At 43.1% G+C, this 71,719-nt stretch overlaps 2 protein-coding genes and 1 long non-coding RNA gene across 4 annotated transcripts in view; 2 read left to right on the top strand and 1 right to left on the bottom strand.

Moving 5' to 3' along the window:
• The first annotated feature begins 15,573 nt into the window (after positions 1-15,573).
• Arl14epl (ADP ribosylation factor like GTPase 14 effector protein like) lies at positions 15,574-40,670 on the top strand. 2 transcript variants are annotated; one of them, XM_040741839.1, is made up of 5 exons: positions 15,574-15,674; positions 19,496-19,600; positions 21,546-21,685; positions 38,948-39,134; positions 39,635-40,670. In XM_040741839.1, exons 2-5 carry the CDS (start codon positions 19,505-19,507, stop codon positions 39,788-39,790), a joined length of 579 nt encoding a protein of 192 aa, XP_040597773.1. In that variant the 5' UTR covers positions 15,574-15,674; positions 19,496-19,504; the 3' UTR covers positions 39,791-40,670. The 2 variants fall into 2 exon arrangements, with proteins under 2 accessions (XP_040597773.1, XP_005069192.1); XM_005069135.4 differs by having other exon boundaries at positions 38,948-40,670.
• Positions 40,671-54,779: 14,109 nt separating this feature from the next.
• Positions 54,780-56,515, bottom strand: LOC110340736. Its single transcript, XR_002382536.2, has 2 exons — positions 56,373-56,515; positions 54,780-56,134 (listed from the first exon to the last, which is right to left on the bottom strand). It is a non-coding gene; the product is annotated as an uncharacterized LOC110340736 (long non-coding RNA).
• Commd10 (COMM domain containing 10) overlaps positions 56,402-71,719 on the top strand; it is a 119,553-nt gene continuing 104,235 nt past the window's right edge. Inside the window, exons 1-4 of the mRNA XM_005069134.4 lie at positions 56,402-56,535; positions 58,023-58,113; positions 59,571-59,681; positions 63,561-63,716. Coding sequence (XP_005069191.1) covers positions 56,495-56,535; positions 58,023-58,113; positions 59,571-59,681; positions 63,561-63,716 — 399 coding nt within the window. The 5' untranslated portion in view covers positions 56,402-56,494. The remainder of the gene's footprint in view (positions 56,536-58,022; positions 58,114-59,570; positions 59,682-63,560; positions 63,717-71,719) is intronic.

Raw genomic sequence — 71,719 nt, 5'->3', positions numbered from 1 at the left:
GTTTTGCTTAGTTATGATGAAAGATAAGCTACATATAAGACTTGAGACTCATACAGATAGGATAGATGATAAAATACTTTCTTTAAATCTTACTAAATGTTAATGAACAAATATTGTAACTATATTCTTACTTGATAACTGTTCTGTTATATATAATTTGACTATGTTGAAGTTAAAAATCTTTCTCTTATTTTAGACAGAAAAGAGGAGATGATGGGAGATGTCATTCTGAAATCTGTCTCTTATTGGTTGTTGAATAAAGCACTGTTGGCCAATAGGGAAGCAAGACAGGTGAGACTGGGAGCCGAGGAGGACTCTGGGAAGGAGAAACACAGGGAGTCACGATGTAGCTGCCACAGGGGTAGGAAGTCTGGACCCTTTTCTCCAGTAAGAGAAATACTTAGATTAACAATTATGGAGTAAATACTTAAGTCAGAGATAGCCAGTAAGAAATCAAGCAAATGGCCAACATAATTAATATAGCCTCCTGTGTGTTCATTTGGGACTGATGTGGCTCTGGAACCAGGCTGGTGGGAAAGCTTTACCCAACATATATGGCTGAGAAAGATTCCATCGTGTGTATGTACCAACTTCTCATTATCCATTCAGATGCTGACGGACATCTAGGCTGGTTCTGTTTAGAGTACAGTATAAACATGGATGTGTAGAGTTTCTGCAGTGTGTTGACTTAGTCTTTTGGGGACATATCCAGCTGTGCTATAATGGAGACATATGGTAGTTCCATATTGACGTATAGCATGGCTGCATCTGTTTACATTCCCACTAGCAGAATAAATGTTCCTCTTTCCCCACATCCCTGCCACCATTTGTCACTCAGTTTGTGATGGCAAGCCACTCAGACTAGGATGGGATCTCATCTTGAAACATTCAATTTACATTTCTCGTTCCTCCTGCTACCCTTATATGCAGGCGTCTTTCTCTGATGCCTCTTTGGCCTTACCCCAGCTTCACCTACTCCCTTTGCAATAACTCCTCTTTGAGTGTAGAGCAATAGGCAAATAAATCTTACCTGTCGGAGGTGGCAGCTTCATAACTGGACATTTTGATTGAGGCCTAGTCACACTTCTTGAAGTGGTGAGGGTTCTGTTTTACCTTGAAGATCCTTTAGTTCCGGTGCACAAGGCTTTTCATTCTACCCCACCGCTGGGAAAAAAACTCTTTTCTAGATTAGGGTTTTGCACCATCTGTTAGACATATTTGTTCTATGCATACAAGAGAGCTGTGGTGAAAGGGGACAGTGGATCTGGCAAGGCCTAGCAATCTTCATAATTCCTTACTAGGGAGGAGAGAAAGAGAACCAAGCAACTGAGCATACATCTTAAGACAGCAGAGTATCAAAAATATAGCAGAATATAAAGATGTTCAGAATGTTTATAAGAAGATGTGGAACATAGAAACAAAGAAGATGAAAGCCAGACAGTTCTTTCTTCTTAGAATGGGAAATGTCTAGAAGGCATAAATGACAGCACAATGATATTATGGGAAGTAAGCGACAATAAGTGAGAAAATTGGGTGGCATGGTTAAATTCCTAGGAAAAAATTTACCAACCTGTGACACAAAAGGATTTGCAGTCCTCTACATTCTCATCTCTCCTTTGTTATCAATAGAGTATAGACCTTTTACTATAAGTATAAGCTTCACAATACCATGTTTGTTATTGTCTTAGTCAGTGTTCTATTGCTGTGAAAAGACCATGACTGTCACATCTCTCATAAAAGACAGCATTTAATTGAGGTTTTCTTACCGTTTAGAGGTTCCGTCCGTTGTCATCCTTGTGGGGAGGGAGCGCGGTGGCAGCCAGACAGGTGCTGGAGATGTAGCTGAGAGTTCTACATCTGGATCAACAGGCAACAGGAGGAGACAGTATCACTGGACCTGGCTTGGACTTTAAAAAAACTGCAAAGCCCACCTTCAGTGACACACTTCATCCAAAAAGGACACACCCTAATCCATCCCAAGCAGGGGTACTTGCTGATGACTAAGCATTCAAACATCTGAGCCTATGGGGACATTCTTATTCCAACACTGTGGCTGTTTATAATATCATGTTTTCTTGACAAAGTCATTGTCTTTTGCTTTCTTGACTTAGTAATTATACAATTTATTCATCAACACAGACCTTCATGTTGTGGCTGAAATTTTGCAAAGATCATCATCTTTGCAACAAATTTGCTAAGGAGGAATTCCTGGGTGAAAAAGGATGACTACTTTAAAGCTTTTGTTAGGGAGCTGGAGAGGTGACTCGGCAGTTAAGAGCATTTGTTACTCTTGGAGAGGACCTGAATTCAGTTCCCAGAAGACACAATCATCCATAATTCTGGTCCAGGGAAGCAGATGCCCTCTCCTGGCTTCTGCAGACACCAGGCATTTACTCAGTGCACAGACATCCACACAGGCAAAACACTCAGACACAAATATATATATATACATATATATATATTTTAATGTACCAGATAGCTATAGTTTTCACTGAACAAGCAACAGAAGGTATTTGTGAAAGAGAACATAAAAGGAACACATTGAGGTTATAGCAAACACAGCTGCGTCCTGGGAATAGGAAATATCCCGTGCAATAGTAAATGTGCCATGATTTTGGTAGATCAACTAGTAATACAACTCTAGCATAATAATTATATTTTTAGTAGATTATTTGTTAAAAATGGTAAATAAAATAGTAGTACAGTGAAGTATTTCCATTTAAATAAAACTCTTAGCTCCACTCACAGCTAAGCACTGAGCTGAACTCAGGAATCCAGTTGCAGAGAGGGAGGAGTGATGAGCAAAGGGGTCAAGACCAGGCTGGAGAAACCCACAGAAACAGCTGACCTGAACTAGGGGGAGCTCATGGACCCCAGACTGATGGCTGGGAAACTAGCATAGGATCATTCCAGACCTCCTGAACGAGGATGTCAGTTTGGATGTCTGGTTAATCTATGGGACCTCTGGTAGTGGACAGTATTTATCCCTAGTACACAAATGGACTTTGGACGCCCACTCTACACAGAGGGATACGCTCTTAGCCTAGACACATGGGGGAGGGCCTAGGACCTTCTCCAAATGATATATATGACAGACTTCGAAGATTCCCCCATGGAAGGCCTCACCCTCCCTGGGGAGCAGAAGAGAATGGGATAGGGGGGTCAGTGGTGAGCAGGGGAGGAGGGGAGAGAGAGGGAACTGGGATTGACATGCAAAACAAGATTGTTTCTAATTTAAATAATAAAAAACCTGTTACCTGTCATATTCACTTACAGTAGTCTGTTCATGTTGGAAACTATGAAACCATGTGAGGATTGCCCGGGAGGGATCTGCTGGAGGTCCTGAACTCACAGGCTTATGTTTGTCCCCTTTGTCTTATTCTGTCTGCCTGGTGGCTGGCCCTCGTGTTTTCATCATTGGGAATGGCACATCTTGGAGTCTGCTTCATCACACAAAGGCTACCCCAGTGCACTTTGAGTTTCAGCCTGTGTTGTCCCTTCTGCAACACATAGACTTCTCCTTATGTTTAGTTCTTCGTTGGGGCAAGCTCTTCCCCCAGTAGCCCATGCCTTTTCTACTCCATGCTTCCCTGGAGCTACCCTGTTGTATTTAGAAGATCTTTCAAGTGTACTTTGGGGAGCTTTTGTTTGTTTGTTTGCTTGCTTCCCCCCCCCCTCCTGGCGGGGTGGTTCACAGTCCCTCTACTTTGCTTCTGGCCCAGCAGTGCCTCAAACATTTGTGATGGGTGTCCTGTGTTCATTTAACCACATAACTCCGAGAAGCAGACTGAGGCAAAGGAATGGATCATAGCTTGTCCTTCACTGCCTGACAAGTGAAAGTTTCAAAGAGTGGCAATATTGTTGACCTGACACTACCGGTCTTGTCTCAGCTCCAAGAACTTATGGATCTTCACAGTGGTTCTCCCCCAGGAAGTGTCTTTTCTAGAAGTCTACAGCATCACAGTACCTTAAAGAAAGACACCTGCAGCAAGCCTGAAGCAATGGAACCCAGGCAATAACAATTCTCATGGAGATCTTTCCAAGAGAAGGTTGGCTTATTCGGTAGCTGCTGAGGGAGACGGCAGAACACTCAGGAAGATAAAAGTAGAGTGTGTTGCTGTGGCCCCTAGATATTCATGGCTTTCAAAGTGAGTGGATTTTCAATTACAATCACAACACATATCCTATAGAGTATTTAATTTGTTAAAATTATTTGGCTGCAGTAGAAATAGTCTTATATTCCCTTTGTCTTTCAAGAGGATAATATACACAATATCCTGACTTATAATTGTTTAACTTATGATTCTTTGGCTTCTTTTTTAAAAGCCTTAAATGTTATTTCTAATATTTTTGCTTGTTTGTCTGTGTTTTGATTTTTTGATACAGTCCCTATGTATTCCTGGCTATCCTGAAGCTTGCTGTACAGACCAGACTGGCCACAAACTCACAGAGATCCTCCTGTACCATCATATCCAGCTATTTCTAATGTTTTTACGTATACATTCAGTAGGAAACAACTTTAAAATTTATATTTTGATATTTTTCCAGGATTAGTGACACTTGGTATGATATCTCCTTATGATAGTGAGTAGCAGCATGTAGCTACAATTCCTAGACAGCCCCATGATCACAAATGTGGAAAGTCTGACAGTCTACAATATCCTCTTAGACATAACATTCAATGCATTACACATGTCTTGTCTTCTTTCTTTTTTGGTGGTACTCCTAGTGGCCAAACCTAAGGACTTGTGGGTGCCAGGCAAGTATTCTGCCACAGAGCTATGTCTGCAGCCTAACATGCATTTTGGTCTTAAAATACTTTAAACTTCAGATATGTTGTTTGGGAAGTTTATTAAAAGTTGAGGACTATTAATACAGTTAATATTCTTCATATGTTACTTTAAAAATTTACTATATGTACACATATATGCATATATTTCTGGGTAGGTTTGTAGGTGTGTGATGTGTGTGTCTGTGTGGGTGTGTGCATTTGAGTCCTTATTATACATCATGTGCTTCACCAGCTGAGCTAAGTAATTTCATAATATCTTTATTCTTTTTTCATACAATTCCATGTTTATTGTATGTATGTGTTTATCGTACTTATGCCATAGTTTAATTAACCATCCTCCTATGTGTGTATTCCAGTGTTCTACAACATTAAGCAATTGGTTTGAATTTTTAAGGACAGCACATGTTACAAATCAATATACATAGTTATAAGCTGATCTAATCAATTAATATAAGTCATAAACATTAAGATTTTGCTGTGTGGGAATTAATAAGAAAGCTAAAGAGAGTTTTAAAAGGTGAATCATTCATTTGAAAAGGCAACCAATTTTGTATTACATTCTACTGACTAACTGAGGAAACCTGAAAAGAAATTAATCTACTTAGTTAGTTAAATGTGAGAACAATGAATTCGAGACTCACAAAGTTAATGATGTACTAAAAACTGCTGTTCCGTTTATTAAAATTAGATTGTGATCTCTACAAGAAACGCTGTGAAGTTTTCAGAAGTTATAGAGATGTGAAATGTCCTCCACAGGCAATGCATTTGAACGCCGTTTCCCTAGTCAGTGGTGTGTGTGGGAAGTTTGTGGAGACTCACAGGAGGAAGTCGGTCACTTGGGGTGGTCCTTGAGGTTTTGTAGGTCCCCCTGCATCTTGTTTACTTTCTGTTTCCAGCCAGTGTGTGTAATATGACCAGCAACCTCCCAGTTCTATGACCATGTTTTCTCTGCTGTGATGGAATCTATCCCCTTAAATGATAGAGCAAAATAAACCATTCCTTCAATTGCTTTTGCCAGGGGCCCTAGTTGCCATTAACTATCAACATCGCACAGCCTAGAATTACCTGAAAAAAAAAGTTTTGACCCCCCCCCAAAGGATCGCCCTGGATCTGCCCACATCTCAGTCTTCAGTGTCTTCCGGTCCTTTCCCAGTGCTTGAGTGCTTAAGGTGAGTAGGGGCCCTGCTCTGAGCCCCAGCTCCCTGCATCCCCTGGCTCCGTCTCCCTGGGTGTTTCTGCACCTAGAGAGGACCTTCCCTCCCCCGGAAGGATCACCCTAAATCTGCCCACACCTCAGTCTTCAGTGTCTTCCAGTCCTTTCCTGGTGCTTACGTGCTTAAGTTTCTTCCTGGTGCTTAAGTACCCTCTGGTCTCCGCCTTGTGCTTGAGAATGTCCCAGACCCACCTGCACCCATTGAAGTATTGGACCTGCTTGAGCACACTGGAAAGGATCCTTAGACCCAAACCCACCAGGAGAGGAAGAGACCCCACGAGCTCCCACTGAAAGAAAGGATGGGAAGAAGGCAATATAAAAACACAGCTAACAACAGAGGAACCAGTATGACACTACCAGAGTCTAGAAACTCTACACCAGCAAGACCTGAACATACCAACACAGACAAAACAGAAAAGAATGACCTTCAAAACAACCTCCTGAATGTGATAGAGGCCCTCAAAGAGGACATGAGAAGATCCCTTAAAGAAATGGAAGAAAACACAAACCAAAAAATGTAAGAAATCAACAAGACTCTTAAGGAAAGCCAAGAAAAAATAATCAAACAGATGAAGGAAACAATTTAAACAGTTCAAGACCTGAAAACCGAAATGGAGACAATAAGAAAAACACAAACTGAGGTAATTCTGGAAATCAAAAGGCTGAAAAAAACAATCAGGAGCTACAGATGCAAGCATAACTAACAGAATACAAGAGATGGAAGACAGAATCTCATGCACTGAAGATAAACTAGAGGAAATAGATTCGTCGACAAAAGAAAGTCTTAATCCAACAAATCCTTAACACAAAATATCCAGGAAATATGGGATACCATGAAAAGACCAAATCTAAGAATAATAGATATAGAAAAAGGTGAAGAAGCCCAGTTCAAGGGTACAGAAAACATATTCAACAAAATCATAGAAGAAAATTTTCCCAACCTGAAGAAGGAGATGCCTATGAAACTACAAGAAGCTTACCGAACACCAAATAGACTGGACCAAAAAAAAGTCCCCTTGCCACATAATAATCAAAACACCAAACATGCAGAATAAAGAATGCATATTAAAAGCAGCAAAGGCAAAAGGCCAAGTAACATATAAAGGCAAACCTATCAGAATTACACCAGACTTCTCCACAGAAACTATGAAAGTCAGAAGGTCCTGGATAGATGTTCTACAAACACTAAGAGACCACAGATTCCAGCCCAGACTACTATTCCCAGCAAAACTTTCAATCACTGTAGATGGAGAAAACAAGATATTCCATGACAAAACCAGATTTATGCAATACATATCCACAAATCCAGCCCTACAGAAAGTTCTAGAAGGAAAACTCCGACCCAAGGAAGTTAACTACACTCAAAATAACATGGGCAATAGATAATCTAACTTAACCAGAAATCAGAAATAGGAGAAAAACTCACACATAAAACCACCACCAAAAACGGATCCAAAGCAAACAAGAATCAACAATCAATGGTCAATAATATCCCTGAATATCAATGGTCTTAACTTGCCTATAAAAAGACACAGGCTAACAGAATGGATAAGGAGACAGAATCTAGCCTTCTGCTGCATACAAGAAACACAACTCAATTTCAAAGACAGACACTACCTCAAGGTAAGGGTTGGGAAAAGACTTTCCAATAAAATGGACATAAGAAGGAAGCGGGTGTAGCTATCCTAATATCTAACAAAATAGGACATTTCATATTCATCATAGGAAAAATCCATCAGGAAGAAGTCTCAATTCTGAACATATATGCCCCAAATATAAAGGCACCCACATTCATAAAAGAAACATTACTACAACTCAAATCACACATTAAACCCCACACACTTACAGTGGGAGTATTCAACACTCCACTCTCCCCACTGGACAGGTCCACCAGACAGAAACTTAACAAAGACACAAAGGAATTAACAGAAGTTATCACCCAGTTGGGTTTAACAGATAGAACATTCCACCCAAACATAAAAGAATATACCTTCTTCTCAGCACCACATGGAGCTTTCTCTAAAATCAACCACATTCTTGGCAGTAAAGAAAACCTCAAGGAAACCTCAACAGATACAAAAAAATTGGAATTACCCCCTGTACCCTTTTGGACCACCACAGCTTAAAATTAGAATTCACTGTCAACACAGACTGCAGAAACCTCACAAACTCATAGAAACTGAACAATGCTCAATTGCATCACCCCTGGGTAAAGGAAGAAATAAAGAAAGAAATAAAAGACCTCCTAGAATTCAATGAAAATGAAGGCACAACATACCCAAACCTTTGGGATACTTTGAAAGCAGTTGTAAGAGGAAAATTCATAGCACTAAGTGCCCACATGAAGAAACTGGAGAATTGCCATACTAGAGAATTAATAGAACACCTGAAAGCTCTAGAACAAAAAGAAGCAAACTCACCCAGGAGGAATAGATGCCAGGAAATAATCAAATTGAGAGCTGAAATCAATAAAGTAGAAACAAAGAAAACAATACAAAGAATCAATGAAACAAAGAGTTGGTTCTTTGAGAAAATCAACAAGATAGACAAACCTCTATCAAACCTAACCAAAAGACAGAGCGAGAACATGCTAATTAACAAAATCAGAAATGAAAAAGGGGACATACCAACCAACAGACACTGGGGAAATCCAAAGAATCATCAGGTCATACTTTGAAAATCTGTACTCCACTAAATTGGAAAATATGAAGGAAATGGATGATTTTCTGGATAGATATCACTTACCAAAATTAAATCAAGAAGAGATAAACAATTTAAACAGATATATATCCCCTAAAGAAATAGAAGCAGCCATGAAATGTCTTCCAACCAAGAAAAGTCCAGGGCCAGATGATTTCAGTGCAGAATTCTACCAAAAATTCAAGGAAGAGCTAATACCAATACTCTTCAAATTGTTCCACACAATAGAAGCAGAAGGATCACTGCCAAATTCTTTTTACGAGGCTACAATTATATTAGTAGCCAAACCACCAAAGACACAACCAAGATAGGGAATTACAGACCAATCTCCCTCATGAACATTGATGCAAAAACACTCAATAAAATAGTGGCAAATCAAATCCACAAACACATAAGAAAAATCATACACCATGATCAAGTAGGCTTCATCCCAGGGATACAGGGGTGGTTCAACATATGAAAATCCATCAATGTAATCCACCATATAAGCAATCTGAAAAAGAAAAACCACATGATCATCTCACTAGATGCTGAAAAACCCTTTGACAAAAATCCAACACTCCTTCATGATAAAGGTCTTGGAGAGACCAGGAATAACAGGAACATACCTAAACATAATAAAAGCAATATACAGCAAACTAACAGCCAGCATCAAACTAAATGGAGAGAAACTGAAGGCGATTTCTCTAAAATCAGGAACAAGACAAGGATGCCCACTCTCTCCATATTTCTTCAATATTGTACTTGAAGTTCTAGCTAGAGCAATAGGACAACAAACAGAGATCAAGGGAATACGAATTGGAAAGGAAGAAGTCAAACTTTCACTATTTGCAGATGATATGATAGCCTATGTAAGTGAACCAAAGAATTCTGCCAGGAAACTCCTACAGCTGATAAACACCTTCAGCAAAGTAGTAGGATACAAAATTAACTCAAAAAATCAGTAGCCCTAGTATATATAGACAATAAAGTGGATGAGAAAGAATTCAGAGAAACATCACCCTTTACAATAGCCACAAACACCATAAAATATCTTGGGGGTAACTCTAACCAAACAGGTGAAATACCTGTATAACAAGAACTTTGAGTCGTTAAAGAAAGAAATTAAAGGAGATACCAGAAAATGGAAAGATCTCCCATACTCTTGGATAGGTAGGATCAATGTAGTATAAATGGCAATTTTACCAAAACCAATCTATGGATTCAATGCAATCCTTATCAAAATACCAGCACAATTTTTCACCAACCTTGAAAGGACAATCTTCAACTTTATATGGAAAAACAAAAGACCCAGGATAGTCAACGCAACCCTGTACAATAAAGGAACTTCCGGAGGTATCACCATCCCTGACTTCAAGCTCTATTATAGAGCTATAGTCCTGAAAACAGCTTGGTATTGGCACAAAAGCAGACAGATAGACCAATGGAATCGAATCGAAGACCCTGGTATCAACCCACACACCTTTGAACACCTGATCTTCGACAAAGAAGCTAAAACTATACAATGGAATAAAGAAACCATCTTCAACAAATGGTGCTGGAGTAATTAGATGCTGGAATATAAAAGACAACAGATCCATATCTATCACCATGCACAAAACTTAAGTCCAAATGGATCAAAGACCTCAACATCAATCCATCCACACTGAATCTCTTAGAGGAGAAAGTGGGAAGTACCCTTGAAGGAATTGGTACAGGAGACTTCTTACTGAACATAACACCAGTAACACAGATAATGAGATCAACAATTAATAAATGGGACCTCCTGAAACTGAGAAGCTTCTGTAAGGCAAAGGACACAGTAAACAAGACAAAACAACAGCCCACAAAATGGGAAAAGATATTCACAAAACCCACATCTGACAGAGGGCTGATCTCCAAAATTTACAAAGAACTCAAGAAGCAAGTCTTCAGAACACCAAAGGATCAATTAAAAAATGGGGTACAGAACTAAATAGAGAATTCTTAATAGAGGAGACCAAAATGGCCAAGAGACACTTGAGAAAGTGCTCAACTTCTTTAGCCATTAGGGAAATGCAAATCAAAACATCTCACTCCTGTCAGAATTGCTAAAATCAAAAACACTAATGACAGTTTATGCTGGAGAGGATGATGTGGAGAAATGGATACGCTCCTCCACTGCTGGTGGGAGTGCCAACTTGTGCAGCCACTTTGGAGATCAGTATGGAGATTCCTTAGAAAAATGGCAATCAGTCTACTGCAAGATCCAGCAATTCCACTCTTAGGCATATACCCAAAAGATGTAACCTCATACAATAAGAACATCTGCTCAACTATGTTCATAGCAGCATTATTTGTAATAGCCAGAACCTGGAAAGAACTTAGATGCCCCTCAACAGAAGAGTGGATAGAGAAAATGTGGTACATTTACGCAATGGAGTATTACTCAGCAGAAAAAAAATGGAATCATGAAATTTGCAGGCAAATGGATGGCACTAGAAGAAACCATCCCAAGTGAGGTAACCCAGTCACAAAAAGACAAACATGGTATGTACTCACTCATATATGGATTTTAGATGTGGAGGAGGGCATTGCCAGCCTACAATCCCACCGCCAAAGAGTCTGGGGTGCAGGGAGGACCCTAAGAGAGATATGCATGATAACCGGGAGAAGGGTTATGGGATGCAATCTCCTAATTAGATTGGGGAGGGAGAGGGAGGGAGGGTAGAAGGAGATGGGAGAAAGAGAGGGAGAGAAGAGGATGACACGGCAGAGCAGGAAGCTTGAGCCAGGGTAAGAATAGAGGAGAAACGGATGGGAGATACCATAAAAGAGGGAGCCAGTATAAGTTGGAGGAGAGATCTGGCACTAGTGAGATCTTCACAGATCTACAGGAATGACACAAACTGGCATTAAGGCTACCTTAAATGCCCTCCCATGATGGTGAGAATGATGAGAGCTCTCATCCAGTGGCTGATGGAGATGAAGGCAGACATCCACAGCTGTGAACCGAATTGAACTCCTGGAACCCACTTGCAAAGAGGAGTGATGACCAAGGGAATTGGGATCTGGCTGGCGAGGCCCACAGGGGCAGCTGACCTAAACAAGGGGCATCACATGGACTCCAGACTGATGACTAAGGAGCCAGCATGGGACTGATCCAGACACCCTCCCACCGAACCTGGGTGACAGAGAGGAGGCTTTGGCAATCTGTGGGACCTTGGAGAGTGGAGCAGTATTTATTCCTGGAATACAGAAGGACTCTGGGAGCCCATGCTACGTGGAGGGATTCCCTCTCAGCTTGGATACATGGGCCATTCCCGGGATGATGTGATGGACTCTGTAAATCCCTCATGGAGGCCCTTGCACTCCCTGGGGAATGGAGGGGGGATGGAGTGGGAGTGAGGGGTTAGGAGGATTGGGGGTTGGGGGAGGAGGGAAGGGAGAGGGAACTGAAAGTGACATGCATAAAAAATTAAATAAAAAATATGGAAAAAAGTTTTAATTGAGTAATTGTCTTTATTCGGTTGGGCTGTGGGCATGTCTGTGAATGATTTTCGTAATTGACACAGAGGGTACAGCCCACTGTGTGTGGTGCTGGTATTTTCTGGACAGGTGGTCCTGAGCTATGTAAAAAAGCTAGCTAAACCTGGGCCTGTGAGTGAGCCACAGAATAAGCCAGCAAGCAGAGTTCCCATGGTTTCTCCTTCAAGTTCCTGCCCTGGTTTCCTCAATGATGGACTGTGATCTGGAAGTATAAACTAAGTAAACCCTTTCTTCCTCTAAGCTGCTTTTGGTCAGTGTGTTTTATCACAGCAGCAGAAGTAACCAGAGCACCAGGTACTTTGTCATAGCAACAAGATACACAACTAATCAAGACATCTTGTCAGTTGATAGGTGTGTTAGAGTATGCTTTAAAAACTGAGAAATAATACCATAGAATTGTTTTGCATGTCCTAATGACTTTCTGTACTGTGGTGCATTGCTGGTTTGGGGCAACTTAACCTTTGAATAAAACCCTATGTTTAGCAATGTTCTTCATTGGCAACGATTCTCTCTCTCCAGAAGATTTCCCTCTGCCTAGTTTGAAGCACTTACTGCTTTTGAACTTGGCCAATCATGTTTGATTTTCCTTGGTGTTTTTGTAGCATATTGTATGGTAAGAGCAGCATAGATACCTTGTGCTGACTGTGTAAGAATAAAGCCAAACTTGGCCAAAGGGTGTGTTTTTTTGTAGAGTATAACTGACTCTGGAGAAATCTGGTAAGGTTTCCATCTTCTTTGAGTTTCATCAATCCATAGCTTGCAAAGTAGAATTTTGATTATGCACATTTTACTCAGGGGTACAGCACTCTCTTCACATAAGGCACAGGTCAAATATAGCTCATTCTGGAACCAGCTTAAGATTTTGTCAGTTGATTGCAAGTTCTTTTAGCCAATAATTTTGTTTTCTTTCCTTTCAGCAAAAGTAATTAGGAATGACATAGTGTTTTTTACCCCATAATTCATAAATGAGCAGGGCTGGGTTTAAGTTGCCGGGGAAGTGGTTTTAATGACTCAATATAATATTGGAGTCCTGGTGGCAGAAGATAATCTTTAGAGGGTGGTAATTTAGGGATTGATGCATTTCTTAGACACAGTTATAAACATGGTTTAGTTTTCTCTTGAGACAATTGTTCTTTCTTTCATGATTTATACTAGAGTATAAAGTAGACAAAGAGTAACTAGATGGTAATATTAAATACTTGAAGATGAGATGCAAGATTGGGCTATAGAGCCAAGACCTGATTTCTGAGTAGTTGCTTATTTGGAGTGGAAGATGGGAGAGATGTGTTTTGACTGTCTGATCTTGGAGGACGTTAGAACTGATTCACAGTGAGAGACTGAGGTAACACACATCTCTGTCCGTGTTCCACCTTCCCTCCTCCCCCAGCTACGATTACACAAGCATTAAATTGTAGAACCACTTGGGAGTCTTTATGATTTTCCCCTTGAGAGTTCTATGGCTTCCTAGCAAAACAAAGGAAAAAGACAAAACAGTTTCTCTTTCTTTCCTGTGTTCCTTCCTTCTCTTCACTCTCCTCAAAGGTATGTGTGCTTCTGTTTACCAATTACTGCTTTGGCTTGGTTAGGGGACCACCATGGAGAGGCAGGGAACAATAGCCCTGGCAGGTCCTTTAAACAGGGCTTCCCTAACAATGCAGGTTAAACCAGAGGCGGGGAGAGGGCACATGCCAGGCACAGAGTGCAGACTCTGTGTTAAGAGTGGAAGACAAGCAGAGCTCCTTTATTGCAGTGAGGGACCAAACCAAGTGAAAACTAGGAAATGAAACCCTAGAGGACTCTCAACATCTGGGAGGAAGACCCTGCATGCTTGAGCACTGAGATGAGTGTTTCTGTGGGCTAGTAAATGGGGTGATGCTGAAAATGGTCCTGCCCTCTATCTCTAAGTCTTCCTTGCCCATCCGTGGGGCATGCCAAACAGTTTTTTTGTCTTTCGTAATCCATAGCACTGCGTTGACTTTCTATGCGGAGTGCAGAATCCAAGAGGTCCACTTCATAAATAAGGCCCTTGCAGCTGGTGACCTGTCACTGACCCCGACCAGCCCTTTGGTGGTGGTGGGTGGTTTTGAACAGATGTAAGACTGCAAACACACTACATATATGGAAATAGTCTACTCTTGCTAGATTGCTAGAGTTCCCACTAGGCATACTTTCAAATAATTTAAAATAACTAGCTGTGGTTTTATATTGAGCCATAGAACTCTCTCTCTCTCTCCGTGTGTGTGTGTGTGTGTGTGTGTGTGTTGTGTGTGTGCGTGTGTGTGTTGTGTGTGTGTGTTGTGTGTTGTGTGTGTGTGTTGTGTGTGTGTGTTGTGTGTGTGTGTGTTGTGTGTTGTGTGTGTGTGTGTTGTGTGTGTTGTGTGTGTGGTGTAGAAAATAGCTAGAAAAATATCTCTAGTTGTCTGTGAGATACAGGTATAGAACTAGAGTTATTTATTTAATAAAAAGCTCAAAGATTACTTTTAGTGCTTTTTTGTTTTGTCTTGTTTTGTTTTTCTTTTTAGAGTGTTTTACATTGTGACCCAGGCCTGCCAGAACCAGCTGTACTACATAGTTCAGGCTGGCTTTAAACTCAAGACAGTCTTCCAACTCCAGCCTCTTAAATCCCGAGATTATGGACATAAGACACCAAACACGGCTCAATACTTCTAATTCTTATGAACACATTACAATGGATGGTTTTTGCTGTTTTTTTTTTAATGGATTAATAAGCGGTTTGTGGCTTTGAAAACAGCTCACTCGGTTGGGAGGCATCGGCAGGGGAGTCAGTTAATTGACCACTGGCACCGCCCTTTCCAAAAACGCCCTTCGTGGAATCAGACACCCATCAGTTACTGCGGTGGCATGGGATTTTCAGCAAGTACAGAAACCGAGGCTAATGGCAGAATGAGACGAAGACGAAGACGTAGTTCCACTCTTTTGTGTGAATGTGTGTACGGTTCTTACCTCTAAAGAGCTTGCAGGGAAATCTTACAGATAGTGTCTCTGAGCACATGGCTTTATCTGACAATGAGTGAAAACGGAGGCCAAGTCTGGGGCTAGCGTTTAAGCCAAGCATGTTTCCCACTTTGATGACTTGCATGTGTCTTTGCCACAGAGCTGAACGATGCTCACTCTTTCCTACACAACACAGAAGTAGCTTTCCTAAGATCAACTACACATGCCAGGTGGTTTGAGTGTAAAAGATCTCCCACAGGCTCAGGTGTTTGAACACTTACACCCAGCTGACCGCGCTGTCTGAAGAGTTGGCAGTCTGTAGCTGGGGGGAAGGGGGGGAGACTCATTGAAGGAAGTGAGTCAGTGGGGGCGGGCCTTGAGGCTTTATGTCCTAGTCCCACTTCCTGTTTTCTTTATCGGCTTCCTGACCAGAGATACACATGCGCAACTGTCTCCCATACCTACAGACTTGCCTCCCTGACACAGTGGACCATATCCCTCTGAAGTGTAAGCAGAAATCAGCCCTTTCTCCTTTAAGTTGCTTTTCTGAGGGTGTTTCATCCCAGGAACAACCGAAGTAAGACACCAAGGGACCTTCAAGATAAGAGTGATTCAAGTGTGGGCTATTTTGTCTACAGCTTTCCTGGTGGCCTGTGCTTCAGAGGGAGTATGACGACAAAGACCCCTGGTGATAGAGTGCCCTAAGCTTCCACAGAGGGTGTCAGGGCTTAAAAGCAAACACTGCTTATCCACCACGGATAAATCAGGCTTGGCCTCTGTGCTTAAGATGGAATCCTCTTCCCCATGTCCCCTCTGTCCGGAAGGACGTGAACTCTTGAAGACCTCATTGTGTCCTCCTGGTTCCTTTTCAGGCTCCTCTAAGGAGTCTTTGTGTGGCTGGCTTCTATTGGTCCCCTCCCTCAGCCGTATCCTCCACCCATATGGTATTAGATGCCTAAGGAAACCTTGATACAGTGTAACATCCTGACTGGGGTAGAGACCCAACCCAATATGAGTTCCAAGTTTACAGAACCTGCTAGGAACTTTGTGATATGATTTCTCTATCAGAGTCTCAGTTTCCTTACTTGAAAAACAAAAAATACTTATTCATAAAGTAGTGAAAATTTAATGGAGGACTTCATGTGTAATGTTGATGCAGGGGCTTAGCGTATATCAGGTTCCATAAACACATGACTCATAGGGTGGTATGTGTTTTTAAACTGGTATCAATATCAGTAAGTTGTCTTGACTGGTCTAGAACTCACTGTGTTTACTGGTCTAGCCTTGAACTCACGGAACTAAAAGGCCTGTGCCACCACACCTGGACAGTCAGGATTTTATTGAGCACTGGCTGTGTGCCAATTTTGGGGCTGCCTGAGGGTAAAGTGAAATGTAAGACTTCTCCATAGGTAAAGACCTGACCAAAATAGGAATGTGAATTTAAAAACTGGGCATGGTATCACATGCCTCTAAGCATAGTGCTAGGGAGGGAGAGGCAAGCAGGCAGATAGATCTCTGTGAGTTCTAGTAACCCAGGGCTATCTAGTAGGACCCTGTCTTGAAAACAAAAACAAAACTGAACTGACTGAGAAAACAGTGAAGGCAAGTAGCCTTAGCTCAAGTGCTGGGTGCTGAGTCTACTGTTGTTAGAGACAGCTGTGAGGGCCTGCAATCGTATGCCAGAGACACAGGGTGGAAGCAGAGAGGACTCACTAAGATGTTTTCATGGAAACAAATTTTTAAAAATTCTAACTTAGGGACATAAACATAGTCTGAATGTGTTCTATGAACAGGAGTGGAAAAAAAGTATGGGTAACAGTTCTAAGTCGAGATGACCAGACTGGATAGGGAAACACATATCTTATTTTCCTCTCCTGATATTTTCCATACTGTCCTAAAATGGAATTATAACAGAGAGTTTATAATTATGCAGATTGTGAAGATTCTCTATATAACTCTGGGTGATCTTGGACTCAAAAAGGAAGCTGTCATTTTAAAATAGCTTCACATGGTTTTTGTCTGCATACATGTTGGAAAATAATCGGCCATCCTGTTTGTTTGAAGAAATATGGCATTGCATGTGAGAGTGTCAAAAAAAATAATTGCTTTGGACAAAGGGCGATCTTCCCACCTTAAGTTTTCTCTTCAGTAAAAAATAATCTTATTTTAGTAGTAAAATGAATGGGCTTCACTGTTGGATTCCTTTAGATATTTATGTAATGTGTCAGTCTATTAATCTTCTACCTTTCCTTTTTCTTCTCCAGTCTCTCCTCTGACTCCCTTCCCTTTTCCTACTATTCTCTCCTCTACGTTCATGCCATGTCTTCTTTTTTTTCTTTCCCTTGCCTTTTCCTCCTTCTCTTTACTTACCTATTGATATTTGTCTTTCTGTGGTCTCCAATTTCACCCATTTTTTTCCTCTGTAAATGACATATTTTCATTCTTCTTGTGGCTGGATAATACTCTGTTGTGTATGCATACCACATACCCCGTCATTTGTTGACAAACATGGAGGCAATTTTTAAATATATGAGGAAGACTATCCAAAGCTATAAAAAAAACCAGTCTGAGCTCAGCTCCCTTGAAGCAGAAGGTGAAATGGTTCTTAACGGGTGGATAACTACCAGGAGAGTACTGGGAAGCTCAGTTAAGGACGGTGGATGATGTTAAGTTTGCAGATGTCTTTTTCAGTGACAAGGCCACCTGCGTTTGGTTCTTGTCCTTGTTCCAAGTTAGTTTAGTCTCCTGTCCTCTTGTGTAGGGTGGAAGAGAAGATGCTATCTTCCCTGATTATGACATTTCAAATGGGTGGTGTCTAGGTCTCTGAGGGGGACAGCTCTGTTCCTTGCTAAAGGGCAAGGACAAGTTTCTAACTGCTTGGGTTTTTGCTTTTTTTTTTAAGTAAATGCTCCATGGAAGGAGATTCCAGAAAGAAACCTTTCTAAAAGTTAGTCAAGTTGACATCTTGGTGAAGTGTAATGTATTGCTACCATGTCTACTTGCAATGCTGCTTGCATTGTGGTTGAGTTTAAGATGGATTACCCAGTGTAGACTGGAAGGGAAGAATATGCATTGGAAAGGAAAATCAGCATCGTTTCCTTACCTAAGGTTGGGAAATGGGAAGTGGAACACAGAGGAGCGAAGAGCCAGAGGCTGTTGACCAGATGTCAGAAGGCCCAGTGGTAGGTCCCTGTGGGTCAGCAAAGAGATACTAATACCAAATGACCCAAAGCAACCTAACAGAGTTAACTCGGGGTTCCTTTGGATGAAATAACGTGATCAGCACTGGTATCTGGTGGGAGATGAGAAAATCAGCTGAGACTGTGGAAGTCTCTTCTGAGTGGAGCCTTTTCTACACCATGAACATATAAGCATTGTTTGTGATCAATCTCCCACATATATGCAAAGATATGATGCACACATCTCAACATCCTAATGCATTGCTGAAGTATTTTTAAATAAATCACAGACATTTCAGAAACCGAGTATTATAAGAAACTGGTGACTAGCACTTAGCTCAAGTTGCATTTAGAAATATATCAGAAAGCGTGAGTTGGGAGGTGGTCAGGATTTTTCTGTTGTATGATAAAATAATCTGACAAAAGTAATTTAGGGGAGAAAAGCTTTATTCTAGCTTGCAGGTTCAGGCTACCTACAGTCTGTCCATCAGTATAGGGAGGTTAGAGTGACAGGGGCTTGAGAACTCACGATCATGTTACACACATAGTCAAGGATTAGACAGGAATGACGGTGTGCATCTTTGAATTCATCTTGCTTTCTCTCCTATCCCACAGTGCACCATTTGTTGCCTAGGGAATAGTGCCACCCATAATGGATGCCTTCTCCTCTCAATTCGAAAACTCAAGATAATCCCCACAGACATGCCTATAAGCCAATTGAATCTAGCAGAAGCTGTGAGAATGGATATAAGCTTTACAATTACTAGGGGCATGTGACATTTGCATATCTTACCTCCCCGCACCCCCCCAAGAGAATAAGCATGAAGGGAAAAGAAAGAATAATTCGTTCTTCTTAAATGAGAGGGTTGGACTGCAGCGTTGTTTGTTCCATGATAGTAAGGATGGTTAAAAAGTACATGCGTGATTTGTCAGCAGAGCACCTGGAAGAGAAAAATGTCATTAGAGTGGTTGTGGGGGAGTAAAATGCAGGAGGTTAAGGAGGACTGGGGAGAAGGAGCTGGACTTCCTCATGTAGTCTGGCTTTGAATGTTAAGACAACCCTGGAAGGAGATCAAAAGAAAATCTTAAGGTGCAACACTGACATATATGATATTGATGTGTTTCATTTCTTTCCAATTGCCTTTTTAGAGATAAAAAATGAGTGAACCCTCCGATAAGAACAACTCCATTCAAGAAGAAGCCACAAATCAAATGTCTCCAGAGAAAAGCAGTCCAATTGGACAAAAGCAACTGGTATAGCATGCAGATTTCATGTTGTTTGTTGAGCTTCTAGCAGGGGGCATCTGAGATGCTAGAAACTCAACCTATATATTTTAAAAATGTTTTGACTTCAAAATCGAAGTCAAATGGTGTGTTACTTTGGGGGAGAGGTTATGCTTTTATTTCCACAGGAAGTGAGAGGCTGTGGGTTCATTCCAGGCTAAAGATGATCAGGTTTGATTGAGAAAGACCTCCTTAAAATCTTGACTACAGACATAAATAAATAAATATAAAAAAATCTACAAAACATGTAATGAATACTTTACCTGCTCAAACATAAAACAAAAAATCATCTTTAACTGACTTGTACATACCACATATTCAAGACTTGTAATTTGTGTTACCTTTAAAAGTTTATATGTTTTCAGGTGATCAAGCAGTTTTCATAATCCAATGTGTTTTAACAACTGCTATTTATTTATTAGCAAGCAGAAAATCTAAAGACAACACAATAACATACAGGATCCAGATTCTCTGTGTATTTTCCATCTTTGCATGGCTTATTGTTCATTTTTTACTTTACTTTAATACTTTCCTTTTTAAGGACTTTACTTCATTATGTTTAAACTATTTTTTAATTTATGACTGTCTCTATCCTGTCTAATTTCTCTCCCAAGCCTATATACATTTTTAAACACACTGTAACCCATTTAGAAGTTCTTTGTCAGTCTAGAACTGTCCCTATAGTGTATCTGTAAGCTTTTTCTGAACACATGAGCCATTAAACTGCTAAGCAGTGTGGCTAGGATCTCCACCTCTCTTTTGGCAGCTGGCTCCTTCCCTCTAGGTTCTCTGAGAACCTAACTTCATACCTGAGGTACCAGTGAGAGCCACATTTACCGCCCCAACTTTGGAAAGTTTTGGGGGTCCACGCTGCTCATGAGCCTTATGCAAGTGTTTGGTAGCAGGGCCTCTTCAGAGAACTGTGCCTGTCTTTGCCACAACACTGAGCCTGGAAGCAATCTCTTAAAAACCTGTGTGTCTGCTTGCTGCCAGCAAACATAGTTTACCCAAGAAAAGGTGGTTACCAAGAAGCTGTGTTTGACTCTTTGTGTGTGTGTGTGTGTGTGTTTAGAATCCTTTTTTAAGCTTTGTCAGGTCTTATGTGGACATTCTGGCCCCATGTTGGAATGCCATCTATAGGCAGAGTTTCTCTGTGTCCCAGCAGCCATTCCCAAATAACCACAGAGAGGCTTAATATTAATTATAAATGTTCAGCCAGTAGCTCAGGCTTGTTACTAACTACCACTTACAACTTAGATGAACTCATTTATATTAATCTACATTCTGCCATGTGGCGTTACCTCTCTTTCATCTTGTACATCCTATTTCCTCTCCGTGTCTGCTGGTGACTCCTCTCACTCCACCCCTCTTCTTCCCAGTGTCCTTAGTCTGGTTCTCCTGCCTAACCATATCCTATGCAGCTATTGGCCAGTCAGCTTCCTTATTAAACCAATTACAGCATAATTTACACAGTGTACAGAAGGATTATTCCACTTTTGACTCTTTTCCTTTTCCTTTTGTTGTTTTGTGTTTTTTGTTTTGTTTTGTTTTGTTTTTTGAGACAAGGTCTCTGTGTGGCTTTAGAGCATCTATTGGCACTCACTCTGTAGACCAAGCCGGCCTTGAACTCACAGAGATCCATCTGCATCTGCCTCCAAAGTGCTGGGATTAAAAGCATGTGCCACCACCGCCTGGCTCTACATTTCCATTATGTGCACTTTATACCCTGTATTTAGAAAGAGTGGCTTAACTTGAGGACGCATTGCCTTTTGAAACTTGGTTGCATTAAACTGTTGATTTCTCCTTATGAAGCAAACACATTTCCATGTTGTTTTGCTAAAGAGCTCTAGACAGTCCATTTTGAAAGAATGAAAAAAATGTATGAAACTCCTAAAATATTTTGTTCATTTCACAGCAACAGATAGAACGGCAGCTAAAATGCTTGGCATTTCAAAACCCTGGACCACAGGTGGCAGATTTTAACCCAGAGACAAGGCAGCAGAAAAAGAAAGCACGGATGTCGAAAATGAATGAATATTTTTCTGGGAAGCAAAAGTAAGATCATGATATATTTGAATTATGGTGTTATAAATTGCATGTGTTCTTGATTTTAAAGCAAAGAAATTGAAAGCTGTATCTTGTTATGATTTCAAAAATTTCTTCTATAGTACACTTAAGACCCCTTATGTCTGGATGTTAGCCTCTTTAAGAAATAGGCAAGGCGGCATGTGCCTGGAATGCCAGCACTTGGATGCAGAGGCAGAAAGATTCCAAGTTCAAAGTCAGCTTGGGTTACTTAGGGAAACTGTGTGTGTGTGTGTGTGTGTGTGTGTGTGTGTATGTGTGTGTGTGTGTGTGTGTTAAATCTAAATCTCAAATTAAAGATCACCTTTTTTTTAAAGGGCCTTGTCCTCAAATAATACCTTTAGTAGAAAAGCTAACTAAATATAACAAAGAAGTATCATTAAAAGGAAAAACATTATAACCATAGGGAATATTAAGTGGGTACGATGCTATCACTAATACAAGACTATTAGTATATTGGAATATACAATACCTGAAGTTGTAACTCAGTGATAGAGCATTTGCCTAGCATGCAGAAGTTCCTAGCTTCTAACTACAGCATGACAAGGGGAAAAAACACATTCCCCAGTAGGGAGCTAGATGGATGTCTCAGCAGCGAGGAGCACTTCCTGTTCTTCTGAACTCCTGAGCTGGTACCCAGTCCCAGCTGCATGCAAATCCAGCTCTAGAGAATCTGACCCCATTTTCTGGTTTTTCAGAGAGGGGATCTCCACACACGTGTTATTACACTCACACATACACATAAATTTCCAAATGATTTATATGAAACAGGAGTGAAAACTGAGCTTACATATTTGAAATTTTGATGTGTAGGAAAATGGCATTTATTATCGTTTTGTTTTTTTCTTTCATTGAAAGTAGATTCTTTTCTCATATAATGTATCCTGACTTTAGTTTTCTCTGATATTTATGTATAAAATATGTTTTTGTGTTGATATTATAAAATTGCTTTTAAAATCAAATCCCAGTTAATTCTCATTAAGAAAAAGTGACTTTGCAATAAAATAATTGTATAATTTCTCTCTCACATGCAAATGATTTACATGTATTGTTTTTAATTGACTGTGTGAGTGCAGGCGCCCGCAGAGCCCAGAGGCATCAGGTCCCCCTGGTACTATATAGTCACAGGGAGTTGTGAACATCCTGCGAGGATGCTAGGAATTGAACTCCAGTGCTGTGGAAGAAGGCTATGTGCTCTAAATTAACCACTGAGCCATCTCTCCAGACCCATATGTGATTTTTAAAAAAGTCACATGTACAAATCAAGCAAACCATAAAAAAGGTTGATAAATTCAAATATACTTTTAAAAATCTTAATTAGAAGGCATTCCTGCTAATGTGTCATCATGAGGCAGTTCCTCGCCCTTTCTTACTTTTCTAGGAAAGGGGGAAAGGAAGGAACTACATTATTTCATCTGAGCAGGAGAAGAGAAGGTGTTAGGCTTGGGGACAAAGCATGCAGAGGTACCCACTGTTGTAGGTGGGGATTTCCTGTCCCGCTGTCACTCTTAAATAAACACACCAAGGCTTATATTAATTACAGATGCTTGGCCAATAGCTCAGGCATATTACTAACTAGATCTTACATTTTAAGTTAACCCATATTCCTCATTTACACTTTGGTACCTTTAGTAGCATGGCATGTTCATCTTCTACTCCCTCTGTGTCTGGCTGGCAACTCCTCTGACTCTACCCTTCCTCCTTCCAGAGTCCTGTGTATCTGGCTGTCTTTCCTATACTTCCTGCTGGGCAACTGTGGCTTGTCAGCATTTTATTAACCCACAAGACTAATACATAGTCACAGTGTACAGAAGGATTATCCCACAGCACTTCCCCCTTTGTCTAATTAAAAAGAAAGGATTTTAGCACAGTAAAAACTATATGTACAACATAACAGTTATTAAGTCAGTATTATAATTACAATATCCAGTCCATTTGGATTTGACAAAATTAGAGAAAATGCTCTATTATCTATCTTAACTTTGTGGGTCCAAAGTTTTACATTTAATTTACCTTTTATCATAACTAAGGTTAAACTATAACTATCTGGTCTTCAGTTCCATCCAAGACCCCAGAAGGGTAAAATATTACCTAAGGACATGGACATCTGGCCACCTGAATTGTCACCCAAAGTTCCTCTGAACCTTCAGGGCATCCTTCCCTGGCCTATAGGCCTACCTTGTCTGACAGACTTTCTTGTGGAGCAGGGAATTTTGAAGGACTGTCCTGCCTTGTCTTGGCAAAGTTTGACAGGTGCCTACTTTTGCATCTTGCTGGTCCAATTTAGACAATAACTGTCAGTAATTGAGGCAGGGGAGGTTTCCTTGCCCAAATGGCTTCCCTTTGCCATATAAAAAGGAAAATCCGTATGGAGATTCTTCTATGCCCATTGTCTTCTCTGAAGTAGATTGGTGCTGCCAGGAGCAGACATGCCTCACTGTCAACAAAAGCCTTAGGTTATTAAATACCATATTCTTTAGGTCTTTGAAGTGTTTGAAGACCATCTGTCTACCTAAATATATCTGTGTATGACCTTTAAAACATACTTAACATGACTATAAGTTTGACTATTATAGATGACCATTAATCTGTATTTATTATCCTAAATAGTTTGTAAGAATAACTTCCAAGGATTAGAAATTTATATTACATTGTTAAATGAGCTGTATAGGTACAGTACCTTAACAAGAGTAGATATGTGTGTACAGCGTATTCTAACAAAAATAACCTTAAATTTCTATCAATATACAAAAGTATCTTAAAAGTGAGTAGAAACATATATCCAGTATAACGAAAATAACCTCAAATGTATACCAAAATCCATATCAATGTAAAATATGTAAGACTAATAGTTTTTAGAATAAAGTAGATTTAATAATCTACCCTTTTTATCCTATCATTTTTATATCCCTTCTTTTCTTTTCTTTTCTTTTCTTCTCAGAAAGGGATCCTTGAATCTATTCTCTTTTGTTTAGCTTTTTTCCTGACCATTATCCATAAGAACTTGTAACAACTTGCCTTAAATGATAATCCATAACCCATTTTTTGGGGGAATGTGGTTGTATATATTGGAGGCACTGGTAATCTTTAAGGGACCCTGAGAAAATTTATTATGGTTGTTAAATCTTGGCTGTAATATTCTGTGAGACTGGATCATCTCGGTCAGTAGCCTGAAGCCTTCTGGATGCAGAATTCTGAGAAGACTGTAACAGAGACATTTGAAATGCTGAATCACCAGGGCCATCTGTTTTCCTTGCTCTCTGGTGCCCTTGCTCTGAAAATATGTAAACTTTTAAAGATAACATACATATCTTCATTAATACAAGTATAGATTGTGCATTGTGTACAAGTCAGCCAAAGATATTTTTTGTTATATGTTTGATCAGGTAAACTATACATCACATGTCTTGTGGTTCTTTTAATTTAGTTCATTTCTTTATGGTTACAGCCAGGTTTTTCAAGGGGTCGTCCTTGATCAAACCTGATTTTCCTTAACTCAAAATGAATCCATATCCTCTCATTTCATGCATAAATAAATGTATAATATCTTCCCCAAAGTTAACATATCTTTTGACTTATATTTTGAATTCAAGATATTTTTAAAATATATACGTTGGTTGAATCTAACATTTTTTATAATTCAGTGTCTCTTAGCACTCAAAATATTCAAAGATATTGCAATAACATTCAGGATCCAGACTCTCTGTATATTTTCCATCTTTTTGTGGCTTATTATATTTTTTATTACTCTATTTTTGAAGGACATTTTCCTACCCCTTTTCCTTTCTTTCCCAAGCCTATGTATATTTTTAAACACACTGTAACCCATTTGGAAGGTTTTTGTTTTGTTTTTTTTTTTGTCTGAATCTGTCTTTGCTGCATATCTGTAACCTTCTCTGACTGCATGAACAAATATCCCAAACCTGCCATGCAGCATGCTGGTGGAGCTCTCAGACTTGCAGGCAGATGTTGGGAGACTCACAGAATCTCTGCACTGCAGCGGGCATGATTCTGTGAGACTAGGAAGCCATGCTTGTCTCTGTTTCTGTGTGTTTAGAACCTTTTTTTCCTTTAAAATCTTCTCAGGTTTTATGTGGAAATTCTTGCCAAATGTTTGGGTGCCATTTGAAGGCAGAGATCTCCCAATCCTGGAGCCACTTCCAAATTACCACACTGAGGCTTATATTAATTACAAATGCTTGGCCAATAGCTCAGGCTTATTACTAACTAGCTCTTACATTTTAAGTTACACCATATTCTTCTTTTTATTAATTTAATTTTAAATAGCTTGTTTTACATGTCAATCCCAGTTCCCTCTCTCTCCCCCTCCTCCCGTATCCCCCTACCATCCCCCCATCCTCCCACTCTATTGCTGAAAGACCCCAAGCGGGGGACTTTCACGGGAGGGAGACCCGAACCCAAGGAACAACGAGACCACGAGCTTGGATGCAACAGCAAGAGGCTTTATTGATAATACACGGGTACCCGGGGCATCTCAGTCTTGGGAACTGAGAGCCCCGAGCTGGGGACTCAGGGGTTCTTTTATAGCAAAAAGCGCAGTACAAAAGCGAGAAGCCTAGTTACAGGACCCTGATTGGGCAATTTAAATGAGGCTGGGGCTCAGAACGAGGGCAATTAAGGTTTCTCTCGGAACTCAAGTCTCGGCCTTGGCCCTATCTGAGGAACAATAGGTCTCTGTGCTTGCCCAATCTTGCTGGGCTGGCCATCTGGTCACAGCAGACACCCAAAGCCCGTGTCCTTGGGCAGAGCTCCCTTCTGATAGCAAGGACTATTCAGCTGTGGGGGAAACAGAATTTTTCATAAGCCTCAGCTGCCTGCCTGTGTAGACTGGGCCGGGGTCTTTCATTGCCACATAGGGGATATCTACATAGGGGCATCTAGAGTCTGTCATTTCACTCAGGGTAGGGTCCAGGCACTCCCCTAAGAGTCCAGGCTGAGAGAGCATCCCTCTTTGTGTTATGGACACACAATGTCTGTTTGTATTCGAGGGATAAACATTGATCCACTGATCAGGGCCCCATAGGTTGCCCAGGCCTCCTCACTGACTCTCACATTCAGGGGGGTCTGGATGAGTCCCATACTGGCTGTCAAGCTGTCAGTCTGGGGTCCAAGAGCTCTCCCCTGTTTGGATCAGCTGTCTCTGCTGGTTTTGCCAACCCATTCTTTGCCAATTTACTCATCGCTCCTCTCTCTCTGTCGCTGGGTTCCTTGGGTTCTGTTCAGTATTTAACTGTGGGTGTTTGCCTCTGCTTCCATCAGTCACTGGATGAAGGCTCCAGGATGGTTATAGACATCAAGTTCACTATCAGGAATGGTCATTCGAGGTGGTCTCTACACTATTGCTTAGCTTGCCAATTGGTATCATCCCTTTAGATCACTAGAGGTCACAATGGTGCCTGATCTGTCTTCTAACCTATGATTCCCTCTTCCCCTATCCTACCCCCACTCAACCTTCCTGTTCCCCCATGACCTACTCTCTCTTCCTCTTCTCCCCCTCTCTATTTCCCAGCTCCCACTCTCCCCCACCCCTCGCTGTGTTCCCCATCTGTTCAGAGGATCTTGCCTCATTTCTCTTCTCTTGGTATCATGCATACCTTTTAGGTTCTTTCCTATTTCCCAGACTCTCTGTCAGTGGAAGTGCAGACTGGCACTATCCTGATCCATGTTTAAAATCCATATATGAGTGAGTACATACCATGTTTGTCTTTTTGTGACTGGGTTACCTCACTCAGGATGGTTTCTTCCAGTGCTATCCATTTACCTGCGAATTTCAAGATTCCATTGCTTTTTTCTGCTGAGTAATACTCCATTGTGTAAATGTACCACATTTTCTCTATCCACTGTTCAGTTGAGGGACATCTAGGTTGCTTCCAGGTTCTGGCTATTACAAATAATGCTGCTATGAACATAGTGGAGCAGATGCCCTTGTTGTATGAATTTGCCTCTTTTGGATATATGCCTAAGAGTGGAATTGCTGGGTCTTGTGGTAGATTGATTCCCACTTTCCTGAGGAATCTCCATACTGCTTTCCAAAGTGGCTGTACAAGTTGGCACTCCCACCAGCAGTTGAAGAGTGTTCCCCTCTCTCCACATCCTCTCCAACATAAATTGTCTTTGGTGTTTTTGATTTTAGCCATTCTGACAGGTGTAAGATGGTATCTCAAAGTTGTTTTGATTTGCATTTCCCTGATGGCTAAGGATGTTGAGTGCTTTCTTAAGTGTCTCTTGGCCATTTTAGCCTCCTCTATTGAGAATTCTCTGTTTAGATCTGTACCCCACCTTTAATTGGATTCTTTGGTGTTTTGGAGACTTGCTTCTTGAGTTTTTTGTAAATTTTGGAGATTAGCCCTGTGTCAGATGTGGGGTTAGTGAATATCTTTTCCCATTCTGTGGACTGCCTTTTTGTTGACTGTGTCCTTTGCCTTACAGAAGCTTTTTAGTTTCAGGAGGTCACATTTGTGAATTGTAGATCTTATTGTCTGTGCCACTGGTGTTATGTTCAGGAAGTGGTCTCTTGTACCAACTCGTTGAAGAGTATCTCCCACTTTCTCTTCTAAAAGTTTCAGTGTGGATGGATTTATGTTGAGATCTTTGATCCATTTGGACTTAAGTTTTGTATAAGGTGATAAACACGGATCTATCTGCAGTTTTCTGCATGCCAGTACCCAGCTATGCCAGCACCATTTGTTGAAGATGATTTCTTTTTTCCATTGTATAGTTTTAGCTTCTTTGTCAAAAATCAAGTGTTCACAGGTGTGTGGGTTAAAATCAGGGTTTTCAATTCGGTTCCATTGGTCTTCCTGCCTATTTTTGTGCCAATACCAAGCTGTTTTCAGGACTATAACTCTATAATAGAGCTTGAAGTCAGGGATGGTGATGCCTCCTGAAGTTCCTTTATTGTATAGGGTTGTTTTGGCTATCCTGTGCCTTTTGTTTTTCCATATAAAGTTGATTATTGTTGTTTAAAGTTCTGTGAAGAATTGTGCCAGAACTTTGATAGGGATTGCATTGAATCTGTAGACTGCTTTTGGCAAGATTGCCATTTTTATTATGTTGATCTTACCAATCCAAGAGCATGGGAGATCTTTCCATTTTCTGGTATCCTCTTTGATTTCTTTCTTTAAAGACTCAAAGTTCCTGATATACAGGTCTTTCACTTCCAGCTATTTGATGCTGTTTATGGCTATTGTAAAGGGTGAGGTTTCTCTGATCTCTTTCTCAGTCACTTCATCGTCTGTATATAATAGGGCCACTGATTTTTTTGAGTTTACCTTGTATCCTGCCACTTTGCTGAAGGTGTTTATCAGCTCTAGGAGTTCCCTTGCAGAGTTTTTTGGGACACTTAAATTGAAAGACCCCAGGCGGGGGACTTTCACGGGAGGGAGACCCGAACCCAAGGAACAGCGAGACCACAAACTTGGATGCAACAGCAAGAGGCTTTATTGATAATACACGGGTACCCGGGGCATCTCAGTCTCGGGAACTGAGAGCCCCGAGCTGGGGACTCAGGGGTTCTTTTATAGCAAAAAGCGCAGTACAGAAGCGAGAAGCCTAGTTACAGGACCCTGATTGGGCAATGTAAATGAGGCTGGGGCTCAGAACGAGGGCAATTAAGGTTTCTCTCAGAACTCAAGTCTCGGCCTTGGCCCTATCTGAGGAACAATAGGTCTCTGTGCTTGCCCAATCTTGCTGGGCTGGCCATCTGGTCACAGCAGACACCCAAAGCCCATGTCCTTGGGCAGAGCTCCCTTCTGATAAAAAATGACTATTCGGCTGAGCTGTGGGGGAAAGGAATTTTCCATGAGCCTCAGCTTGCCTGTGTAGGCTGGGCCGGGGTCTTTCATTCCCCCATTTCTCTTGTAACTGAATGGAATCTTTCATTCAAGGGTTTCTGCTATCTCGAGATCCCTTTGCTTTAGCTGCTGGTACTGTTGAGTCAAGACCAGTGATTGTACAACCGATAGCCTTTCTTTTATGAACTGGGTCAATCTGTTTAAGATGCATGGCCCAAACATCAGAATCAAAAGTATAATGATCAGGGGTCCCAATCTTCCCCCATCAGATCACATAGATCAAAATACAGGGTGGGGAAGGTGTCTGTCAGAGCCCCAAGTTGGGAACTTAGGCTTGCAGTCTGTCCCGTCCCCAGATTGGTTATCACCTAAGTAATATTGAATACTCGGTGAGGACTTTCCTCAATAAGGGGAAAGGTAAGCATGAAGCATAAGAAGGCAATCAAACAACTCGGGAGAGTCTTATCTTTAGAGGATTTTGAGTGCGTTGGGCCTTTCATCCTGAGTCCGGTTCCTCAGGGAAGGCAGCTTTTACGTGCGAGGCATGTATCCAAGCAGCAATCCCGTCCACCTTGAGAGCAGTAGGGGTGGTCAACAGGACCGTGTATGGTCCCTTCCAGCGGGGTTCAAGGTTCTTAGCCTGGTGGCGTCGGACCCAAACGCTGTCTCCCACGTAATAGGAGTGGGGGACGGTAGGGTGTCTCCTCTGGTCTCGGTAGGCTTGGGCCAGGGGCTTCCAGACTTCCTGCTGGACCAGCTGGAGCGCCTGCAGGTGAGCTTGAAGAGAGGAGGAATTGGCATAGTCAGAAATATCTTGGTCAAAGAACTGAACAAAGGGAATGGTGGTTCCATGTAAAATCTCAAAAGGGGTGAGGCCATGGGGGCCCGGTGTATTCCGGACACGATAGAGGGCAAGGGGGAGCAAGAGGACCTAGTCTTTAGTGCCAGCTGCAAGCGATAATTTAGTTAGAGTCTCCTCAATGGTTCTATTAATTTGCTCTACCTGTCCTGAGCTTTGGGGTCAGTAAGCACAGTGTAATTTCCAATCAATCCCCAACAAGGTGGCCACAGACTGACTTACCTGAGAAACAAAGGCAGGCCCGTTGTCTGTCCCCAATACCTGTGGCATTCCGTAACGGGGGAAGATTTCTTCAAGAAGATTCTTGGTGACCACCTTCGTCGTCTCGTGCTTGGTGGGGTAGGCTTCAGTCCATCCCGAGAAGGTGTCAACAAAAACCAGGAGGTCTGTGAAATCTATTTCCCAGTGCCCCCTAGGCCGGTGCCCCCGAGCTCGAGTCCCCATGGGTAGCTTTAGCCTGGTCATATTGACGCGGGCGCAGGCGTCACATTGCTCAGTCACTTGCTTTAGTATTTTCCCAACAGGTGGCGGGTATTTTCTTCCCGGGCTAATAGTTCTTGCATTTTCCTGGAGCTCAAATGAGTGAGTTTGTGTAGGCTGTTAACCAGATATCTAGTCATTAGGCGGGGAAGGACAGTTTTTCCTTGATAGAGACCATCATGTACTCGGGTCGCCCCCAGTCTTTTCATGGCTTTGATGTCTTTTATCTCATAGTCCCATGACGGGGAGGTTTTCTCGGAAGCCTCATTAGTTACAGGGACTACAGCTGCCTGGAGGAGGTGACTGCTGCTTTTCATGGCCAGGGCAGCCTCCCGGGCGGCCAGGTCTGCCCTCCGATTTCCCCGGGCGACTGGGCTGTCGCCTTTCTGATGCCCTGGGCAGTGTATGATACTGAGGGCAATTGTCAGGTGCAGAGCTCCCAAGAGAGCCAGGATTTCCTTTTTGTTTTTAATGTCTCTGCCCTCTGAGGTCAATAGCCCCCTTCGCCTATAAATTTCACCATGGATGTGAGCGGTGGCAAAAGCATAGCGGCTGTCTGTGTAAACAGTGAGTTTCTTACCTTCTGCCAGTCTCAGGGCCTGTGTTAAGGCAATCAGTTCTGCTCGTTGGGCTGATGTTCCTGGTGGCAGGGCCTCGGCCCAAATTGTTTCTGACTCAGTTGTCACTGCAGCACCGGCTTTCCTTTCCCCTTGATGTACAAAGCTGCTTCCGTCCGTGAACCAGACATGGTCGGGGTTGGGAAGGGGTTGATCCGTGAGGTCAGCTCTTGTCCCATGGACCTCAGCCAGGACCTGCAAGCAGTCATGAGTCTCTGCTTCCCCGGGAAGGGGGAGTAGCGAGGCGGGGTTTAGGGTCACCGGAGCCCCGAAGTGAATCCGGTCCTTGTCCAGCAACAGAGTCTGGTAATGAGTCATCCTGGCATTGGTGAGCCAGCAGCCTGGTGGCTGTCTGATGACCGCCTCCATAGCATGGGGGGCATAGATAGTCAAAGGCTGCCCCAAAGTCAATTTGTGAGAGTCCTTTATGAGAACTGTGGTGGCGGTGATCATGCGGAGACATGGGGGCCATCCTGACGCTACGGGGTCTAATCTCTTAGATAGGTAGGCAACCGGTCGTCTCCAGGGCCCAAGTTTTTGAGTTAGGACCCCCTTCGCATAACCCTCTTGCTCAGCCATGAATAAGTCAAAGGGTTTAGTCAGGTCAGGTAACCCCAGAGCTGGGGAGCAGAGCAGAGCCTTCTTGATGTCCATGAAGGCTTTTTCCTGGCTCTCCCCCCAGTCAAAAGCAGCCCCCGTCTTGGTGAGGGGGTACAGGGGTGCTGCCATCTCCGCAAACCCGGGGATCCACAGTCTACAGAAACCTGCCGTTCCCAAGAATTCCCTCAGTTTTCGGGGGGTCTTGGGAGGAGGGATGTCAAGTATGGCCTGTTTGAGGGCTTCTGTTAGCCAACGTTTTCCATCCTGGATTTTGTACCCCAAGTAGGTGACCTGGGTCTGGCAGATTTGGGCCTTCTTGGCAGAGGCCCTATACCCCAAGTCTCCTAAAGTCTTTAAGAGAGCTTCTGTCCCCCTAGAGCATTCCTCCTCTGTTTTGGTGGCTATCAGGATGTCATTGTAAGAGGATGACCTCAGGATGGTGGACTCTAAACCCGGCCAAATCCTGATGCAAGGCCTCATCAAAGAGGGTGGGGCTATTTTTGAACCCTTGGGGCGACCTAGTCCATGTAAGTTGTCCCGAGATTCCCAGGTCTGCATCCTGCCATTCAAAGGCAAACAGTGGCTGACTGTCTTTGTGTAATTGCAGGCAGAAGAAGGCATCCTTGGGCTCATGTATTCTATATTCCTCTTCTAAGGCTATGGTCAGCACCGTGAGTGGGGCCCCTTCTGGCCCCGTGACTCTTATGTTGGCTTTCTCGAAATGTACTCGAGCCTTTAACTTCGTTAGGAGGTCTCGACCCAGGAGGGGGTATGGACAGTCAGGAACATGTAAAAAGGAGTGCATCACCTTACCGGTCGCTAGGTGGAGCTGGCGGTCCGTGGTCCATCGATACTGCTTCCCGCCGATGGCCCCCTTTGTCCCTCTCTCTGCCTATCTTGTCTCTACTCTGCGACTACTGTGGCCAACAGTTTAGTCATTTCTCTGTTACGCTTCTTGTCCCTCTCTCTACCTCTCTCTAATTTCCTGTCTCTGACATTCTGTCTCCATCTTTTCTCTCTCTGTCTGAGCTTCTCTTTTCATTAAAAAAAATGCGTTCTGCCTCCCTCAATACATCTGGTAGTGTATACCCCTGTCATATGGGGTATACATTCTGTAAGCTTCCTTAAGTCTTTCAAAAAAATGCGGCTGGCGATTCCTCTGCCTTCTGAACTCTCTGTCTTACCTGGGCCAAATTTATAGATTGCTTATCCGTCTCTCGGAGACTCGCTACAAGCAACTGGCAATAAAGACATAGATGGGTCCTACCTGCCTCAGTGGTGAAGTCCCAGTCTGGGCGATCGAGGGGAAAAGCAGCATCAATTTCATTTGGAAGCTGCGTAGGTTGTCCATTTGTCCCAGGAACATTCTTCCGGGCTTCAAGAAGGACCCGCTGTAGTGAGAACCGATTCTAATAGATCAGTCAGTCTCACGGGGTCTGCTGAAAACGAAGGGTTATTATTTTTCCACTTATAAAGATCTGAGGCAGAGAACGGCCAGTACTGCAACTGGCCATCGGGGCCCGTACGGGGAGGCAGGGCGGTTGACCGGAGCAGGCTGAGGGTGCGGCGCCGCCCGGAAGAGCCGGAGCAGCCGCCAGGGAGCGGGGCGAGGGCGTGGCGGCCGCTCTCTGTCCGTACCCAGTCCACCGCGGGCCGCGGTGGTGAGAGCGCCGAATCCTAACCATTAGACCACCAGGGAGGCAGACGAAGCTCCCCTCTCACCGCCGCCGGTCGCGCCGTCATACTCAGGGCGCCCTACCCGCAGCGGCCGGGACGCTGAACGCGAACCGGAAATGAGCCGCAGCCCGAGCCGAGCCTGCAGCTGCGGCGGTGGCGGGGGTTAGGGAAGAGGAGGGGGAGGGAGGGTCATAGACCAGCACTTCCCAGGTAACTATATAGGGTACTTGGTCCGGGTGGCCCTGGGGTCCAGGATCCATGACTTTCTCCTTCACCTGGAAGATAATTTGAGGGTTAAAGGTGCCATCTCGTGGCCAGCCAACATCAAAAGTTGGCCATTCAGAAGAGCAAAAGGTGATCCATTGCTTCTTGTGCGCATCGACAGACCAGTTGTGAGCGTATTCCTGAACCTGTTGCCAATGTGAAAGGGTCAGGCTAGGCGGAGTGGTAACTGTCTGGCCCATTTTCTCGAGAGCGATGACAAACGACACTAAGACGGACGAACAGATAAGAAACAAAAACAAACAGATTTTCGCTGCGCGGCTTTGACGAAAGTCAAAAGCAAATTCAGATGGGGGACGGGGGCCTTGTGCTCCCGTCCTCGTCCCCTACCAGGATGGAAAATCCCTCGGCCAGTGGGACTTCCCCAAACAGACGGGGCAGATTCCTAGGCATCTACCCCAAACAACCGAGTCCTTAAGGACTCCCAGATACAAACGGGGCAGATTCCCCAAACAAACGGGGCAGATTCCTAGGCATCTACCCCTAACCCAAATGAGTCCCTAAGAACTCCAAACGGGGCAGATTGACATCTACCTCAAACAAATGAGTACTCCAAATACAAACGGGGCAGATTGACATCTACCCCAAACAAATGAGTACTCCAAATGCTACCAGGACGTCTCCTGGAGCTGCAAATACAAATGCATACAGCTGTATACTACAAACGCAGGCGCAAGAACAGGCATAGACAGACAGCAGACAACAGAAATAACAGAAATTTAGTCCGGACAATTCTTACCTCCCAGAAGTGGGTCGGTGGTCCCTGGGCGGGGTCTCAGTTTCCTGGCCAATGCACCAAATGAAAGACCCCAGGTGGGGGACTTTCACGGGAGGGAGACCCGAACCCAAGGAACAGCGAGACCACAAACTTGGATGCAACAGCAAGAGGCTTTATTGATAATACACGGGTACCCGGGGCATCTCAGTCTCGGGAACTGAGAGCCCCGAGCTGGGGACTCAGGGGTTCTTTTATAGCAAAAAGCGCAGTACAGAAGCGAGAAGCCTAGTTACAGGACCCTGATTGGGCAATGTAAATGAGGCTGGGGCTCAGAACGAGGGCAATTAAGGTTTCTCTCAGAACTCAAGTCTCGGCCTTGGCCCTATCTGAGGAACAATAGGTCTCTGTGCTTGCCCAATCTTGCTGGGCTGGCCATCTGGTCACAGCAGACACCCAAAGCCCATGTCCTTGGGCAGAGCTCCCTTCTGATAAAAAATGACTATTCGGCTGAGCTGTGGGGGAAAGGAATTTTCCATGAGCCTCAGCTTGCCTGTGTAGGCTGGGCCGGGGTCTTTCAAAATAACCTATCATATCATCTGCAAATAGTGAAAGCTTGGCTTCTTCTTTTCCTATTTCATCTCTTTTGATTGATTTTAATTTGAAGTCTAGTTTGTTAGATATTAGGATTGCTACACCAGCTTGTTTCTTGGGTCCGTTTGATTGGAAAATCTTTTCCCAACCCTTTACTCTGAGATACCGGCTGTCTTTGATGTTGAGATGTGTTTCTTGTATGCAGTAGAAGGATGGGTTCTGTCTTCGTATCCATTCTGCTAGTCTGAGTCTTTTTATAGGCAAGTTCAGGCTGTTGACATTGAGGGATATCAATGACCATTGAATGATGATTCTTGTTTGTGTTTGACTTATTGGTAGTGAAGTTATTTTGTTTAGTTTCTCCTCCCTTTTTCTTTTGGTGTTTTGTAAAGTGGGATTATATATTTCCTGTGTCTTTGTGAGTGTAGTTATCTTCCTTGGATCTAGGTTTTCCTTCTAGCACTTTCTGTAGAGCTGGATTCATGGATACACATTGTTTAAATCTGGTTTTGTCATGGGTTATTTTGTTTTCTCCATCTGTGGTAATTGAGAGCTTTGCTGGATATAGTAGTCTGGGCTGGTATCCCTGTTCCCTTAGCATTTGTAGGACATCTGTCCAGGATCTTCTGGCTTTCATCGTTTCCATTGAGAAGTCATGTGTAATTCGGATAGGTCTGCCTTTATATGTTACTTGGCCTTTTTCTTTAGCTGCTCTTAATATTTTCTCTTTATTCTGTAGGTTTGATGTTTTGATTATTATATGGTGAGGTGACTTCTTTTTCTGTTTCAGCCTATTTGGTGTTCTGTAAGATTCTTGTATTTTCATAGGCATATCCTTCTTTAGGTTAGGGAAGTTTTCTTCTATGATTTTGTTGAATATGTTTTCTGTACCTTTGAGCTATATTTCTCCGCCTTCTTCTATACCTATTATTCTCAGGTTTGGCTTCTTCCCGGTGTCCCATATTTCCTGGATATTTTGTGTTAGGGATTTGTTGGTTTTGAGATTTTCTTTGGTTGACTGTATATCCTCTAATGAGTCTTCAACACCTGAGATTCTCTCTTCTTCTTTTTTTTTTTTTTTTTTTTTTTTTGGTTTTTACCAGACAGGGTTTCTCTGTATTGTTTCAGAGGCTGTCAATCCAGCCTCGCCTCAAACTCACAGAAATCTGCCTGCCTCTGCCTCCCGAGTGCTGGGATTAAAGGCGTGCGCCACCAAACCCGGCGAGATTCTCTCTTCTATCTCTTGTATTCTATTGGTGATACTTACATCTGTAGTTCCTGATCGTTTACCCAGCTTTTCCATTTCCAGCATCCCCTCGTTCTGTGTTTTCTTTATTGTTTCTATTTCAGCTTTCAATCCTTCAACTGTTTGAGTTGTTTCCTTCATTTGTTTGGTTGTTTTTTTCTTGGTACTCTTTAGATTCTTTGAGAGATTTGTTTATTTCTTGAATTTATTTCTTGAATCCCCCATTTATGGATTTTTTTGTTTGTTTTTTCTTCTATTTCTGTAAGGTATTTCCTCGTTTCTTCTTTGAGGGTCTCTGTCATCTTCATAAAATGATTTTTAAGGTCTGTCTCCTCTGCTTCATCTATGTAGTGCTTTTCAGGTCTTGCTGGCATTGGGTCCCTAGATTCTGGTGGAGCCATGTTGGTCTTTTGACTGCTGAGTGAGCTCTTATTCTGTCTTCTTCCCATCTCTTCTTCCAGTTGGTGCCGGTGGGGTCTTTCTGTCTCCATTGGTCTCCTTCCTTCCTGAAGCTGAAGCTGGGGATGCTGACACTGAAGCTTAAGCTGAAGCTGAGGTCGCTGGAGGTTGGGGCCTAGAAGGGCTGAAGCTGGGATCGCCAGAGTTTGGGGTCTGAAGCTGGGATAGCAGGAGTTTGGGGCCTGGAAGGGTTTATGTCTTTCCTGTGTGGGCGGGGCTTCTGGATGCCAGGAGTGCCCCGGAAGATCGAGGGGATGGGGGATGGGCAGGGGATGGGGCGAGGCCCCCCCCCAGACCCAAGCTCACCTGACTGGGATCGCCGGAGTTTGGGGCCTGGAAGGGCAACCCATATTCTTTATTTACACTCTGAAACATTGTGGTACCTTTATTAGCATGGCACATTCATCTCCTTCTCCCTCTGTGTCGGGCTGGCGACTCCTCTGACTCCACCCTTCCTCTTCCCAGAGTCCTCTGTGCCTGGCTGTCCCACCTATACTTCCTGCTGGGCTACCGGCCTGTCAGCTTTTTATTAACCAATGAGAGTAATACATATTCACAGTCTACAGAAGAACTATTCCACAGCACGGTATAACCAGCCTTTGGAGCTCATGGTGATAAGATATATAAGCTGCTCCCAAGACTTTCAAGCAGATCTGTATTGAAGGATATATTGAAAGTGATTTGGTTTTGAGTGGGTGGTAAAGTTCTTGTGAGTCTTTAACTCCAGGCATGCTGCGGAGGCGGACAGAGAAAGTGTGGGGACCTAAGATCTGAAATGCTGCCCTCTGACACTGAACATTTTGCCTTCACTGGGGTCTTACAATGCAGACTCCTGTCACTTCGGTCACTTGCATGTTCTGTCCACACTGGGGGAAAATACTCGTAAAGAAACAGTAGAAAAGGCACCTGAAACCCTTGTCAGTAGTTTCTTTTTTTCTTTTAATGATTATGATGTAGTAAGTTTTAGTCTGGAGTCCTCACCATTTTGAAGAAACCACTGCACAGCACTGTCACGGGTATGGCCCTTTTATTCAGGGGACAGCATCCTGGGGGTTTCCAGAAACAGTGCCCCCATACTGAATGACATTGATGACTTGGCACACTCAGCCAGTATATGCAACCAGGCTTGAGAGAAACCTAACTGTCCAGCATTTCTGTAAACATCCAAGAACACCAGAATAGCTAGCTGAAGCCTCCTGCTACAAAGGTTCCATGTTTCCTTTTAAATAACATTTCGATGGTATTTTTCTGTGTTTGGGAGGAGTCTGTGTAGACACCATGGCCAGCATAGTGTTGATCTGTGAGAGGCAAGAAAGAAGTCTGATTCAATAGCCAGTAGCAAGTGTCAGTTCAGGCTTCTAGAGTCTGACACAAGGCAGTTTATTTTAGGTGTATTTAAGCACAGCACAGTTTAGAAAAAAGTTTTGTGGTATAAATAACCCCATGTGCATGATAAAGCTTAAGGTATAATTACATTGGAACTCTTTTCAAAGTACATGCCACCTCTTCCATGAAGATGGGCTTTATAGATAGACTACCTGTGTTATCTAAAGGGCTTGGGAGAGGATCTGGTGTGGTCTCTGTCATAAAGATAGTGCAAAGGTCACTAGACTATAAACCACCTCCAGTCCCGCTTATAATGTCTGGAGGAGTAAGACAGCATGAGGTCACCAAGATACTTACTCTATCCACTCCAAGCCTGCTGGGGGGAAGACGGGTATGCATCCCTTGATGTCCCAATGAAGAGACAACCAGCATGTTTAGCATTTCAGGTTTCCCTAATGCTTGTCTGTAAGCACAAGGACTTCATGTCCTATACATGTCTCTACTGACTTTATAATCCTTTTTCCTTTTAAAAGAAATCTCATTCATGTCGCCTTTCTTTGCAGAGTTATGAAGAAGTACGACAAAAATGGCAGGCTAATCTGTAATGACATGGACCTGTGTGACTGCCTGGAGAAGAACTGTCTGGGCTGCTTCTACCCTTGTCCCAAGTGCAACTCCAGCAAGTGTGGGCCTGAGTGCCGATGCAACCGTCGATGGGTTTATGATGCCATTGTCACTGAGTCCGGAGAGGTCATTAGCACCCTGCCATTTAATGTTCCTGACTAGGAGACATCATACATAGACACTCTCTAGCCACACTGTGTGTGTGTGTGTGTGTGTGTGTGTGTGAGTGAGTGTGTGTGTGAGTGTGTGTGTGTGAGTGTGTGTGTGAGTGTGTGTGTGTGTGTGTGTGTGTGTGTATGTTGAGGCAGGATCTTATTCTGTAGCTCAGACTAGCTTTGAAGCTTTGAAGCAGTCTTTCTGCCATAGCTTCCCAAGCCTTGGTAGTTTAGGTATAGTACATCATGCCTGGCTTCTGTTTCTTGATTTTTATTGTATACATACATACATGTATGGTCAGGCATACACACACACACACACACACACATACACACACACACACACACACACACTTTTAAGTCAAACATCTTCCTCTTGGATAAGTTTTAGTACTTGGACAAAATACTCCCCTAGGCTGTAGATCAATGCAGAATGGACAATAATTATCCAGACTTCTGTGTCCCTCTCAGGTGCCGCAGCTCATGGCTGAAGGCTGCAGGAGTGGACAGTCAGTCCTGATCAACAGCACAAGTCTCAACCCTGCCTTGAAGCCACACCTCTCCCTTCTCAGGTGTCTGGTTGAGAGCACTGTACCTGAAAACTGTTACCTAGAAAATACTTTATAATATGTTTTTCTTAGAATGTCATTCATAACTAAGAAAAGCAGCACTATGCCTCTGTACTGCATATCTTTATATTTTATATGTTTATATTTTAATGTATTAATACATTTAGTGATTTTAGTCATTTTACTTAATTACACATTAATTAGTTAAACTGAGAAGCAAAGACTTGAATATGCTAAAAGAATGATTTACACATTTCCTTACAGGATCAGTATTTCAGAGTTTTTTTAAAAAAAAGAAGTTAGCCTTAATTAATATGCACAGTGGCTTGTGTGGAGGTATCTGGAAGGTTAAGTTCAGCCTCCTTTTAATTAACTTTTTAAATAAAGATATATTATTTATTGTCTTTATTTTCCTCTCCGTGTGTGTGTGTGTGTGTGTGTGTGTGTGTGTGTGTGTGTGTGTGTGTGTGTCTTTGTCTTTGTGTGACTTCATATGTCTACAGAGGCCAGAGACATTGGCTTCCCTGGAGCTGCATGGAGTCACTGGCAGTTATGAACCACTTGAAGTCAGTGCTGGGAATGAGACCCAGGTCCTTCTCGACAGCAGCTCGGTTCTCTAAACATCTGAACCATCTCTCTAGCAACCTTATTCTTTTCCCCATCTTGTTTAAGATAGAGTTTTCTCTGATGTTCATTGTCCAGAGGACTCTTACATCCTCAGTTATTAACTTAACGTGTGATATGGCTCAAGAATTCATATTTGAAGCAAATTCCCAGGTGGTGCTGATGCCACTGGCCTGGGGACCTTGTATTAAAGCCACTTCTCTTAAGTTATATTAGATGCATGATGGAAGTGTTTATACATTGGGACTTAGTGACTTGGTACTATTTTAAACCAATAAGAATGTCTTGTTTTAAATAAATGTGAAGTGTTGAAAGTTGGATTCTTGGGGTTTCCTTTCCCTCTATAAGCCATTAAAAATACTTATTTCTGTACAATCTACATGTTAGAAACTCTGACAGTTTTGGACTTGTTACTTGATAACACATTTTGCTATAAAAAAATTCCGAAGATTTTGTGGTAGCTGTGTAACTCCTATCCACATAACAAAAGAATTTGGATCCTTCTGCACTGTTTCCCACGGAGTTTATTGGCTTTCCTGGGTTCCAGTTACTTCTGTGGCTGCATATTGAACCCAGGGCTTCCTGCATGCTAAGGGCTCGTTACTGAGCTACACCCTCAGGTCAGCTCTATGGAGCATGTAGCAGTGTGAGCCAAACCTATGCCAAGGGTCTCTTATTCATGCCCTTGAAAGACAGAGAGTGAAATCAACCAAGGCATCACCTCTTTTGAAAGCTCACTAGGCATATAGCCCTGAGGCCAGCAAAAACGATGGAAGTCCTTTTCATGTGATGTATTTTCCTTCATTTTGAGAATGATAATTATTTTCTAGCTAGTGCACCAGATGTACTGCTTTGTGACTTATCTTTGAGTCATATAATGTTTCAGCTCATGGGAATGAATGGTGGACAGGTCAAGTAACATTGAGAAAGGTTGATGTGTGATAGACATTGAGCTAGATAACAGAGACAGAGCACCATGCACAGTCTACTCCCCTACCATGCACAGTCTACTCCCCTACCATGCACAGTCTACTCCCCCTACCATGCACAGTCTACTCTCCCTACCATCCACAGTTTACTCCCCCTACCATCCACAGTCGACTCCCCCTACCATCCACAGTCTACTCCCCTACCATCCACAGTCTACTCCCCCTACCATCCACAGTCTACTCCCCTTACCTTCTACCTTCATGGCGTTTGTGAACTTAAGCCATTCTCACTTTTGGTTGTTTGCATTCTGCTTTTTCTCACAGTAAACTAGATTGGCTCCAGGGAGAACACACTTAAGAGCTGGGACCCCTGGTATATGTTTGAGACAGGATTTTACACAGCTCAGACAGGTCTGGAACTCGTGTCCAGGTTCTGCCTCCACCTCCTGAGTGCTGCTATTAAAAGTGTGTGTCACCTTTCCTGGCTGAGGACTGACCCCAAGGCTCCCTGCATGCACATCAGCCCTCTACCAACTGCCCTGTATCCCCAGCCCAGCCCTGATTTTGACACCAGAAGCATTCCTTCCCTGAAACCACAACATCCAAAATTGGCTAGTCCCTAAAACACACTAAAAACAAAGTGGCACTAATCTCTCTTTCCTATTTCCTCTTGTCATTCACTCTTAAGCAACAAGATAATTTGGCTTTAAGTGATCTGTCTTGATAAGTAAGTGTTTTTAGCAAGTTATGTTTGCAGCTTTCCCAGTAAATCCAAAAATAAAGTAAAAAGAGCAGTAATTATTAAGTGTACATTGCCTGCTGCTTTTATGAAGCCTAGTAAAACAGGATGCAATGCGATTTTAGAAATCAGGTTTATGAAATATGATTTTAGAAATCAGGTTTATTTCGTTCATCTTGATCGAATGCCAACTGGAGTTTTGAAAAAGCCTCCTGCACTAAATGATTACTGCAAGAATAAATTTATGTGACATGTCAGAAACTCATTTTGCAAATACCTAATTTTTATCATGGAGTGACAAAAGCTGATTAGCTACTCGATATGAATTCAGATTAACAGAGAATTCGGTTGCATGGTCTGATTGCATTAACCAAGGAAATTGTCTCTTTGGTGTAATGGGGTTTTTCTCTTTTCGGCTTGGCCATCATTCTATGCTGATGGTGTGTCTCATGAATATGTATAGGAATTGTAAGGAAAGGGAATTCATGCGGGTCATTTGAATATAAACTGGTGGATGCTGAAGGACTTAGACGAGTCATCCTGAGCACATTTATGCAAAGACTTTTAACTGGAATGCCGTGCCACAGCAATTTGCATGACAACTCTGCGGGACTCTAATTTGTAAGAATGAATGTCCACATAGTGTCAGATGTGATCCGCTTTGCCTCCCTTCCAACCCCAGCACCAATACAACCTTGGGATGCTGGCCACAGAGACATCATTTAACTTTTCCATTTTCAGGTCTATTTGCTTTCCTGGAAAGGGAACAGTGCCAACTTGGGTATTAGTGTTTCTGTAGTGTCTTAGGAACATTTAAACATCTATATGGACAAGTCTTCACTGTTGGGCTTTCCCAATTGCTCGTTAAGTTCAGGATCTCAGACTGCAGTGCCAGCGATGGTTCCTGGGGTACATGGCAGGGTAGCCCTGCAAGTGGGCTCATTCTATTGTCAGGCAGTGAACTGACACTCTCCAGGTGGCCCGTGCTCCTGATGAGCTCACATTCTTGTGTAACAGCATTTGTAGGGTCATCACCACTCCTTTTCCCATCCAGCTGCTTCTTCTTTCCTGCCCTGGAGTGTCTGTAACAGCAAATGATACTTGTGAGCTTATTTAGGACAGAGTTCTACATATTCTAACTTAAGTAAGTAGACTTTATCCTTTCTTCCTTAAAAATTTATAGTTTGATCTAGAAAATTCTCTTCAGCTTCTCAGATTTATAGATTAATAGAAATGGATTAATAATTAAGAGAGAGATAGTCAATAAGAAGCCTGAGCCATCAGCCAAACAGTTTATAACTAATATAAACATTCTGTGTGTGGGATTAAATGACTCCAGGACTGGATGGGACAGAAGCTTTCATCTACAGAGACCCCTTTTGTTTTTGTTGTTGTTTTGTTTAAGTCTTTACACATACATTTTACAGTGTATATACTTTGAAGGAGTTTACCCAGATGTAGTATTAAATCTTCAAATCTTTATTGTTGGTGATTTGCATTTGAGTCTCTCAGTCCATGAATGTGGTATACCTTTTCAGTTAAAATTTCCTTGATTTCCCTGATCATCATTTTGTAGTTTGGGGCAAAAAAAAAAAAAAAAAAGATTATGTTGGTGTGCACTGCTAGATTTTACTTTTCTGGGCAGCTATAAATGAGATAGTATTTTAAATAATAGTATTCACTGCAAACATGGACATAAAACAGATTTTCTGTATATTTGCTGTATGAGGTTCTTTTGTGGGTTTGTGGAATGTTCTCTGCAGTAGGATTCTGCCATCTGCAAACAAGGACAACCATTTCTTTCTATTGCATGTGTCTTTGTGTCTTTGTTTTCCATTAAGGATCTGCTCAGATGTCCAGGTCACTGTGCTGGATCACAGGGTGGGAAGCAGACAACCTCTCCTGGATTTGATCTCAGGAGAATGCAGCCAGTCTTTCATTTAATCATTCTTGTGGGACAGGATTGCTGGAGACAGTGTCTGGATTTACCCTTTCTTTCTGGAGGAGTTCTCAGGCACGGGTAGAAGTTAGTGTATCAGTCCTTGATTTCCCATTCAGGACATGTTTTGCCACTACCCCATGGGCTCTGTGGTTTCTGAAGAGAAATCATTTGCTATTTGACTTACTCCTCCTTCCACTAGTAATGTCTGTTTCCTCTGCAGGTGTTGAAGACGTCTTGGTACAGATCCATCCTGTTGAGGAAGCGTGGCACGTCCCTACTCAGCTGGAGTGGGAGAGAGGACAGTATTTTGCTATGGCCCTTGGCTAGAATTGAGGGGCTGGGGTCCAGACTGCTCTGTCTTGCAGTACCTTTCTTGGTCCTTTGGCTGCAGAAGCCATGCTGCCGAGGGCCTTTCATGAGTGACGGGCATTTCTGAATTGCTGGCATCTCCATTAGTCAGTCTTCAACTACCCAGGAGTGTCTGCAGTAAAAACAGCAGATATAAACAAACACCCAGAGAAGTCACTTCTGCGCACCCGCCTGTTCATGTTCCCAGCCAGCTGCCCGCTTTTCCGCTCATATCTAGTGTCCGTCTGTCGCAATGAGCTGGACTTGAAGAGAAGAGCAGAAGGAAGCAACGCCACCCGTTCTTTCAGGAAATGGCTTAGATGCCATGGAAGTGGTTGGAGTTACTTTCTCTTTCTTCTCTAGAAGGCTTTGTTTCAGACAAAGAATCCCACCCTTAAATGAGGCTTGTTGGACTTGACAAAGAATCCCACCCTTAAATGAGGTTTGTTGGACTGTCTCTCCTCCCCTCTGCGCTCTCCTTTCTCCTTCCCCTCCCCTTTTCCTCTCCCCTCCCTTCCCTCCCCTCTCATCTCTCTCCTTTCCTCTGTGCTCCCATCTTCTCCCATCCTTTCCTCTCTCCTCTCTCTTCCTTCTCCCCTCCTCTCTTCTCATCTCCTCACCCCTCTCCTCACCCCTTCCTCCTCTGCTTCCCCTACATGAACATGGGCTCACAAATCCCTCATTTCTAGCTCAGGAGCTGTTGCTGGTAATTGACGTCTCCTGGGGAAGGAAGAGAACCAGTTTTATATAGGAAGATTGAAATAATAGTTTCACTTTTAAAATAATCATATTCTACTTTCTTTTTCTTATGGAAATTTCAGACAGTTCTATTTTCTAGGAATTAGACATTCTATGTGAGTTTTCAAATGTGTAAGCAAAGTTGTACAAAACATATCCTTCTTTTTCTTAGTGATTGTTTCCTAGAATTTTGCTTTCTTTTTCTTATGGAAATTTCAGACAGTTCTATTTTCTAGGAATTAGACATTCTATCTGAGTTTTAAAATGTGTAAGCAAAGTTGTACAAAGCATATCCTTCTTCTTATTGACAGTTTCTCAGAATTTTACTTTCTTTTTCTTATGGAAATTTCAGACAGTTCTATTTTCTGGGAATTATGCATTTTATCTGAGTTTTCAAATGTTACAGACAACACGTCTATAACAGGGCGTTTCCTCTGTGTCCTCACAACACATGTAACAGGGCGTTTCCTCTGTGTCCTCACAACACGTGTGTAACAGGGCATTTCCTTCTGTGTCCTCACAACACATGTAACAGGGCATTTCCTTCTGTGTCCTCACAACACATGTAACAGGGCATTTCCTTCTGTGTCCTCACAACACATGTAACAGGGCATTTCCTTCTGTGTCCTCACAACACATGTAACAGGGCATTTCCTTCTGTGCCCTCACAACACATGTGTAACAGGGCGTTTCCTCTGTGTCCTCACAACACGTGTAACAGGGCGTTTCCTCTGTGTCCTCACAACACATGTGTAACAGGGCGTTTCCTCTGTGTCCTCACAACACATGTAACAGGGCGTTTCCTCCGTGTCCTCACAACACGTGTGTAACAGGATGTTTCCTCTGTGTTCTCACAACACATGTAACAGGGTATTTCCTGCATTGGAAATGGAAAAGTTCTTAGTCGAAGACTGTTTCATCTGAAATATAATAGAATGTGCTTTGCTTTGGGGTCTGCTAACAAATGAGAGAGAAAGAGGAAGGGAGATTTGTTTTTATTGAATTGGTTCAGATCAGAGTCTGTTTGACCTGTAATTTTGTCCATACAGTACTCGGCAGCAGAGTGGCATTAACTAACAGGATTTACATGATTTTTAGTATAGATTCTATAAGTAATAGGGGTCTTTTTTCATTCTCTAACTTTTAACAATCCCCTTCCTTAAAACTATAGAAAAGAAAAACAGAAAACACACACATAGTTTTGCCTCCCTCTGCTGGCCATTTATATGTACTTCCATTTTACACAGGACAAAACTAAGACAATTGTTAACCTAACAAGTAGTTTTTTCTTTTCTTCTCCCACCGCTGTGAAGTGGTTATTTCATTTAAATTTGCCATTGGAGAATTCTACACATTTATATAACAATAATGTGTTTTGACCAGGTCCTCTCCCTTCTAACTCCTCCCATGTCCCTGTCACGACCCTTCTGTCCCCAGCTTTATGTGGTCTCTTTAAGCCCCAGAGTCCACTTTGTGCTGTCAGTTAAGGGCACGGCTGTGGGACCACCGGGGTGAGTTCCTGAAGAAAGCTAACACTCTCTGTCTCCTAGAAGCCATCAATTGCCAACCGCTCCTGAGGGAGGAATGGGACGCTTGTGAACCCTGCCTTCTCCAAGCTGGGGTCTTGGCTCGCTTGATCTTGTATAGGTCTTGTTCATGTGTCAAACTGTTGTGAGCTATGTGTGCAATGGCCCTGCCGTGTCTGGAAATCACTGTTTCTCGGCAATCCTCTCTACCTCTGGCTCTTCCTATCTTTCCACCCCGTCTCCCAGGATGATCTCTCAGCCTTTCAGAGAAGGGGTATGGCATGGATGTCACATTTAGGGTTGAGTATTCTCTGCTTGTCGGCCAACCATGAGTCTCAGCAATAGTCACCATTCTCTGCAAAAAGGAGCTTCTTTGGTGAGGGCTGAGAGATCTGCTAATCTATGCATTTATCGGTAAGTATCCAGGGGCAGTTTAGCCGTCTGTCCATTCAACAGTATAGAGTGGTAGGTTCCCCACTAGGGCCTATGACCTACCCAGCCATGAGTTCTTGGCTCAGTTTACAATACCCAGCATTATTTTCCTCCTGTGAAAGGGCTTTCAATCCAAGCAGAAAGTGGTTAGTTGTTCTCACAACATTCACGTCACCATGTGACTGTTGCCCCAGCAGGCATGTCTTGCCAGTCTGGTCTTTACTGTAGCTCACAGAGCTCACAACTGGGTGAGACTGTTGGTTGCCTTTCCCCTTCTCCCCTGGTAGAGTGCATAGCACATTCCGCACTACAAAAGATAGACAGCCTTTAGGGATGCAAATTCCAGGTCCCTACCAGCCTGATTTCTTCATGTCCTATGGCTTAAATATATGGCCTCCTTGGCAATATGCTTTTACCAGCAAGCTCTGAAGGGTAACCAAGAGCAAGAACAATAGCAATAGCCTCTAGAGTGTGTGTGTGTGTGTGTGTGTGTGTGACCAACAACTGAAAAAAATAAAGTCAGTAGAATAGACTGGATTAAACATTTAACTGAACTGTGTCTCGCTCTCAGGCTGTGTGGTATCGTCCCGTCCTCCTGTGACAACGTCTCCCTTTGTCCCGCTGGTCTCAGACCCACTCCACAGCAACTATGTAAGTGTTTAGTTTGTTCATGCTGCCACTCTTTCATGTTCTCAGCAACGCTCCCTGCTCGTTAGACATGATGGAGTTGTCCCAAACATCATGTTGACATGCCAGTCCTCCTTGCTGCCTGAATCCTGGTAAGAATCTCTCTTCGCCTTTGCCTGTACTGTACACGCTCAGTAAATCCAATTCCTCTCTGTCACAGAACAGTGGCCTGGAATGACCTCTAGATCCATTTCTCCAGATTCTCCAGAGCGTACACGGCAATCATATCCTTCCTTTTCTCTGTATTTACACTCCTCTAATTTTTTGTTGTCTTTCCATGACCTTGCTTGGCTTTTAACTATACGTGTCTTTGGCTAATTTAAGTTTAAAGGTGTGCAGGGGATGGGGGTATGGAATGGTTTTCTTACAAATGTACATGTGTAACCTCAGAAGGAATATTCCAGGGCTGTTTTATGAACTGAGCATCAACACAACATACATAGTGTCCTTTAGGGTCCATTGTTTGTGCTCTGCTGAGGAAGCTGAGCTGACACAGTTGAGCTGCTAGGTGTCAGAGCTGCCAATAAAAGCAAGAAGCCAAGAAGCTAACAGACCTCCAGCGACGGCTGTTTCCACTCTGTCCCTTTGATGGACATGCGTGTTAAATCTTGGGTTAAGTTTATGTCAAGAACCAGCATGGTACCAGGCATTCTGAGCTCTTTGGGGGAAGTATAAAGATGGGTATGAAGCCTTTTGGACAACTGGATATTGATGAAACATAGCCCTGTGTATGGTAAACCCTCTTCCAGTGCAGGGAACACGTGGCTGGGTGGTTGTGATAACAGGAAGTGTGAACGGGTTGGGCTGTGCCATCTTGAGGGCTTAGTTTCTTTCCTGGCTGCTTGTGTGAGATCAAGGGAACCATCGGGAGAACGTATCACACAGGAGACACTGCCAGGCTAGAAGGCATAAGAGGGGCCAGGCATGCCACACTTGATCAGTGAGGAGGCGAGGCAGCCCTGAAGATCCTGTGTAGTTGCTCACAGTCCTCAGGAGGCACATTAAGACCCCTGCCTGTTTGTCTTGTTAGAACCACCACTTAACTTTAGCAGTGCTATGCTGGCTCTGCTCCCGAAGGAACATAGCTGAGTCCATCTTGTCAATTTACTAATCTAAGCAAACAGTGAAGAGAAAGCCTTTTAAAAAGTCTCTGTAAATAAAATATGGGTGGCTATATTGAAGATATGTGTTTGGATTCTTTTCAAATGCAGTAGTATTAATAATTCACTTCAGATTTTCGTTTAACATAAAAAGTCTTAAGTAAATTTTGAAAACGTTTAATGACTTACTGTTCCTTATAAGGTACCATAAAGACAACATTATGAGGCTGGAGAGAAGGCTTCGATACTAAGAGCCTGAGAACTAAACACCCATGTCAGGCAGCTTATAACCTCTTACAACTCCAGCCTAAGGAGGATCTGATGATCTGACTTCTGTGGACATCCTCATTCACATACACATATTAATACACGTACACATACACATGTCCACAGACACACACACACACATACACAGACACACACACATACATACATATACACACACATACACAAAGACACATACTCAGCCATATACACACAGACATGTAGTCAAGACACACACATACACATACGTATACACAGACACACACACATACATATACACAGACATATACACAAACACATATGTAGACACACATACAGATACATACACAAACACAGATACACAGACATACACGAAGACACACACTCAGACATATACATACAGACGCAGACAGACACACACACATACATATGAACACAGACACATACACAGACATGCAGACATAGACATATACACATACAAACACATAATTAAAAATAATAAAAATAAAACATTAAAAAAAAAGACTTTAGGCTCCCATTTTTCCATAAAGGAGTCTGGAGAGGTACTTTGTTTTTGCAATGCCTTAGAAACACTACAGATAACTAAGTAGGCAATGATCATAATGTTTTTTAATAGATACATTGCATACTTTACTACCTAATGTTTAGTGAAAAAGAGACTCTCCATGTAACCAGTTCCCTTTGTTTTCTCTGTATTTGCATGACGGCTTTACTATTTGTGTGAAAATAACTCACTACTGGAAATTCAATCGATGGAGAAAGATCCCAAGCAGAGATTACAGACAATCTCATCAGAGAAAACAAACTCCCTGGCCATTAGTCAAACCTAGTCAAACCCCATTCTCCAGATGACCACGGATAGCTAAGCCTCAGTCAAGGTGCTTCGTGTGCATAGGGGATGAGGTTAAAATTCTGTCCATTGTTTCTTGTAGCCTCTAATGCAGCAGGAGGAGGCAAGTTTGGTTGTTTTTCAGCTCCTTTGGCTCTGTTTTTCACATCACATTTCGTTTTATAAAGTCTTCTTGTTCACTGTCAGTTTACACGTCGGGTTCTATCTTGAGCACTCATCTGCATTTTCATGTCTTTGTGTGTGAAGCACATGTGTGTGCCTTTGCACACTGTCAGCCTGTTACTGGTTTTCTGGGGGATGACCCACCATACAGTGACCAAGGCCCTTAGCTTTCCCTCTTGTGCTATCCTGGGCTGGCCTGAAAGGCTCTACTTTCTCTGATATCATGCAAAGCTTCCCTGGTTCTTTTGCCTATGTGTGTGAAATCGATGCGTCTTTCCATTCTGAATGCCAGATGGATGCTTCAGTATTGAATTCTACTTAGTTTTAATAAAAGCTTAGAGGGAATCTGATAGTGCATTTATTAATGGGTTCAGTTTTCACCTTTCTCTGTTAAGCTTTTGCTAACAGACCTGTGACAAGAGGATTTGCTCACTTTGCCAGGCCATGTCTAGGATGGCACCCTCAGGCTGCAGAGCCTTCCTTCACTGCTGCATCCCTGAGCCTGATTCCTCCTGAGTCAGCGGGGCGGGGGCGGGGTGTGCACTGCTTTTCCTTGGTTTCTGCTTGGCACACGGAAACCCTGACAGAGTGTCAGGTCCTGACACAACAAAGAGAGGGGTGAGGGAAGTCTTCTGTCTCAGGATTGCAATAGAACCTTTTCTCTCTCTTAGGTGTAATTTCCCCTTGTCTTACTGTTTCCCTTTGTCATTCAGTCAACAGTATTGAAAAGGCACTCCCTAGACCCCTCTAGTCTCCACCATGATCTGCATCAGCCCCCAGAGACCCATGTTCTCCAGGGACTTCCCATAATCTCCTGGGCTAACCATTGACTTCCAGTTCTGCTCCTGCCGGGACCAGGGTCACACCAGGTATGGTGGACATACAAAGCTTGAACTGGGGACTCTAAAGAGGGTTCTTGGGGTTTGGCCAGCACTTTCTTTCCCCAGCACCATGCCAGCAAGGTGAGGAGCACATTTGGTGTTCAATGCGCGATCTTTTCTCAGCGTATTAAGCGAAGCTGGTTTTCTCCATTCCTGCTGCTTTCTTGCTGTCTGCTAGTGATGTCTACTAGCTTCCATTTCCTCCACTAGTTAGTGTACTTAAAAACAAAGAAACAAACAACTCTACCATGCCTACCCAGGAAGCGCTAGCCCCTTTCAAATGACGTTCATGGGTGAAAATTACTGAAGAAACCCGTCAGGCTTTCACACATCTCATGTGTGAACATCAGCCCTTTACACGGCGATGGCCCCTGGGAGGTAAAATTGAGGGAACGAGGTGCAAATGAAAATAGAGGCGAACATTCCAGATATTTTTCAGCTTCCAGTTAGAGATTAGATTAGAAAGAGACCGATTCATGTCCCACAAAGTAAATTTGTGTTTCATTTTAATTAAGGTTTCCATCCCGCACCCTGCCTTTCCCTCCTCCACTTGGTGACTGCAAGTGAACGCAAATGAGGTTCTGACTGGAAAAATGCAGCCTGCAGCTTTGATACCTCTCTCTCTCTCTCTCTCTCTTCTTTTCTAAGCATTTTGTTTCCTTTCCACATCACAGCCCACTGTGCGAATACTCAGAGAGTAGGCTGTGTTCAAGCAGTCCTTATTCTCCCAAGCACCTCCCCTAATTACACAACTAATTCACAGGTAAAAATGCACACTCTAAAAACACGTCATGCCATTTGAAGCCAGGGGAGAAATTACGGGTCGAACAGGGACACTGACATGTTTGCCATCTACACAGACGTTTGGTCACACCCCGGTTGACTTCCTCACACCTATGAGGTAAGTGCTGTCTACAGCTAAGGCAGAGCCGCCAGCTGGGACTGAGTGCTGCTATGCACTCTGTTGGTGGAAGGTGGACAAGAAAGACTATGGCTTCTGATCGAGTTGCCCCGTAGGAGGTTTGTGGTTTGTCCTCAGACTGGGATGAACCATGGGGAGCACGTAGTGTCAATTCTGCCCTGTGGGATACTTTGCTTGATGCACCTGACAAATTCAGGATGAATTACAGAATTACAGACTTCCAAAATTGTGTTGATGTATGGTTTATGATCTAGTAAAGTTTGCTTGGGGATCAGAATGCAAAGCTAGTCACAGCCACAGAGGCCGGGCAGTGGTGGCACACACCTTTAATCCCAGCAGCTACATTAGTTAGCCATAGAAGCTGGGCGGTGGTGGTGCATGTTTAATCCCAGCACTTGAGAGGTATATAAGACAGGAGCAGGGTCTCAGAGGGCGATTAGTCTCCAGACACATTGAGCACAGGATTGTCCTAGCCTTGGTAGAGGTAAGAGTTCTCTGATGGCTTGGTTGCTTTGCTTCTCTGGTCTTTAGGCAAACTTTGTTAGATCATAAACAATATATCACCACACAAAATGTCCCTTGGCTAGACAATTAGTTTGCCATAGGCAGGACAGCCCAGGGTAGTACAAAATGCCTATACACTGTCTAATTTGACAAAATGTATTAATCGCTTCCTTAACAGGTTATTTTAGCGAGAGTGAATTCCAGGGATTCAAAAACTGCAAGATAGCAATACAGAGAGGAAATAAAAATGAATTTAAAAATACAAAAAAGGAGCCATGCCTCACTAGGAAGGAGGAGCCTTTCCAAAGCCCCTGCCCACCCACGTTAGTCCCTCAGCCCATCTCTGCCTACCCTCACCCCTCGGTACTTTGAGTTCGGGGAGAGACCTGTGATATTTCCTCCTTCGTGTTTCCATCAGTTTTTCACTTTCAATACTGGAATGTTATTGGGGACACAGGAGGTTGGGTCCGAAAGTGCTTTTTAAAGAGGACAGAGCCAACCTCTGCCTACAAACCCTCCAAGGAACACACGAGCGGACAGAAGAGCTTCCTCACACCGAAATTCCTCACACCATTGGCCCCACAAAAGGGTGTGAGACCCTTTCCCTTCTTGTAATCAAAGGGTGACACAGATCAAAGGGTGATACAGATGATCTGTCCCCCGCTTTCCCGAGCTCTTTAGCAATGGCTGATTGTCACTTGGTTTTACTGGAGGCCATGGGTTGTAGAACCCCCAAGGTCCAGTACTGGTACCGTTGGGGTGGGTGAGCAGCTGTTGGCTAATTTCTGAAGGTAAACACTTGCACTTGGACTTGGGATGCTGAAGGATGACTTTGGAGTGGCTCTTCTGTGTGTCCAGAGTTCTATTAGGGCTGGAGGAGATTTCTGAAAGAAATGTGCAGAAATTACCCGACTTTATTACATACAAAAATATAAATCATGCCTATTGGAGAGCTGGAGTGTGAGTACACATGGGGGCCTTGAGAAGAGGCCTACAAAAAAAGGAAGGACTCCAGACGGGACCAAGATCCTAACAGAAGGAAGGACAGTTCCCAGGAAAGAGGGAGGGGATGCTACATCTCCTTTCAACAGGAGTTAGAAACCCATGGGGCAGTTTTAGGGCCGGGATCCCGAAAGTGAGCAGTTCTGATTCTTGTCTGTGGGTCCGTCCTGACCAGATACAGAAATGCCAGAAGTATTTGGACACTCTAGTTTCTGGTCTGGTTCATATTAGTTACTTTCCTCATTGCTGCATCAAAATGCCCAATCAACACAACTTAGAGAAGGAAGGGTTTATTTTGGCTTATTCCTTGGGGAGTCCATTATGTCCAGAACGGCATGGTGGCAAGAGCATCATGTGACTCGTCACACTGACTACAGTCACAGAGTAGAAGGGAATGAATGGTACTGCCAAGTTTGCAGTCTCCTTTTTATCCAGTACAGGCCCCAGCATAACGAATGGTACTCCCTATGGAAGGTGGGCATTCCCACCTTAATTAATCTAGAGCCTTCACAGACATGGGCGTGGTGTGGAGGGAGGTGTGGGTGGGGCTCGGAGAGGGTCATGAAGGAAGGCTCCTGACTCCAGTCAGTCCCCACTCTACAAGTGGTAACCAGTAGACAACTTTAAGGACCCTCTCATGGACACGTGTGCACATATACCAGACAGTGTGGAAACAGCTTAACGGAGTTCTCACACTCAAGGGGCGAAATCATTCACAGCATGGCTGTATAGGTAGGCAGGCAATCAGTCATCATTACATATGGAGAGAGTCAGTGTGATAGACCATTGTGACCAGCAGGGCCACTCTGCACGAGACTCTGGAGGTCTGTGCTTTGTAAGTACTCCAAGGAGAGTATGTATTTCTTGCTTGGCGTTGTTCTTATTGGTTGTCGTTCCATTTTTGTGTATGTTATTACCCTTTCTTTCTCTTGGACAATACTTGATAATTGCTCTTATTGTATGTAGTTTCACATTAGGTTCAAAACCTTATTTACACAAAAAGGGAAGTGTGGGAATTCATTCTGTCAAAGCTTTGGGGTGGGCTTCTTGTCTGTGGACATGATGTCTTAAAAGGAGAAAGCCAGAGGTTGTGTGTTGTCTTGGGTTGTGGAGACCAACCAGGGCAGGTGGTGTGAAGCAGCGTGTGGCCAGTTCCCAGCTACCTTGGGCAGAACGACAGGGCTTTGCAACAGGTTATACCTTGTCCTGTATCCTGTAACTGATCATACATACACACACACACACACACACACACACACACACACACACACACACACGTAAAATCTTTGTGGTACAGATCACATCCCTTAATCCTCACCACAGTCCAGGGAAGCAGACATTGCTGCCACCTCCACATCACCTATCTGGCATTCGAAGGTGTATGAGGTGACACAGACTCAGGATTTGACCTCTTTTATTAAAGCCCAGCTGTGTTTTTTAAGGCAGTCAAGGAAGGGCTGAAGTTCACTAGGGATCTGAGCTAGGTCTAACTGATTAGTGACTTTATATTTTGGCAACAAATCAAGACACAAGGAGACTGTTTCAAAGACTGAGGAGAAATTGGACCCCTCTAAAGTTCTGCCAGGTAAGGCAATCTGTGTTTGGATCACAGACCCATAATTATGTAGATTCACATACATCTTTTTCAGATATGCATACATTGGGGGAGTGTGTGGAGTGTTGTGGAACTAAGTATATTTGTATGTGTTCAACATACTGTATAATTGACTCAATTATCCACGTGGGGATTATTCACTTTTAATTTGCAATCTGGCTTCTCTCAGTTACAGTGTTGTTCGGTTGCTCCAGAAATGCCAACTAATTTAAATAATAATTTCAGTAAAACATAATTAGGAAGGAAAATTAAATTCGATCTTTTGCCAGCTCTTGAACAGTCTACTATTGGAATGTAACTCTCACCCATGTGCTGTCTTCATTTCCAACGCCTTTTCACTCTCACGGGGTTTGCTTATGATTACTGCAGTAAGTTCCTGTGTAGTCTTCCCCGAATCTCTCTGGAATCAGACTGTCATTCTGACTGCAATCTTAAAAGCAAACACTCAAACCCCTAACATTTAATGGCTACCCATTTTTCTGCAGATAAGTGCACAGGCCAAAGCCCCTCACCAAAGCTGCTTCTAGTTTCACTTCCAGACTGTCTTTAACACGCCAGTCAAATCGCTCTTCTGGTTCTCAACCTTTGCTCATTCTGACCTCTGCTGAAATGCCCTCCTCTTCTCTGCGGGCTCAGGAAGCTTCTCGCATTTTCCAGCCCTACTCTGCTACTCCCACCCCTTAACACGAGCCCCCCCCCCCCTTTTCTTCTGAGGAAGATAAAGGTTCTTGTGAAAATGCATTGTCTCCTTAATCTCTCGTGAGAAACCTAACTATACACTTTCTGGTAATTTTATCTTTCTCTCTATGCTATGCTGGACCCCAAGTAGAGTCTCAACAAATACTTGTCCATTTTAATTGCTGACAAAACATATTTGTCTGTTTGAGTCCCCAGTGCCTAGTTCAATGCTTGGCACTCAATGAACAGTATACAGTAGGTGCTCAATGAATCCACTGTAGAAGGGATTGGACCAACATGCCCAAAGCCAGAACTGCGTTCTGCAGCGAACTCTGGGGATGCAGACACGGCAGGATCAATAGCAGAGTTGGTAGCTTAACCTCTACTGACAAGCCATGCACCTTGGCCCATTTCTCCATCCGTAGACTCCTCGGAGCCTGCTTAAACTCTCCGCTAAACCTGAAAAAAAAAAAAGTAAATTGCTACGCATTCTACATCTAAGTATGCACAGTCATGTATGCTCGTGCATAAAATGCACACATATACATATACGCCTAGCCAGGGATGCAGATACATAAATGAAAATAAATATACATGTACAGCCCGGATTCCGAAACGGTCAGAATGCTAGAAATGATGACCTTGACCTTCCTTTTCCTTTAGGGATCATGCACAAGCCCCTTGGAGTCCTGCTCACCACAGCCCGATAACGCAAACGTCCTGGCGGTGAGACGTGGCCCTTCCGGGCTTCCGTCAGGCTCGCGGTCATTGGCTGGGCTGTGCACAGCTGACAGTCGCGCGGGCGAGGAAGCTTTGAGGATGGCGGCGTCCGCGGCGCTGATCTTGCCGGAGAGCCCCAGGTAGCGGTCAGGCTGAGCGCCCCGTCACGCGGGAGTGACCTGTTTGGGAGGGAGCAGGGGTGTCGCCGCCGCCTGCCGCAGCGGTGCGGTCGACCCGGGTCGGGAGCCGGAGGGGAGCTGCGGAGAGACTTCTAGGGGCTCGAAGGAGGGCGTGGGCGGGGCGTGGGGTGTGGAGGGGCGTGGGCGGGGCGTGGGCGGGGCGTGGAGAAGGATGGGCGGGGTGTGGAGGGGCGTGGGCGGGGCGTGGAGAAGGGTGGACCGGGCGTGGACGAGGGCGTGGGTGGGAGGGGTGGTAGGGCTGGGAGCTGCAAGCTTCCATTCTGGAGTGGTTCACCTGCAGGGTGCCTTAGCGCCCTGGCCGAGCTGGTCTGTACCAGAGATCCTGACGTGAGTGACCTTGTAGTGCAGGTAGTCGAAGTTACTGATGCCACCCGAAATCCGTCCAGTTTCTTGGGAAAGTACCCTCTGTTTTCAGTCATTCCAGACCCGATGATGGTGAGAAAGGCTCACGCTGGTACTATGAATAACAAATGACACGTGTGAATAGCCCCTTAAAACCAAGCAAGGCAATTCAGGCACTATGACATACTTAGGCAGTCTTGGCACCATCAATAGTGTTTTCATTTTATGTAGTTTTAAATTTTTTCGGTGTGTTAGGTAAGACTGGCTAGCACTGGTGGTGGTGCAAAGACCAGTTTTAAAGATTTTCTTTGGCAGAGTTCTTCCTGTGTTGCCAAGTCTGGCCTCAGACTCGTGGACACTCCCAATATGCTGGCACTATTGACCGCCCCACCACATCCTATAAAGATCCCCCCCCCCCCCATTGAAACACAATTATTTCAGCAAACACCGACTCAGTTTGTGGAGGCAGAAGAAATACTCGTGAATGCAGGCAACTGTATAGACGGTTGAACACATAACATTCCTGCATTGGGAAGAAGACGGTATTTTAAAATTTTTCCTTCTGTCATTGGATCTGACAAGCCACTTCTTTTCTTCAAGCTCTTGTCCTGGGGGAAACACACACTATGAAAGCATATTCAGTATGTACGCTGTTGTGCTCACCACACACTTTGAAATTGGTTATCACAAGTGACACAGGTCTTAAAGTAACTGTGCACTCTAAATAATTTTGTATGTGTTGTCTTCCCCCTCCCCCCCACCATTATTTCCCATCATTATCCTCTATGGTTTTGATGTAATTCTCTAGTTTGCTGTGTCCTTCTCCATAGTCCCTAAGAGTTTATTTTGGATTAAGTGGTAGCATGCATTCCCACTGCTAAATCACTGCCATTCCCTGACAGGGTACCTACCTCCCCAAGTAATTAAAGAGAAAATTGTCAAATGTACTTTGCAACAGGAATGCTTTTGGGGGAGAGATATCCTTTTGGAAATGCTCAGATTGGTTATTTTTCTAGGAGGACAGAGCTACCGCAGTTGATACATTTTAAAATTTATTTTGAAACTTTGTTTACAAATATATTTAGCATGAAGAAAGCAGTGCCGCTGATAAATGCAATAGATACTGGACGGTTCCCACGCCTTCTTATCCGAATTCTTCAAAAGCTCCACCTGAAGGTTTGTATTTCTGTATTCCTGTGGCTTGTGACCCCTCTGATTCCCCTGAAGCATGATGCTATCATTTGGAGAATATAGGAAATATCATTCTTTTATGTGTTCTCAGGAACTCTAAATCTGTGGAAGTTTTGATAATGTTCTTTGGTCAAAAGTTTGGAAAACTTTGTATTCTATAGTTAACTTAAAAATGGAACTTTCCAGAATATTTTCCATTCTAATGTTTGTGTCATATATTTAAGGGCAAAGGTTTACTTTGGAACTATTTTATCTTGGTATTTAATGTTCTGTGGAACTTACTTTAGGAAAAGTCTGACTTAGTTCTTCCTGGTAAAGACAGTTCAGCCCAGGGCTGGAGAGATGGCTCAGTGGTGAAGAGCATGTATTGCTCCTGCAGAGGGCTTGTGTTTAGTTCCTAGCACCCACTTAGTGGCTCACAACCATCTGCAACTCCAGTTCCAGGGATTCGATGCCTTCTTCTGGCTTTCTTCAGCTCCTGAATGCACATAGTACATATAAACTCATGAAGACACCATGCAAACATATACAAATAAATCTTAAGAATTCAGTCAATATTTCTTTCCACTGTAGGCAGAGTTTTTTGTCAGGACTGCCAGCCTTCTCTGTCCCATCAGCTGGCTTTTGAATAAATACGAAGAGACTTACTATTAATTAAGAATACTCGGCTGATAGTTCAGGCTGGTTACTAGCTACCTCTTACATTTAAAATTAGCCTACATTTCTTATCTACTCCCTATCACGTGGCTGTACATTTTTTCCCATGAGAAATTCAAAACCAACATAGGAACTCTAAGTTCGTGCCCATAGTAACTTTGTGATGTAGATGGTGTGTGTATGTGGCGGGGGTGGGGGGTGGGGGGACAGTAGCGGGAACAGTCTGTGATGTCTCATGTTACACATCAGTGGTTACAACTCATCTAACGAGAAAGCCTCTGTGTTTGACCCCATCGCAGGGACTGTAGGTCCCCACAGGAAGCCTGTTGATGTAACTGCTGCATGCTTCACTCTGCAGAGACAGCTGTCAGGGCTCCTGACCAGCTCACTAGAAGCAGCCAGACAGACTGGTGAAGGGGAAGTAGGGAACGAAGGTACCGCTGGGATGGGGAAGCCAGCAGTTTCAAGAAGTGACTGCTAATTATGAGACGAGATGGAAGGACTAAGCAAACCAGATATCAGAAATGTAAAGCAGAGATGTCTGAGGTGGCCTCTAATTAAACCAGAAAAACCATGCATTTCTCAGGTCAGATTCCCAGTGCTCAGTATGTCACCATGCAAAGTTCATTTCATCCCACTTACAGTTGTCTGGAACGCGTGACAGAATTTAGGTTGAAGCATGCAGATTGCTTTCACCGTGGCCTTTGCCCTAGGCCCTCCTTTCCTGTATAGATAAGTGAGGTTTGTGCATGCACACGCTCGGCTGACTGCCTCTGTGTTTGTAGGCCGAGAGCAGCTTCAGTGAAGAAGAGGAAGAGAAACTTCAGGCCGCATTCTCTCTAGAGAAACAAGAGCTTCACCTGGTTCTGGAAACAATATCGTTTATTCTGGAGCAGGTACTTTTATTGCCTTAATGTCCTATTTACCGCATATTTTCAAGGCTTTTTGTATTTTTGTATGGCTATGTAAGATGGAAACTATCAAGATGTTTTAATGAGGAGTTTCAGTATACTGAAACATTTTTGAGTGCATGCCTTCTTCCCGTAGTACTTCACTCTGCAAAAAAATATGATACAGCAGTAGCAAATATTTAACAGTGTGAATTGGGCCTTCATCTGATATTAACTCATCGTTTCTTGGTATAGTTGGAAAAGTTAACACTTTTCATTGAAGAAGCTGAACAAGTGATCCGGTCGTTTGATTAGGAGGATATAGAAACGAATAATGTTGTGGTTTTTTACTATTGAGTTGCTTTTCTATAGCTTTTTTCTCCTCAAACTCATTCCATCATTTTCATTCCGTCCAAGTCCTGTCACGTGAGCTCGGATCTCCTAGTCCCGCTGCCGGCCCTTGTTTGTGTTTCTTTGATCATCACCGTAGGGACACTGGCAGTCTCCCATTACTTCACACATGCCACTTTTGTTTCTGTCACTAGATTTGGACATAGCATGGGCCGGGATCTTACTTTCTGCATCTCTTTTTATAAGCCTAGCACATAGCTGAACTTAAAATAGATTTGCAGTAAATTCCTATCTGTTATGGGATTCCTGCCTGGGTCCCATCGCCGCTTCAGAGCCCCCAAGTAACACACAGAGACTCTATTAGTTACAATGCTGTCAGCCAATGTCCAGGGCTTCTCATTAGCTAGTTCTGTCTTAAGTATTACCCATAACTACAAATATATATATTTCTGTAAGGTCTTATCTTACCGAGGATCCCACCCTTATGCATCCTCTCTTCCTGGGATCACATGGCCGACTCTTTACTCTTGACTACATTTCCCAGACTCCTCCTTGACTCCTAGTCCCACCTATCTTGCTTCCCTATTGGCCAACACTGCTATATTTATCAACAAATAAGACAAACATATACACAGAAGGACTTCCCCCATCACCTATCAGTTTATTAAATAGGATATTTGTACTGCAGTTTCATGGGCATTGTAGAGGACAGACACTATTAGGACAAGGTGTCAGGCATCTGCCACCACCTGATGGAGGCTATAGATGGAATGTTGTCATGGCAAACAACTGAGGAAACAACTTAAGGAAGGGTATATTTTGGCTCACAGTTTGATCCAATGTGCAGGATGTGGTGATATTTTCATGGACATTCCTGTCTATGGAGGCAGGAGTGTAAGACATAGAACTTGTAGTTCCCAAGATCAGGAAGTGCAGAGCCTGCCCTGACCGGGAGCTGGGTTCTAACACCTATGGCCTGCTCTCCAATGAGGCAGTAAAGACTCATTTCCTAATGGTTCACAGTCTCCCAAAAAGCCACCAGCTAGGGACCCAGCCTTCACAGGCACTAGCCTATGGGGAAGACTTGACATTGAAGCCATAACAGTCCATCCTTTGCCTCCACACGCTCATTACATCTCAAGCAAACAAACAAACGCCAAGTTACATATTTTCAATGTTCAGTAATACAGGGTAATTATTCCCATTTCAAAAGGGAGGACTGGTGATATGCCATGGAAAAACTGCACCAAAGCAAGATGAACGTACATCAGAGAGACAGCAAGCTCTATAGTTCCATGTCTAGCGTCTGGAATTTACAGTGCATAATCTGGGTTCCAGTGAGCTTAGGCAGCCCCATAACCATAGCTCTGCTTCCCGTGGCACATCTGGTCCTGGCATGGCTTCACAAGGCACCTGCAGCTTTCCTCAGTGGATGCACCTCATCTTTGCAACTTTATGACCAGCCCAGTCAGGCACTCCATGTATGGAGTCTTACCCTGCGACACACTGTCTGGTCTCATTAATTTTCTGGAACCTTGCTGCCATTGTCCACAGTGCTGTAACCCCTGCATTCTGTATATCTGCAGAACCAGTACTGTGTCGGTGCTGCTGCCGGTTTCTGCTGCAAAGACAGACAGCTTAGCGTCCATTCACCACAGCTGCAGCATCTGTGGTGTGGGAGAACACTCTCCTGGAGCTGTCTCTGTTTAGGCACTGCGTTTTTCTCTCTTCTTGCAGATGAATGGTTTTCAGTTTTATGCCCTAGAGCCTTCAGTGGGTGGCATCTTGTTCCCAGGGCATCATTCCTATCGCCCCAGGGCAAAGTGTAAAGTGCCAGGTCTCTCCTTAATCTCATTAGCAGTTAGAGCCACTTTGTCTGTGTCCCTCGTACCTGTCCTGTCCTTAATCCCGACTGTGTTCCAGCTCTTTCCCCCCACATATTTTTCTCTCTTTCTATTTTTCCTTATAAAACCTGGCTAAGGGTAGCAAGCAGTAGCCATGGCACATACTGTATACTGCCTTGAAATTTCCTTCACCAAATGTTAATCCATTATTTTTACTTTATTTTGTATATTTTTTCTGCATACGTGTCTGTGCACCATGTGTGCCTGGTACCCTCAGAGTCCAGACGAGCGTGTGGAGTTGTAGTTACAGACAGTTGTGAGCTGCCTTGTGGGTGCTGGGAACTGAACCCATGTCTTCTGGAAGGGCAGTCAGTGCTCTTAAATGGCTGAGCCCTCTTCAGCCCCCAGTTCATTATTTTTTTAATTTTGCCTCACTCAAATTTCAGGACGCATGTAGAATGTAGCCACGTGGGGTGTCAGAACGTAACATGAATGACTTGTAGTTCCGTTTCTGATGGAATCCTTGTTCCTCTCTGAAGCATTGCCATTCTTATCAGCACTTCTCTCAGAATCAACATCATGTTCCCCCTGCATCCTTCTGGATCTTTTCTAGCCTGTGGCCCCAAACCCTTTCACCTATATTCCCCCGTATACTAATCACAAAGACCTGTGAACCCCATGCTCAGGTTTATCACGCCTTAGCCACTTTCCTCTCTTACTTGTTGTTGTTATTGGGATCAGATACATGACTTAGAATGGGGGATTATTTTGGTTGGTGGGTTTCAAAGGATCTAATGCATTTGGGAAATCATGGAGGTGGGGGTGGCTTGTGACTGGGGCGGTGGGAGCAGATTCTTCCAAAGAGAGTGCTGGTAGCTAGAACCTGTGCTCAAGCCCCTGAACCTGGGAGGGACTCTTCATATTCAAACCTTAGTGGGGATCTTAATGATAACTCTTCTTAGGCTTGGTGAACCTCCAGTAGAAAAAGAAAGGTAGTTGAACAGAGCAGCACAGGATGGGGTTTGTGGGAATGTTGTTATCAATTTCTGTAAGGAACAGAACAGATATTCTTAAAATTATTTTTAGAATTTTCTTTTGTTATATGTAACTTTGGTTGGGAGATAAAGGCAGTTTTGAGGACTCCTTGAGAACATGTATTTGCTGAGACGATTGTAAACTTAAATTAAGTGAGATAAATGAAATAAAACTTTACTAAGTAATTTTAGTATTCTTTAAAACCCATGCAAAATGAAACATTTAGCCTGAACAAGTTAGGCCTATTAACCATGAGTTTTAGCTCTTTGTTTTGTGTATTGTTATTAATAGAACTGTTGAAAATGCCTGCAAGAGGGCCATCGAGTCTTTTCGATTTAAACTGTTTTAATGCTGGGCCTGGAGAGATGGCTCAGCAGTTAGGAGCACTTACTGCTTTTTCAGGGAACCCAAATTCAGTTTTCAGAATCTGCTTCTAGCTACTTAAAAACACCATAGCTCCAGCTCCGGGGAAGCCAGTGCCCCTGGCCTCCACAGGCCCTGGACTTGCAAACACACACACACACACACACACGCACGCACGCACGCACGCACGCACGCACGCACAGTATTTAGTTTGCTTTAAATACTTATGTACTGTTACAGCTGAAGGTCTTTGCATAAGCCTGAGGATGTGTGTGCTTCCCCTCTTTGACAGGCAGTGTACCACAACGTGAAGCCGGCGGCACTGCAGCAGCAACTGGAGAATATTCGTCTTACCCAAGAGAAAGCAGAAGCATTTGCCAATGCTTGGTCGGCTATGGGTCAAGAAACAGTTGAGAAGTTCAGGCAGAGGATTCTGGGCCCTCACAAGGTACAGGGCGGGCTGTCCCGAACATATTTCTCAAAAATTTATAGCAGCTGGGCCTAAGAAATGATAACATTTTGGTGAGAGGTAAAGTAAGGCAGAAAGTCAAATATTCCTGTTTAAGTTTTTCTACGTGCTAGCTAGCAAATTTGTTACCACAAGACTTACTTTTGACCATTTGAAATGTACCTCTGTAATGTAAGAGTAGGAATGAGATAGTCTCCTTACACCCTGGCAGTGAGTCTTTGTGTTCCCATGCGAGCTTGTTTTTAACACTTACTGAGTCATACTCTTGCTTGTCTTCTGTGAGTCTGTGAGTCTGCACTACCCTGGCATGCGGTAGATACTGACTTAGCATCCGTCAGCTCCCCTAAGCCAGACACTGGGAGAGCGCAAAGTTGACGGTGTATCACAAGGCGCCCCTCGAGCCTGACCTCACAGAGTCAGGGATGATCGGCAGACTTCATCTTTTCCTACTCATACTTTGTATTACATTAGTCTTACGATGTGCAAACAGTTCCTGGGGTAAATCTCATGTGTTATCCTTTGACTATGCTGCTGGCTTGCCTTGCTGATATTTTGCTGAAGATTTCTTTTTCGCCTGTTTATGGTACGTCTGAGGTGAGCTGGGAGTTACTCCTGCCCTCCGGGAGGGGGCGTCTGAAGGAATAGCCTTGTTCTGCGGTACCAGGAATACGCCGGGGTCAGCAGTTCCGGACTCTTCAAGACTTAGTTTACCAGTTGTTTTTCTTTCCTTTTTTTCTCTTAAAACCATTGCAGTAGGTTTGTGGTGCTGTCTTGTGTTTTTAATACACAGTTTTGATAGCTTTTCATGTACTTGTCATGCATATGTATTCTCTTGTAAAGTGTCTGGTTATTTTGCTTAGCTGTACTCTATCCAAGAGAAGACAGAGATAGAGGTCTCATTGTATTCCAGGCATGCATCCTATAGAAATGCGTTCTCTCAGTTTTAACATATACAGGTGCTTGCTTGCATTCCCTTCCCTGGGAACTTGAATTCCAATAGAAGTTCCAATTCTAGACCCCGGTGGCGCCTGTGATGGGACAGCGCTCCTGCCAGACTGCAGCTGTCTTTCCTTTTTCTGTAGTGGCGTGTCCCACATAGCCAAAGCCGTTGATGTTCCGTGTGTCATTTGGGAGGCTCTTGACCCCATGCTCAGTTTTGTGCCTGGGATTTATGGACAGACCCGTTGTTACAAAGGTTTCCTCTTTTGTTATTTGTCAGTTTTTACACAGTGTTGATGTTTCGCATGTGAGTCTGAGATCCATTTTGAGCTATTTTCACTTAAGGTGTAAGGTACAGGACCACGACGGTTCATGTTTGCACCGTGTGCCCGCATTGTTACTGTGGTTGTTACGGACATTATCCTTTTGTCTCCAAACTGCCTCTGCCCTCTGTCAAAAAATCATCTCATGGATTTGCCTAAGTCTTTTTCTGAGTTCTCTGATCCTTTGATCTATTTGTCTGTCCTTGTGTCAGTACATCATTCTGCTTTAATTCCTGAAACTCTGCTGTAAGAGGGTCAGGCACGGTGGTGCACACTTTAGTCACAGAACTCAGGAGGCAGAGGCAGGCTGATCTCTGTGAGTTTGAGGCCAGCCTGATCTACATAGTGAGTTCTAGGACAGCCGGAGCTACATAGAGTTTTTTTTTCATTTCTTTTGTCAGTGTTCTTTATTTTTATCACAGATCCTGTGCATATTTTATTTTTTAGCACAGTATTTTATTTTGTTTTTAAAGCTGTTATAAATGATGCTATTTTTAAAATGTTGGTTCCCATTGTTTATTGTTAGATACTGGACTAGAAACACAATTAACTCTTTAAAATACTGTTTTTGTGGTAGTGGAGATTGGGCCCAAGGAGGGCTAGCAAGCTTTGTGTGTCTTGACTTTCCGATCTATATTGATCTGTCCTGTGACTTTGGTAATTCATTTATTAGGGATAGAAACTTTAAAAAAACAGATGTCTTTCAATTATTTTCAAATACATTTTTTGTAATTATTTTCACATGGATATTTGCAGTATTACAATAGAGAATTCCCCCCAAATCTATACAGCCCTCCCCCTTTTATCTGTGTGATCTATATGTGTGCTTGCATGTGTGCCTGTGTGTGTGAGTGCCACAGGCCACATTGGGTGTCTCCCTCCCCCCCCCCACTTGGTTTTTTGAGACAGTTTCTCTGTAGGACCTGGAACTCACTGGTTCAATAGACTGGGATGGCCAGTGAACCTGTGTTAACCTGTTTCTGTCCTGCCGGTGTCGCGGTCACAAGGGTGCTGGAGATCTGAACTCTGGGCTTGTGCTTGCAGTCGCTTGACTGACGTGCCATCTCCCCGCCTCCTTTTCCTTGTTTTCTAGTCTTCTTGATTGACAGTTTAGGGGGGGAAACACTGTCTTTCAGTATTACCTCTCGATCTCTAGGAAATGTCCCATGTTGTTTCCATCTGAGTTTTCCCTCTGTGACTGATTGTCCTTGTCCTCTGAGTTCCCGCCTGGCTTTCCATTATTTCAATTTCTTTGTTTCCCGCCTCCTGTGCCGATTGCGCCTTTTCATTTTGTCCCCCTGAAACATCTCCATTTGGAAAATCTTGTTCATATTGTTCTGGTCTTGCTTGTGTCTTGTGTTTTCCTTCTGCGTTGAGGGTCTGCCTCCCCAGCGTCTTGCACGGGTCTGCATTGCTTGCTTGTTTGCAGGCTCTAGCCAGGAGGTAGTTCCCAGTGTCCAAAGGACAGATGCCTTTGGAGATAGTATTTCTCTCCCCCAGGGACTGTTAAGTTCAGATGCTGCTTGAGAGTCATAAGTTGTCATATAAAATATGCAAAATGGAAAAAAGAAACTTGATGGCTGGGTATTGTGGCATGTGTCTGTTATCCCAGCAGCGTGGGAGACTAAAGGAGAAAGGTCACACGTTTGAGGACAGCCAGTACAATGTAGTAATGTAGTAAAACCATCTCCAAAAGAATAAATAAAGTTGGAGGACTGGAAGAAATTGGAAAGAGTGTTTTGCCTGTGTGTATGTATGTGTACTGCATGTGTACCTGGTAGCAGCAGAAGCCAGTAGAGGGTGTTGGATCCCCTGGATCATGAGTTACAGTTGGGTTTGAATCTTCATGTAGATCTGGGGCACCGAGCTACTGAGCCTTCTCTTCAGTGCCCAAGCTATCGTGTGTGTGTGTGTGTGTGTGTGTGTGTGTGTGTGTGTGAATAACAATCCATTGTGAATATGAACCATGTCCTTTCATCCATTCATCCATTGACAGACTCTTAGGTTGCTAATGTGTCTTGGCTGTTGTGGACAGTGTCACAATAGACATGCATGTGTAGATGTCTTTTCAAGATTCCAGCTTCATTTCTTTTTTTTTGTTTTTGTTTTTGTTTTTTTTTTTGCTTTTTTTCGAGACAGGGCTTCTCTGTATTGTTTTGGAGCCTGTCCTGGAACTCGCTTGGTAGACCAGGCTTGGTCTTGAACTCACAGAGATCCACCTGCCTCTGCCTCCCTAGTGCTGGGATTAAAGGCGTGCGCCACCACTGCCGGGCCCAGCTTCATTTCTTTTGGACATTTACTTAACAAGGGATTCCTGAGTCATATGGCACTAATATTTTCAATCTTTTTGCCTCAATTGAATTTGCCTTTGACAGTTTCATATATGTACATAATGCGTAGTGACCACTTTTAGCTCCGTCCTCTCTTGTCTCCCTACGGCTCTCAGACACTCCTGCTTTGGGTACAGAACTTGTCCTTGTGTGCATGCTCATTCAGTTTGTTTTGTGACCCACTGCGTTTCACCAGGGCTGTCTGTATGAACACGAGCTTGGATCTGTCCACTGGAGGTTGGTGGGTTCAGTAGTGGTTACACAGCTGGCAACAGTGACTCTACTTCCCAGAATCTATCAACGGCAGTCTTCAGTGTTTTGAGGAACACTCCTGCCGTTTGTAGTAATACATGTCCCGATTTATGTTTTTATTGACAGTGTGCACGGGTCCCTTCTATCTATACCCTTGTCAGCTCTTTTTTTTATTTTAAAATTGTATTTTATGTTTATTAGTGTTTTCCCTGCATGTGTGTCTGTGAACTCTTGTATGTCTAGTGCTCATGGACTCCAGAAGAGGGTGTCAGATCGCCTGGGGTTGGAGTTATGGATGACTAATTGTGGATACTGGGAATCCAACTGGGGTCCTCTGGAAGAGCAGCCAGTGCTCCTCACCACTGAACCACCTCTCCAGCCTCTCTTGTTGTTGTCTTGATAACAGCCTTGTTAACATGCAGCAATGACATTCTACTCTGGCTTTGATTGGTGTTTTCCTGATGTGACACTGAACACCTTTGCCATGCCTGCTGGTAATCTCTTTTAAAAAACACCTACTCAGGTATCTTACTATTTTTAAGGTGTGTGTGTGTGTGTGTGTGTGTGTGTGTGTGTGTGTGTGTGTGTGTGCGGGCGCCTTTGAGTACTGATGCCTGAGGGGACCACAAGAGGGCATCAGGTTTCCTGGAGCTGGAGAGGTAGGTGGTTGTGAGCATCCTAGTGTGGATATTGGAAACCTACCTCAGGTCTTCTGGAAGTGGCAAGTGCTCTCAACTGCCGAGTCATGTCTCTAGCCCAGCTTTGCCCATTTTGAAAACGGGATTGCTTTTCTGGGATCTTTGTTTGCATTCTTTTATTTTTTTTTAATACTAGACCCTTATCAGATATTATGATGTTGGGATCTTTTTCCATTTTGCAGGATGTTTTTTCTTCTGTGTGCACATTGCTGCTCAAGGACTTTGAGTTTAGCACAATCACACTTGCTTTTTTATCTGTGGCTTTGCTTTTGGTTTTATATCCTAAAAAACACCAGCCAGAGCATTGCCAAAGAGCTTTTCCACTGTAGCACTCATATGCCTCTTATTTCAGTATCTAATTGAGTTAAAGTTAATTTTTGCATATGATGTAAGAGCCCGGCTATGTATTCTTATGCACAGCCAGTTCTAGCCCCATTTGGCAAGGAGAATGCATTTCCCGTTGTGTGCCCTTGTCAAAGATAAGTTGAAAAGTAGTTGAAAGGCGTAGTGGGAAAACACCTCTTTGTGTCTTTATTATTTAGATCTGTTCGTTGGAGAGGCCTGAAAACCCATCATAATCACTTTTCCTAATGCTTGACTGAAAGGGATTTTCAATTCTGTCTCTTCACTTCTCAGAAGCACTGTCTTAATCTCTGGGAGACTGAGGTATTTCTGCTGCACATCCGGCCTTACGTTCTTCCCATCATCAGAGCTGGCTGTCAGCAGTGCTTCTCCAACATTTGTCATGATGCCTGTGTGGTCATCATACCCACTGCATTACAGACCACAGAAAACATATATTATCTTTAACTCTATCCACTCGTTTTTATCTAGAATACATTTGAGCCAAATTAAAAGTAAAAACTATTGTGTCAAGTATTATTGGCAATAATAGCATTCGTTTCTGAGACTTTTCAGGCACTGTTCCAAAAGTGTGTGTTGTTTTGTTTTGTTTTGTTTCTAACATGCCTTTCAAAAGTAAGATAATGACAAGTGTATGGAAGGCCAGTCATTAGCCCTTCTAAAGTAGCTTGCACATTGATCTGTCTTCTTGAGAGGCATTTATATATATGTCGGGGAGTTTTATGTAAAAATATAACTCTTGTTTGTTTTGAATGCCCACAGTATGTTCAATGTGATTTTCTCCTGTCAAGCATAGCTTTCTGTTCTTCATGTCACCATTTATATACAGACTTACTCAAAATACACAGTTATTGTGTTATGATGAAATTTTATTGTTCTCATGCAGGTCATTACAAAACCTGCACTTAAAATGGATAGCCAAGACATTATTCCCTAAGATATCTAAACATTAAAACAATTCCTTTTAAGCCATTACAAAGTTTATTGTATTAAACATAACAGCCAATCATGTATTTTATTGTTAAATACCTGCCTTTGTTTAGAATAATTTTATTTATTCTTTGAGGAATAATATGGTGCATTTTGATCTTAGCTACCCCCTTTCCTCTCTCTTAGTCCCCAAAAATTGCCCCCAGCATGGCCTTCTTCCAACTTCATGTCCTTCAATTAACGTAAAAACAAAAAAGAAAACTCAAACAAAACTACAGCAAAAATCTCTGCCAAGTTCAGTTAATGCTACCTGCCTGGGTATGGGACCATTCACATAGGCAACCTACCAATGGCCACATCCTCAGAGAAAATGGCTCTTTTTCTTATACCAGCCAGCAGCTGTCAACATCTCCTCAGCTAGGGATAGAGCCTTGTGATCCACTTCCTCATCCAGGCTGGAGTTTTGCTGGCTTGCTTTTCTGTAGGCCTTGTGTGGGTAACCACAGCTGGTATGAATTCGTGAGTGCGATGTCATGTCATGTCCAAAAGGCTACATTTCACAGCATCCCTTGCTGTTCTTTGGCTCTTGTATTCTCTCTGCTCATCCTCTGTTATGTTCCTTGAGCCTTGGAATGGGGCAGTTGATATGGAGAACTCAGTCTCTTATTAGCATTTTGACCAATTATGAGTCTGCATTGATTACTGTCCACTGTTTCTTTAGCCAAGGTTAAGAGCACTACAAATCTGTGGTTATAAAACATCTCTTTAAAAGAAAATTGACGTCATGACTATTTAGTGGAACAACAGCAGTAGGTCCCCATGGTCTCTGCACCCATGGGTTCGGGCATGAATTCCCTCCAGTGGAGCCAACCTTAAACACAACCAGAAAGCAGTTGACTAACATTGCAATAGTCATGCCACTATTGTGCCCGTGGGCACATGCTGCCTGGCAGGCTGGTACCGTAGCAAACAGGGTTCAGTGCTGGGTAAGACAACTGATGAAATCTTTTCTCTTGCAGTGGGCAGCTAGCACCTTCTGGCACTGTGAAAGCTAGCTAGTAGGGAGAAAGTTTTCCAGACAATTTGAGATTGACCTCTCAATATATTGAAACCAAAGTGTATGTTGTTTTCAGCAATATAATCTTATAATCTAGTTATAGTGGGCAACCAAAGTAGTAGCAATAGCCTGTGATGTTTGAGGCTTCCCTGATGAGTAACGCGTAGTGAGGTAGTCCATGTCTGGAACTGAGAATTTTGTTGAATAATATATAACTTCTGGGTGGGGCATTCTCCATCCATGCAAATATACTTGTTTTTTTATGGCATGTAAGAAATTAGAAATAGACATTTTATAATTTATTTTCTCATGTTGTAATTTGTTTAATTTTTTATCGTATTTCCTTGGGAATTGTAAGAGTAGATGAATAGTTTTACTCTGAAGAGGACAGGGTATATTTCAGTATCTAAATCTTTAAACACACAGTGTCACTATAAATGTACATGGGAATGGTCTTTCAGGTTCAATAAAGGTTGTTGCCTTTATTTGTGAGAAAGGTACTTTTTGTAATCATATCCACATTCAACTTTAATTTCTGCCTCTGTTACTTCAGTCACTGGTATGTCATCAAATAAAAGGCATCATTTTTCTAGGTGCTGGAATTAGTATGAGGTTCTGAGATATTCTGCTATATATTTTAAGCTTCTTTTTTATAGATATAAAAATATAACTTGATTGCAATAAAATGCAGGGATGTTTAGTGTTCAAATGGTGAGTTTCAGAACTTACGTATACTCAGTCATCTGTAATAGTGTTTATCTTATGTTCATCATCCAGAAATTATCTAATTTATCCCAATCTCTCTACCCTTATCCTCTTTATTTTTTAAGACAGAGTCACACCATGTATCCCCAACTAGCCTAGAGCTAGTTGAGTAGACTAAGCTGATCTGAGCTCACAAAGATTCATCTGCCTCTGCCTCTCCAGTGCTAGGACTAAAGACATGCACAACTATACCCAGCACCCTGCTCTTCTTGGTTCTGTCACCATAGCTTAGTTTTTAGGATATTGTAGTTAATATAAACGGGCTTGAATGTGTAATGTGTATTGGCCTAACATCAGTGGACACTTTCTTGGATTGTCTGGTGTT

The sequence above is a fragment of the Mesocricetus auratus genome, unplaced genomic scaffold, assembly GCF_017639785.1.
Source record: "Mesocricetus auratus isolate SY011 unplaced genomic scaffold, BCM_Maur_2.0 Super-Scaffold_6730, whole genome shotgun sequence".
In the NCBI taxonomy this organism is placed as follows: Eukaryota; Metazoa; Chordata; class Mammalia; order Rodentia; family Cricetidae; genus Mesocricetus; species Mesocricetus auratus.
Note: the sequence above shows the minus strand (reverse complement) of the source record. Positions and strands in the feature narration are given on the sequence as shown.

What these genes read in the sequence shown, in the direction of transcription:
- Arl14epl (XM_040741839.1), top strand. Translation starts at nt 19,505, where the DNA reads ATGAGTGAACCCTCCGATAAGAACAACTCCATTCAAGAAGAAGCCACA. An exon ending in TATTTTTCTGGGAAGCAAAA is followed by an intron (nt 21,686 to 38,947) that starts GTAAGATCATGA and finishes CTTTCTTTGCAG; the next exon opens with AGTTATGAAGAAGTACGACA. An exon ending in TTGTCACTGAGTCCGGAGAG is followed by an intron (nt 39,135 to 39,634) that starts GTCATTAGCACC and finishes TGTCCCTCTCAG; the next exon opens with GTGCCGCAGCTCATGGCTGA.